The sequence below is a fragment of the Vanessa tameamea genome, chromosome 10 (assembly GCF_037043105.1).
Source record: "Vanessa tameamea isolate UH-Manoa-2023 chromosome 10, ilVanTame1 primary haplotype, whole genome shotgun sequence".
NCBI classification, from domain to species: Eukaryota; Metazoa; Arthropoda; class Insecta; order Lepidoptera; family Nymphalidae; genus Vanessa; species Vanessa tameamea.
The window spans coordinates 5,269,009-5,341,097 of NC_087318.1; the positions used below are offsets into that span (position 1 = coordinate 5,269,009).

At 30.9% G+C, this 72,089-nt stretch overlaps 1 protein-coding gene across 1 annotated transcript; it reads left to right on the plus strand.

Annotated features, from left to right (window-relative positions):
* The first annotated feature begins 16,458 nt into the window (after nt 1-16,458).
* On the plus strand, nt 16,459-55,828 carry LOC113400651 (leucine-rich repeats and immunoglobulin-like domains protein 1). Its single transcript, XM_026640330.2, has 7 exons — nt 16,459-16,652; nt 41,916-42,006; nt 43,629-43,828; nt 47,398-47,608; nt 47,972-48,099; nt 53,542-53,710; nt 55,666-55,828. The coding sequence occupies exons 2-7, from the start codon at nt 41,934-41,936 to the stop codon at nt 55,785-55,787; spliced, it is 903 nt and encodes a 300-aa protein (XP_026496115.1). The 5' UTR covers nt 16,459-16,652; nt 41,916-41,933; the 3' UTR covers nt 55,788-55,828.
* Nucleotides 55,829-72,089: the final 16,261 nt, after the last annotated feature.

Below are 72,089 nucleotides of genomic sequence, written 5' to 3' on the forward strand. Positions count from 1 at the left end.
AATGGTAACAATGTGATGATGAACTGATTATTGTTTGTGGACTTGTGTCGGTATTCGTTCCTTATGAACATGTAAAGTATGAGGTAGAATATGTTATAACTTTGTATATTATAACACAATATGTTTATAATGCAGCTGATTAAAAAAGCGTTATATACATTATATTATACATCATAATTTAATCGGATAGATGTAGTATAGGTTGGTAGAGTAGTTCATAAATAGCATAAATGTGTCAAAACGGCAATGCCTATGTCAATATGGAATTTAGTGTCAGTCTGATTATTTTTCTAGGGTTTTTCCTTTATTTTTAGGGTGTAATCTAACGAAAAATTACAAATGTTGTAATTCTGGTTCCCTGAGTTTTATCCCAAATTAAAAGGTGAACGTTTGTTTTATGTTCATTTTCAAGGTCTTACAAAAGTTGTAGACCTTAAGAAGAGAGACACATTTTATTCAATGCAATTTTAGTGTTAAGCCAACCGAATTGGCCAACCCTGACTCCACATAGTCTTGTCTACTTTAACTTAGTTTTTTTGTAAAGCTGAAGGTGCGGTGTGTGGTGCTCCCAACCCGTTGTAGCAAAGCAAAGCACCAGTGGTTGCCAGACCGGTTGCACCTTACACAGCGCCGGAGACGTCACGAATCTAAATTTCGGTGATATTATAATTTTGAGGAGACCTAAGCTCAAAATGGAATTTATTTTTTGTAATATTTAGAGGCAGGTGTATTACCTTTTAATGGGATCGGTGTCGGAGGGAAGGAAACACCCCTACACCTCCCTCATCTCCCCCGCTTTCCAATGTATACCGAATTTTACAGATTATAATATCGAAACTAATGGAGTTTGACAAAATATTCACATTTTGGAGCGACTCTACACGAAAATTGTATAAAACTATTTTCTCATGAACTACAACTTTTCTAGGAAACATTTTCCTGTAAGATTAACATTAATTTAGTCAAAAAGTAATGGGTTTCCTGTTTATTGTAAATATAGATTTGTTATTGAAAGTTGGCCCAGTGGTTAGAACGCGTGCATCTTAACCGATGATTTCGGGTTCAAACCCAGACAGGCACCACTGAATTTTCATGTGCTTAATTTGTGTTTATAATTCATCTCGTGCTCGGCGGTGAAGGAAAACATCATGAGGAAACCTGCATGTGTCTAATTTCAACGAAATTCTGCCACATGTGTATTCCACCAACCCGCATTGGAGCAGCGTGGTGGAATATGCTCCATACCTTCTCCTCAACGGGAGAGGAGGCCGCAGCAGTGGGAAATTTACAGGCTGATTATTATGTTATTGAAAGTTATCAGCGCAGCTCAGCGAATTAAAACACGTACGTATACGAAATGACAAAAGTGGTATCGATTTATAGGTTTTTATTCATAAGTTAAAATAAGGAATAATTTAATTCTATTATTATCACCTCATACAAATTCATAGACAAACTCGCCAAAGATATCATCTAATATATATATACTTGAGGAATATGAATAAAGTGTGGATGGTGGAAGTCAATAGATACCTAAGTGGCTTATCTGTTTTTATCATATTAACCGAATAATTATGTAAGAGAGGTATTTTTAACAATTTCTACGTAATATGTAGAATTATTATACTTAAGCTACAGCTACGGGATAATCTTCACTGAATAAATGAAACTTATTATGTGAAGCGCAGCCGTACTGAAATCTTGTTTACCTCCTATCAAACAGGCTCGGAAAATTCGTTCAAGATGATAATTATCGTAATTTATTAATGGATCGATCATTTAACATGTTGTAGTAACTTTATTGAAAATATATGGTGATAAATTTTTTGGAAAAACGAACAATTTGATAACTTTAAACGTATTAAACGTATCTCCGGAGAAGTAGGCGATTAGTATTATAAATTTGAATATATATTCAAAGTCAATAATCTGGGCACAATAAAAACATTGTAAACACATTTAATTATGTAAAAAAGTTAAGTGATATTTCGTACGGCTACATTTCAAGCATTGTCTCGAGATTTTCTAAGACTAAATTTTTTGTTCACTAGTAACCAAAACAATGGTTTCTAGCCTTCCGAAAACAAAGTAGTTGCTCATTTTATATTCGCTTTAATAACTCAGTGTAAGGAAATAAATGTCATTGTTTTTTTTTTCTTTGGATATATTATTAAAAATAACTTAAACTTGTTCACAGGCAGCGCACGCCATTTATGCGATCCTACACATTTCTTTATTACTAACTTGTATTTCTAATTGAAAAATATAACCGTTTCTATGTATTATTTTATACTACAAAGAATTTGTATTAGGTACATGTAAAAAAAACCGAGCTAATATTTCATATAATTTATAGAAAATCTTATACAAAGCAAACTATCTTTACTTGCACTGATAAATTTTTAAGCTTCAATAAGTAATTTGTAGAATTAAACAAAAACGTACAGATACATATACAGAAAAAGTATATTTTATTTCACTGTTATCTAAAGAGGGCGCATGTCCTGCTTTAAATCTTTGTCGTGCGCCATTAAATCTCGCGTGACAACACTAAGCTGTATTACGTAGCATGTGAATGGACCATAAAGTACTGCCATTACTAAGCTGTGAAATAAAGAGGCAACATATTATAAACATTAGAGATTCCGAAACCTACCTTCTCAACTTGTAATCCTTAAAGTCGGGGGAGTAAGGTTCCAGTGTAATATTTCAACGCGAAAGAAAGTTCCTCGAATGATTAATGGAGTAACCCATTAAGATTATTGTTATTTAATTTCCTTATATTTTTAAATTGGACGGTTATACGTAGCGAGTAATTGGCAAATTGTTTTGTATTATGAAATGATAATTTTGATTTATGATACGATCTAGAAAATCTCCCTTTAGCGGTTTTGTAATTATCATTTCAACTGAAAAGAACTGGTTAGAAACTCAGAAGTTAATCTTTTCCATCGACTGAACGGAATAGGTATGGTATAAATTGAATCATAGTTAAATAAAAATCAACAGTACTAGATCTATTTTATCATCTTTACAATGTTGTCTTGAGAAATATGCCATATTTATTCATGTTTATGTATTATTCAAATTATTAAAATTTATTCATTGCCAAAATTTAAATTTTTGGCTTGTGGGACACCAAACTTTAGTAAGTACAATAACACATTTTGTGTTAAAAATGAAAACATTTTATTTGAAATGATTGCACATTATATCATTGAGTTGTTTAAATGTGGCAAAACAAATTATCCATAAAGAAATCGTACTGAATAAAATTGGAACATAATGCACAAACTAACGTCTTGGAAAACAAAGATGTAATCGTTCAGACTTCCTTTCTTATTTATTCAAACGTAACTATTCGAATTCCTTTCCTATTCGGAGCTTAAAATATAACGAAGGCTTTGCGTTAAAGTAACAAAACGAATAAAGTATTATTTCATTCCATGGTAGTGGAAAAGTAGACCAGTTATACCCGTCTCACAGGTCTTTCTTAACTATTTCTGTCACGATAACATTACTCAATCGTGACTAAGTACGTAGGAAACATTGTAAAGTACAAGTACAAATACTCTCTCTTTCCTCGAGCCCAAAATACTGTTCTTTGATATTTGGACGATAATAATTATGTTATTAAAGAAAATGAAGAAGTAAAGAAAAACTTGTAACACTTGGTTTCCGTGGGTATACGTTCACTTCTATGATAAGATTTGTCAAATATTTTATTAGGAAACTTTCATTACTAAAACGTATTACGATAGAGGATTCTACAGATGACAGAAAAGTGTGTAGTTATTATACGTTGATTAAATTATTGTATTTAATAAAATATTTGTAACAAATTGGCGGAAAAGAGTAACTACTGAATTTTTTGGCCGATTCTTCTCGGTAGAATCTACATTTCGGACCGGTAGTAGCTATAAATTTAATTTAATCATGTGAAATAACGTTCCGAAAGTGCTCGATGTTACTTGAATAAAGTATATTTTGATATGATTTGATTACTGCGGAGAGATCTGGTGCGAGCATAATAAAGTAATACAGCCAGTCGTGACTCCACTGAGAAAGAGTCAGTAGACCCTGATTCTACGGATAATTTCATGAAAATAAAAACTAAGTACCTGATATTGTTTTAAATCCGCAATCGATTGTCATGATCTGCAATCATATATCCTAATTTTTTAATTTACTTTATTAGCGAAGAATTATTTAATGCAATCTATCATGGAAACATTAGAGTAGGGTGACGCTTCATTAGCAAAGGATTATTATAGCTAATACTGAAATGAACGAAACTCATTCATCAAGTGTAATCCTTCGTATTACCACAACACGGGTCAGTCAGAGGTATATCTAATTAGACGGAGGATAATGGGCGTTTAAAAATATTAACTCCGTTTAAATTCAACTTTGTGATGCTTTTAAGTTATTTTAGTTGCCGGTTTCATTCGCATTTTCCCGTCATTTTATATTAGCTGACAGAAATACTTGACATACATTTGTTTTTAAATTAATCAAATTTTAACTATAAGAATTAAGAAAAATGAGGTTACGTTTTAGTTACATTATTTTTTTTTTATTAAATAAACGAATAAGATTTCATTTTGAAGTAGTTATCTTAAAATATTAATATATTTTCAAGATATTTTATCCATACTAGTAATATTATAAATGCGAAAGTAACTCTGTCTGTCTGTCTCGCTTTCACGTCAAAACTACTGGACCGATTTAAATGAAATTTGGTACACAAAAGTCTAGAGCCTGAGAAAGGACATAGGCTACTTTTTATTTGGAAAAAAATGCTGTAAAGGGTTGAAAAGGGGGATGAACGGTTTTAAGTTGTTGAAGTATTGTCATTTTTAGAACTAGAAGCATAAAACTTATATTTTAGTCTGTACACTTATAAACTAACATATCATGACACCCACTAAGGAGCGAACCCCTAAAGGGGTAAATAGGGGTTGAACGTTTGTCTGTAAATCCGTATTTTTTAAGTTCGAAACATGAAACTTTATTTTTGGGATACTGATTAAAAATGAGTAGATACTTATTTAAGTGTTTCTAGATATTCTACCACTAAGGGGTTTAATAGGGGTTGACATTTCTTATATAGATTAGTCTGGCAGTCCGTCATTTTTTAAGTAAGAAGCATGAAATTTTATTTTCGTTTTACTTATTAAAAATGAGTAAATACGTATTTAAGTGTTTCTTGATATTCTAACTCTGAGGGAGTGAAATAAGGGATGAAAGTATTATGGAAGTCCGTCATTTTTAAAGTAAAAAATATGAAACTTTATTTTTGAGATGCTGATTAAAAATGATTAAATACCTCTTTAAGCGTTTTTGGATATTTTACGCCTAAGGGGATATTCATTTCAGGTTCACCTGGAAGTCCGTCATTTTGAAGCTAGAAGTATGAAATTTTATTTTTGGACTACTGATTAAAAATATGTATATACGTATTTCAGCGTTTATGGATATTTTACGACTAAGGGGAGAAATAGGTGTTGACATTCCGTATATAGGTTAGTCTAGAAGTCCATTATTTTTGAAGTTAGAAGAAGGTAACTTTATTTTTGAGCTACTGATTAAAAATGAGTAGATACGTATTTAAGCGTTTCTGAATATTCTACCCTAAAGGCTAAAACAACACACCAATGTTGTATGCAAAGAGGTGTAACAACTCTTATTAAGATTAATGTAATATTTTAAGTTAATTTGTAGATATATTCATATTTTACGCGAACAAAGCCGAGGGTAAGAGCTACTTTAGAATATAGTGTTTATAGAATTATTGGAATAATAGTTATTATCTACAAAAAAAATAATATTCACTAGTTACAAAAATGCAAATGGCTGTCTAAAAGTTTCTTTTTAATTTCCACTGAAATTTAATTTAGTGGTTTGAAGTTTTAGCTCAATTTAATGAGCTAAAAAGTCGCATCGCTGAACGCTGTCGTAACGAGCGCAAGCGGCTCGCCATACAAAATTAGTGAGGCGAGAAATTCCGCGGTCGTAAGCGTGATCGTTTCGGACGTTAGGAGCCAAACTTGCGCCATTACTGACGTTACCGTCCACTGAGTACTTACATATAAGCTTATTTGATAGGTTGTGGGCTTCTAAAATGACTTATGTGGTTTTGTGTAACAGCTGAACGTTGTAAAATTATTTATTAGTGATCGTATCTTTGTAAGTATTCGTATTCGGTATTCGAAAATAACATATTGCCTATTATCATTATTATTTTTATTTCTTTCTTCACTCATTTTTGTATCCACGTCTTTTTGGTTATTTAGTACTTATTATTAGTTAAATATATTATGTATACAAATAATCTTATGGCTGTTAGAATAACTTTTCACAATCATGTATCGCAACCGCGAAAACAGCCAACGACGCTTGTGCTAAAAGGTAGGATTATTCACTTAAAATTAAGGAATCAACAATTATTATCGTCTGAAAAAGAAAAACTTTTTAAGTTTTGTAATTAAAATAAAATTAGACACGCAACTCTATACAAGATTTTCAATGAATACACCGACTTACTTCAAGTTAAACCGTCTTTACATAACAATAAATTGCGTTGAACGATGACACTGAAATCGGCACATGCTTAAGACACCAGTCTTCACGTAAGATGTCATAATGAGGAATATCTGAGTTCCTAGTAAGAAATTACTCCGTGTCATGGAGTTCTATATTTCAACTCGACGTAAAATGAAATTGTTTGTTTGCGATAATTTCGGTTCGTTTAACGATATTTTGGGTATTATTATAACATTCGTTTATTTATTTAAAGATACATCGCCTGTGATAGACGATGAGTGGGATTTTAGTTTGGGATTTAGTTTTAATGGGAACAAATGTATATTTAGAGCTACTCGTATGCTGAGACGGACGACATCGTGATGGGGTACATGTCAGTCACCTCCTCGTGGTGTACCCTGGGCAACGGGGCCGGCTTGAGCTTGCTCGTCGGTCACAGCTAAGACTGGCGGGAGGGATGCCGCGGGGCTGCTCCTGGTACGTCCTTGATCGGCGTTAGGGCGGACCATGTGAGTGGCCTCGTTGGCTAGGAGGGAGTGGGAGGGCTCGCTACTCGAGTGTTACTCCAGGTGTTTTACACCGGCGGTCAGCGGCGGAGCCTACCATCTTATCCGCCGCAGGACGTCAGCTTCGTTGACGCCCAGCCTCCAGTGGCGGACTTGGGGGAGTTCGCCACTGGGTTCGTGGAAACCCGAGGATGGTTTTAGTGGGTAGGACAGGGCCCACGTACCCGTCCCGGTCCCACGACCGAGCGGCATGCGTAAATGCATTTCCTCCTCGTTAAACAAAAAAAAAAAGGACGACAGCATGATACTCGCTTATACTGCCATCGCTATTTACCCTTGTGCTTCCTTGGATATGCGTGGCGCAAATAATATATAAATATATTAAATAGGTTAAATCTGCTGGATGTCTCTCGAAGGATTCATTTTGTATTTTTAATCTTAATCATGTAAAAAGTCCATAATAATGATTCATGAGACCTTATTTAGTTTTTTTACATATTTTATATTTAAAAAACTTTTTTACTACCTTAATAAAACTTATAATTTTTAATGTGTTGATTGTAGTGATCAAAATTAAAATAAAATAATACTTTTCGAATAGGCACTTTCATGTGTTTGAAAGAATGTTTTACAAGAAATTTAAACAAAAAAACCCAAGAGAAAAATGAGTAAGAAACTTTAGCACTTTTATATTGCTTATTAAACATGAAATATGAAATATGTATGATATATGAGTACCGAAGACAGATTTAAATTCAGGTGAAGCGCTACTGTGATTTCATGTATGTGTTTAATTTATATTTATAATTCATCTCGTGCTCAGCAGTAAAGAATAATTTTGTGAGGAAAATATGAAGTAGACTTAAATGAGTGTAATGAAATTCTGTCAATCTTTTATATACCAACCCAAACTGGAGTGGTGGAATTAACTCCAATATTTCTCAAACGAAGCAGAGGTCTTTAACGAGCAATGTGATTAACAATTAAGTACTTGATTTTTTTTTATAGGATAGTCAACACTAACAGCGATTTAAGAAATATTAAGCATTCCATACATCGCTAATGCGCCACCAACTTTGGGAGCTAAGATGTTGTCTCTTGTGCCTGTATGCACAATCAAATCGGAAAACAAAAATACAAAGCATTATTGTTTGTTGGTAGAATATCTGATGAGTGGGCGTTACCTACTCAGACGGGCTTGCACAAAATCCTACCATCAAGTACCGCCGTATGTAGTAACATCAACTATTAACTTTTCGTTTATGAACTTTATATATAACTTCAATCAAAATTATATGTAATTATTTAAAGTAGGTTTTTTATAAGTAACTTTTAAATCGCTCCAATAAAATATCCATATAAGACGAAATGCGCCAATGCTAAAATTAATACTCATTGCAGTATCGGTATTTAAAACAAACATTTATATAGACTCGAGGATATCTTATTGCAAATTATATTTCTAACTGCAATTAAATCATAATATTACGTGTTTTATTATTTATATTAATTCGTTGGATGTCATTCACCTTATTCACGGTATTGTCTTTTATTCCATTAATGTCATTCAAGACTCGAGTAAAATATATGGAAACGACAGCTGTGGAAACCTCTTGAATATATCATGTGACAGCCTCATGTTTTTATTAGAAACCCTGCGGTTAAGGTAAATATTTGTCCGATATAAAATAAAAATGTAACTTCGGCTAAGCAGATTTTTTTTTCTGTATTCTCGCGGAAAATATGAAAAAAATCCATTTATTAAAATGTGTTTACTTTATATTATTTTGTACTAGCGACCCGCCTAGGCTTCGCGCGGGTGCTGTGCTGATACTAAATAAACTAGAGATTGTTTTTATATACAACATTCACAGCTTTTTCAGTCAGTTCAAGGCCATATTGATCTATATTAAATGCTGTTGTGGGTTATCCCTCAGAGATATACATATCTCATCGGGGACTTCTTTGTAGATCTTATTAAGGTGTACAATACTGTAGTACATTATTTTGATCTATTGCGTATCGTTCAGTTCGTGTAAGGAAGTTTAATGTAAGTTTAATGTAATGTAATTAGAAACCTCTAAAATTATCAGCGTTTCTCTACTATATTGAGCATACATATAAACCTTCCTCTTGAATCACTATTGAAAAAACCGCATCAAAATTCGTTGCGTAGTTTTAAAGATCTAAGCATACATAGGGACAGACAGACGGTAGCGACTTTATTTTATATTATGTAGTGATATATGTATCACGTAAATGAATATTTGATTTTATGGTACGGTTGGTAGTTTGAAAAATTACCACCCACTTATAATATGTATTACCGCCAAGCTGCAATACTAGTACTGATTTATTCCGGTTTGAAGGGTGAGTGAGTGAGTGAGTAGTTATGGATATATTCATTCAATCCCAAGGTTAGTAAGGCATGTATAGTCGTGGTGACCGATTACCATAAAGTGACTGATTGTACCATAAAAAATATTTCAGAGCAAACTTTGATTAAAAAAAATGTCGTAATAAGTATTGACTATACTTATAATATGTGAATTGCAAATTATATATTACTTAAACTTGATATTTACCTATTGGCTAGTATATATATATAGTATATTCTTATAATTATATATATTTAATTATACATAGTTTTTCGCGTTCGTGCCTTCTATAATTTATACTAATATTATAAAAACACGAAAGTAAGTATGTGTGGCTGTCTGTTGCTCTTTGAACCGAATTTAATGAAATTTAGGCTCGTTTAAAACCTGACATCTGCCGACCCCTCTATAACGCGAGAGAAGCCGTGAATGACAACTTGTATTAAATATATTGGTATTTTATGACTCCATTAGATACTTTATATTCATGTTTTAAATTACAATTCAAAAACTTTGTTCAAAAAGATTCTAAGCTGTACCAAATTCCGATAAAGTTAAAGCCTACGAAAGTCGAGTAAAGAATTTAACAACAAAAATATAATATTTTCGGTCCTCACTTTATCGGTACAAAGTACTGGTATTTCCCGAGAAATTGGTTAACAATATGCCTCGATATTGAAGATTGGTTGCAGGTGATATATCGGCTAGTGAGCGTGTCCAATTCCGTTGATTTAGAGTACCAATAATCTCTATCGTCACGCCAAACACGTCAGGTGATGGAGGGGGACGCTATTGTCGAGTATGACCGTAAATACACTTGACTAAAATTACAGAAAGGAAATCCATGACTGTTAACTACTCTATTATGGTAATATACTAAATTAATAGATTAATATTAAAATTACGATTATATGCATCACGCACCTTTCTGGTTTACCAGTTGTGACTTTTTTTTTCACAAAATTACACTTAGAGAAGACACAATTGAAATTGAATATCGTATAGATATAAATAACAATTTTATAAAATAACTAATTAATTGAGAGTGTGAGAGAGTGATAAATTAAATCGCGTTGTATGTTTTAAAAATAAAATGTTTAGTAAATTTTGATAAAAATTAGCACCAATAAAATTTTATAAAATCTTTCCGTTTATTTTCCTTAACGATGCAAATGAGCAGCAAAAATGGCAGATTAAGGTCGGACGGACAATGGAAGAAGGACTGCCATTTGACGCCTGCTTATCTTTTCAAGAAGTCAGACGTTGCATTTAGAAAGAGGAATATTTTTCCTGTAATAAATCTTAAGAATACAAAGGAAAAGGACTTCGAGATCCGAGTTAGAACAATATCATATTCTATGAACATTGTAAGGCAATGTGATTTCTGTAAATATTTTAATTTTATGTACCTACGAGTATATATATTATATATTAACTATAGTTTTTTTTTGACTTAGCTTTTTGAAGGGCTTAGTGAAAGTCTCGATAGGTATCACTTACTCTTCAGATATTCTACCGTCAAACGGCAATACTTAGTGTGTGTTTGTGTATTCCGGTTTGAAGCAAGTGCAACTGCAGGCACAAGGGACATCTTAGCTCCCGAGGTTGGTGTCGCATTGGTGTGATATAAGGAATTATTATTATTCCTTACAGCGCCAATGTTAATTGATAACTTACCATCAGGTGGTTCATTTGCTCGTCCAGATCCGTATTATACATATATAGATACACAATAAATAAATAAAGAGGAGTAATTATCATACGTTGATTTCCATGCAGAATAAAAGTAGTAATATTCTTGGAAAAAGTCTACTTGAGCATGCATGTTCCGGTTTTTTTAATAAGGATTTATAATAAAATTACATGAGTTAAAAATTACGAATTATTAAAAATCAACGAACATTCAATAAAATACGGTGAAGATGTACTAAGTCCGAGTTTTATGGAGTACCATTTTGAAATCGTAAGTGTCGTAAGACGACTAAGGGAATTTTCTTTAGGTATTCAATTAAACACATTTAAGTGGCTCTTCGAATGGTAAAAGGGAACCGGTCCATCTGCGAAATAATTCTTAGGATGGATTGGAAAATACTAGTCGTGTTCTTATGTACTGGGCTGACTACAAATACTTAACTTATAGTAAAAAATAGGGCGCGTTCCTTTTCCTGTGCAATTTACATTTATGAAGATCGAATACATAAATAGATAACATATATAATATTCTATAGCTAAGCCTAAGGGCTTAAAACGCAATGACGTTTAAGAGATGTATATATTTTAATAGGGAATTTTGATTATTTCATCGCCAGTTTTGTAATTTTGTGAAATTGGCACTGCGAGCGAAAATTAAAACTGAAACTTGAAAACTGCAAATGAATGATATGAATATTCAATGGATTTAAAACTGTGTTCCCCTTTATAGTTTCAATGAAATAATATTATAATTACATTGTATTATTGAATATACTTTTGTTTAAATAAATAAGCAGCCTTCAAATGTATATGATGTATATAATAATACTAATGAGACATAAATTATTCCATCAGGTAGAATTTCATCTTATATAATGTTCTTACAATATTATTAATGTAGTACTTGTGCGCCTTTGAACCTACGACTGTAAGAAAGTTTGATATACTCTATCCGCTAAGGCATCTCGTCATCTATGTTAATATGTAGTTATGTGTCTAAAATGGAAAACATTTTCTTTTCCCTTTTTTTATTTTCAAATACGTATTATTATACCTAATGTTTCTACGTGAACGAGACGAGTCACTGTGGTGTTATAGTAACATAAAATTTTCATGAATTTTTACTCGTTTAGGAAAAGTGTTCTCGGTATCAAGTGCCCTCGGTTTTTATATTACCTTACCGAACTGTTAAGATTTCTAATTTTAGATTCTTGTTCAAATTAGACTATTATTATATTTTTGAAATTCGAAATGTAACCATTATAAGATTATGCGACAGTATGAGGAAATTCAACTCATAGTAATTATGCTATTGAGTCTTATTATACTATGATTTTACAGTAAATATGTTTGTATTTGTATATCTTACCGTTATACGAATATTAAGAGGTAAGTTTGTTTTTACTTTTTTCTTGTTTTCTCTAATTATAAAATAATACGATTAATACGATGTTTACATATTATTTTAGTTTGTAGTTTATTAGTACATTAATGTCTTATAGACTTTTTTAAATATAATCATAGTCGTGACATCGTGGCCAGAGAGAAATCTGTTACTGATTCGTAAATCTTAATATAATTTCCGGAAAAAACAACATCATACAACTATATATAATATTATAAATAATTTACAGGCATTATTATTTTGTTTTAAAAAAAGGAGGAATATTAGCGACAGAGTAGTTTATTTAAATTGTCACAGAGGATAAAATAGATAGCTTAAAATTATTTTTAAAATTGACTTTAACACTTTGCGATTCAAAACAGCTGTTTTTAAAATATTATAGATATTAAAATAAACGCGTCAATTTTCGCGAGGTGTATTGTATGATGTATTGACATAATCCTGGCAAAATTTTATAACCTAACTTTTATAACATTTCGATAAAAATACCACGTCATTGTTCAATACTCATGTCCAAAGTCAAAACGGGTATCAGTACCGTTAACGGAAATAAAATATTTATAAATGTCAATCGCGTCAATCAAATGTAAATTCGACTAAATGTACTGAGATTAAATTATTATAAATGTTATTGACTAGCTATTCGTCCCGGTTTCGCAATGGTAGAATAAAGATGTACAGATAATAAATACATAACATAACTGTTGCTTCACACGGAGCACTTTAGAAAATCCTCCCAGTCGGCATTTTTTTTTTCCACAATATCAATAATCTTTATCATATTTCATGCAACAACTCATGAATTACACCGTCGATAGGTGAATACGAAAAATCCATTCAGTAGTAATTGAGTTCAAAAACAGAGTCGCTTATCGCTGTGTGTCCCTATGTATGCTTAGATTTGATTAAATTACACAACGGATTTTAATGCGGTTTTTTTAAATAGATTGATTCAAGAGGAAGGTTTATATGTATAATAATATATACGTAAGAAAAACTGATTATTTTAGAGGTTTCTAAAGTAAATAAACCCATTTTTGCGCTTACATTGCAAACGCTGGCTGAACCCTACGAGATAGATCAAAATAATGTACAACAGTATTGTATACCTTAAAAAATTCTTTAAAAAAGTCCGCGATGGTATATGTCTATCTCTTAGGGATAACTCACAATTTTTAAACCATTTTTTATCGTTGACTTTTTACGAGAAATAATGGCTTATTTTCGAAGCGATTTTAAGCAATAAAGCATTAATCCTTATCCAATTAAGTACTTTAAATGGATTCAATATATATCAATATCGCCTTTTACAATATGTAATTTAAATGAATACTTTCGAAGACATTACAGATTTAAAATAGCGGACACAGAACATATGACAAAGCGGTCTATATTGTCTAATGTCTGAAAAACTGTGAACGTTGTAAGACATTCTGTAGTATATTTAGTATCAGCATTGCACTCGTGTAAAGCCGGGGCGGGTCGCTAGTGTTTTATAGTTATAGTGAAGATTTAGATACGTCCAACATATGATTATGAGAACCGATGTCGTTTTCATTTATCTATAAATATCAGTAGTGAAAAGGGATGACATAATTATATATCGATAAAAGTAACAAAAACTCCTCGTTTATAGGAATTAGACCAATAAAATTATAATTTTACTTTAAATATGTCAAATTAAATTTAAAAGTGAAAAAAATAGATAGATATGTTACATAAAATCTTTGAAAGTTTTCTTCTAGATATTTTCATGTCGAGGTAGTTTTACCGAATACTTTTTTATTGAATAAATTATATTAACTCACTTTGCAAGACGTCTCAATAACATGGGGTAATCAAATTCACGATGGCTTTGAATATCAGGTGAGGACGACGACTCTGAAATCGCACGCTTCGAATGTATTTCGTGATAGCGACACGAGATAGCTGTCTCTACCTGCACATTATAGACTTACCTTTACTGGAAGATATTTTAATTTTTTGTCAATTTATAATCTCGATGGATATTTTTATAATATTGCTGTGCGTATAATTATCTTCGAATCGAGTCGAGTCCTGCTAACTTCAGTTAAGATTTACGTCCATTATTCGTAGGGCGTTTCAACTCTACAATTTGCTTATTATTAAATGAACACTAATAAATATAAAATAATAATATATAAAGATTAGCTCAACGCTGTTGTTAACAACAAAAATACTATTACATTAGAAATATAAAAATAAAAACGGTTATATAAAATATTTTATTAAATTGACATTATTAATAGTAGATCAATTTCACGTATTTTTTATCGATGAATACTCGACATAATTTGACTCGTATTCCTATCATCATGAATAGGATGCGTCGAAATCACGTAACCACGAGATTTTTTTTGTTATATGACATAAATATATAGGAATAACTTATAATATTAGTATGCACGGTGAAAAAATTTTGACACTTTTAGAATACGTAACCTCTTTGTTTCAAGCATTTCATATCGAAGTGGAACACGCGTTGGCATTTCCCGAACCTCCCGGGAGGTCCTACGTGACGCGCTTTCACTGAAATATTTTTACTATTCATCGTCTTAAGGAGCATTAAAACGTTCGCTATGCGAACTCTTTTTTTTCCCTCGGCTTTTATGATCGTTTTTCCCCATTGCAACTCGTGTTAGCGATTATTTAGTGGGTGGAAATAGGAATGTTGATGTTGTTTTTTCTGGAACAGTAGTTTTTTTTATACATTGTCATTAAAAACAAACGTTCAATCACCCAGCGGGAATAAAGCGTTCTAAGCATCAGGATATTAAATGACTTTTTTTAGATGTGCTCTTGGATAAGATTTATAAATGAATAGAATGGATATATTAATATTATCTATCCATATATATGCAGGCAAGGTGAAATTAGCGATGTTATGCCCCCCGAAATAACGGCTTGGGTACCTCTGGTTTTTAGTGGGTATTCCAGCATGGAAGCACCATATACCTCTCTTTATGGGTGGGAAATGCGTAAATGTGTATTTACACCGAAAAACAAAGATAAAGATAAGGAAAATTCATTATAAAATAATTGTCTCTAAATAATTTTTTTACAGACAATTATTTAAAAAAAAAGCCTTTTTATATGGTGCGTATTAACGCAAGACTATTTTTTTTTCAGTTTTTTTTACCAGTCACGTTTAACAGGTTGTATTAAAATATGACAAGCCTATGAATATATATGAAATTATAGCAACTCCATCTATTTTTCAATATTTTTTTAAGTAGGCAAATCGACTTTAGGTTTAGTAAATATAAACTGAAACTGAATTACACACTAAGGAATGTCAATACATCTGAGGTGAGGTATGAGTATTGGCATATCTTATAAAATGTTGAATGCAAATAATAAGTATCACTATTGTTTCTTTTTTTTTTGGAATAGGTGGCAAACTAGCAGGACGCTAACGTACGTTTTTCCTAATTGGACCAATATAAAAATATAACTGATAAAACTACTAAGGATTAATGTTACATCCAAAAGGCGCTTTTCCTGCCAAGTAATACCAAAGTAAATAATACCCAAAGCCTGTTTTCTTTAAGAGGAAATAGAAAGTCGTACAGAGGGAATTTCGCTTAATTAGTAAAGGATAATCAACTAGATAAGTAAACTGTTAAATTATAAATTAAATTCCGCCGCGAAATCAAATTTCTGAGCACGGCTTTATGCTAATTCCAGTCGTTGTGATTAACCCTGCATAACTCAGCAAGGAAAAAAATTCTCGTTATATTCATGATGTTCTGGTGATTACATTACGCAGAAATCCCCAAGCGTTACCTTCGGCTGCGGTTTTGCAATTTAGTTGGTACTGGCATAGAGAAAAATTTGCGGTTGGGGGCCAACGTCATTGAAGTTGGGACGCATGCGTGCGTACAACGCGTCTGGCGCGCTCTTCGAACCCCGCAGTTGATATCGCTGCGTTGCGACTAACCCGCGTTCCACCGCGTTGGGACTGCCGCTCCCCGCTCTCCCCCCTCACGTCAAAATAACTAATTGATTAACACCCAAACAACTCGAACGAATATGGCGTAAAGTTTACACCACCCAATAAACTTTAATCAACTTTCCGGAACCACTTTTAAGTGATGCGCTTAGGTAGGTAAAGTTTTATTTATTGTAAATTCAGAGCAATCTGTCATCGCAAAGTGACATGAGATGAATGATCGTAAATATTAGAGGTCTTTGTGGTTCCCATTTTCTGACTAGTCAGCATGACTCGTGTGCTCCTAATGGATTCTCTTCATACACTGCGTAAATAAAATATGAATATTATAAACCTCTGTGAGAGCCCAAGCTAGATAAAGTTTATTTAAAACTTTTCCTTGTATACTTTTATAGATACACTTTTTTAATGTAGATAATTTAAAACAAAATATGCGATGCAAATGGTTTTGATGTGGAAACAAAACTTTTAAAGATTTAATTTCAGTATTAAAATTATTTAAACATATTTTTTGAAAAAAAATAAATTAACGAACTTAAAGCAATTTTGCATTGTACCTTACTTTAAAAGATCGATACACTGATATTTTTTTCAGAAATATGCATGTTAGTTGACGATTTAGGAAAATATGTATTGTTTCAAATACCCAACGAAATGTTTCTCTTTGATCGTAAAAAAAATCATACATTAAAAACACCATATTTTAATTGGACTTAATATTATAATAGAATAAAATTAATCGATATGTAACTCCTTAATGACGCGGAAATTACTCGGATCGTACAATTAGGGTAATAATTATTGTAAGCCATTAATTTCCGATCAGTACATAATCGCATCGGTTAACTGTATTTTAATTATTTTAATTGCACGCAAGTTAAAAGCACTAATTACATTAAAAACTGCCTCTGAAGTATAATACAATACATAATATATTATTTTGCAATAAGATACAATGAAACAAACCTCCTGTCAAAGAAGAGAACGCATCAGTGAGAATTTTATTTTTATGGAATAGTTGGCAGACGAGCAGGAGGCTCATCTGATGGAAAGTGCCTACCACCGCCCAGTGACGTCAGGAATAGAACAAGTCAAGTAATGGTATATACACTGGCTGTTATGTTATACTTTATATATTTATACTTATGTACAAAGCTCTCCGTATATTATATTTTAATATACATGTGCAGTAGCACAACATATTAAAAACACAGTTGTAATTTTATAAGGAATTCTTGTCGAAATTAAATTATACCGAGTTATTATGTACGTTGGAAAAACAAAACGTGTTTTCGTAATGTTAGTTAAATATTACTTTGAATTGCCATAGTTAGGTATAAGGTAAGAAAATAAACCGAGGCTATGAATAATGTAGTCTCCATTCTTTGATAAAAGTAAAACAATGTTTTGTCCTAGTATTCAAGAATACATTAAAATGTTGCGATTCTAGAAAAATCTTTTTTTTATTTTATAAATATAAATTCATGCGCTATGTTTAGTTAAACCAAATCACGTTTAACAACTTAATTTAGATACGTTTCAATTAATGTTTTAAGTGATGTCTGACAAGGAATAAAATCGCCTGTATTTAAATTCACGTGTCAATATGTATTGATCAACAGATTATAAAACCACACATCCGATTGTACTGAAATTGCTCACACGTTTTTAGTGTTGGTGATAGAATAAAACCACAATAGTTTTATTTTAAAAAGTTAAGTACGCTAAATAAATTGTATATGAAACAAATTATAGTAATAGCTTTACTAATATTATAAAGAGGTAAAACTTGTTTGTTTGTATGTAGAGATAATATCAGGAACTAAAGATCCAATTATATATAAAAAATAATTGTAAAATTATTATTTTATATATTAATAAATTGTACCCATGGAAAGCCGAGGTGGGTCTCTATGGGTGGTGGTGGGTATATTGATCAAAGGAAATAAATCATCAATCATTTAATAACAGGCTATTTTGTTTAAATATTAGATATTTATTTTTGTATCGTTTCTTTGATGAGCAGTTTGTTAAGGGTATGTTTTCGTTGAAGGTACGACACGTGTATTTTACTTCACCCTCTTATCCTTGTCTTTAACGAAAAATGATTACATATACATTTAGCTATAAAACTCCCCTATAAAGAATCATTAAAAACATTTTCACACACGATATTCAAAATATGATATTATGTTTCAAAAAATATAAAGATCAAGGTCGTAAAATTCGAATTTCTTAAAACTTTCAATATTTTTTATACATTACTGTGATTGAAATATTTTGTTCGATCGCTATATATAAAAAAAAATGCCCTACTATGATATACTGTTCCGGTATTACTAAATATAGACAATTAAAAAAAAAATCGCTTTGGAAACATTCTTTTCGCCCCTGACAGTGCTTTTATATTTTACCGCTCGCTGCCTCTGCTCGCTTCCGAACATCTTGTAAAGTAATATATCGGAATGTACTACTCAAATTTAAGAATATAAGTAGCAATTATGATTGACGACGTATTTCTTAGTTTTAAAATGCCATATATACCGATAACAATAAAAAATATATATTTATATGCTTCTCTTTCAAATTATCAGGTCACGATGAAAAAGCAGTTCAACAATACGTACATCGTAGTTTATAACAACAAGAATATCTTTGTAGATAATTATAATGATTAGTGAACGAGATATTGTATAAGGTTTTTCCTAACAAAATAGTTCGCTATTGAACACATATCTACGTAAGCATCGGTCAAACAAAAAATGAGTTCGATATATCATTATTTCGAATCTCTACATCGAAGATTTCGTATCATACCAAAAGTATTATCTTTTCTATGTACTAAATCGTTATTTTGCGAACAATAGTGTTAATATGTTTGATCCTTGGTCAATGAACAATTAAGCTTTAAGACATATGTATGAATGATTAAGTCAATAAGGGGATATGTTTTCGATAGATTCGAGTGAGTTTGTTGGAATTTTAGTTATTAGTAAGTACGTATTACATCCGTTTTATAACTTTAATATTTAAGCCTAATTAAAAAAACGTCATATAAACGTAGTGTCACTGCTGAGCAAACGCCTCTTCTACCTAGCAAAATTTATTTTCTGTTTATTTCACCTGACGTGTGGCAGAATTTCGTGGATCATATGAAGAACTCTTCGTTGAGCATGAGATTAAACATAAATAAATTAAACACATATTACACGGTTTCTCTGAGTAGGTACCCAGTCATCACATATTATAATATCAAAGAGCAATATTTAGTGTTGTCGTATACCGGTGTGATAGGTGAGTATAATTACAGTCACGGGACTTAACATCTTAGTTCCTAAGGTTGGTGGTTGAATTAGTGACGTAAGGAATATTTCATATTTCTTAGAGAACCAATATCTACAGCCAAAATATGAAAACTCAGTGATACAGGCCGAGTTTGAACCCGTAATGTTGTATTAAGAATCAGGTGCTTTAGGTAATTGGTCATGTTCTCTCAAAACTTACGTACAACTGTGTCAACAACGAAAGTCATCGTTAGTAACAAATGTCGGAGAATAAACAATTAATTATTGAAATATTTAATCCAGTAACTAAAAATATCAAAAGACATCGTCTTAATTAAATATTGTTTGAAGCAAATTGTCGTGATTAACTTCCATTAAACTAAATTGAATCACTGCTTTTAAATAATATTACCGGCTCATTTTGGTGTGACTTAATTTACGTTTAAGGTGCCATTTTATAAGCAGTGTTATTATTATAACGTTCATTCTGCGGTTTTTTTTATTAGAAAACATAAAAACATTATGAAGTCTTCAAAAATTTTCGTTTAGTCAGTGAAGGTAAATTAGATTGCGAAGCTTAAATTGTAAGTTATGAGGAAAATGTTTCAACGAATGTCATTCATTTTAGGCGTGACTTTTTGTTTGTCATTTACTCTCTTTCTAACACAGATTCACGACTTCTTACACAAATTATTAATATTTTATTATCTTACATAATTTTTATATATTGATAATCACACATGATTTAATTACCGACATTATAAGATACAATATTTCACATAATTATGTAAAGACTTAATCAAATGACTCGCTAAATGATCGGTATCAATAAATAAATAGTAAGATATAGTCCAATCCTTTTGAGTTGACAGATTCGTTTGCAAGAAATTGATTTGTCCCTGTGTAGCCCATGACAGATTGACCAATTTGACTCTTTTAATAAAAATCTAAATATTTTTCATCAATAAATATAATTTTATAGATAAAACTTATTTTTCGTGACTTCTACGCTTATTATTATAGTCAAACTTTGATTTTATTCGGTTGCAGTTGAGCTGGATTTGTCCAGTGTATCGAACAAAGCATACTAAATTTTGATTGAAACCAATTCTTAATATGCATAATAAATCATGTATGCATATCAATGTAATTTTTGTTTCAATTTATTTTCATTAAATTTAATGGAAATATTGACATGAAGATATTTTTTTTAGCTTAACTCGACTAGTTTGGTCGTGGCGATTACCATGAATACTCGTTGATTTATTTATCATATATGATTGTTTTTAACTAACATAACTTAGTATTTAAACTGTTGAATAAGAATACTGTACTGTACTGATAGAATTTACATTCAGTTAGTTTTAAAAACAGCTGGATCTTGAAGAAATGGTGCAAAAACGTTCATTCAAAATATAACACCTCGCCTTACTGACTTAGGTACTAGTAGTATTAGTAATAGGAGTTACTAGTAGAAGGAGAAGAAGTCTGGGCATTTTTTGCCCAGAGGATTGTAATTGCGATTCAAGGGGGAAATGCTGTTAACATTCTTGCCACTATACTCCACAGCCATGATTTTTTTGTAACTTTTTGTTTTATTTGTATATAGTTACGGCCTTAATGTTAATAATTCTTATACTTATTGTAAAAAAGTATAATAATATTATTTTTGTAGTATTTTTAATAATAATGGATATTTCAATTATTAAAAAACAACAATAATCTAGTGTTCAGATTGAATTTCCACGCAAAAATTATATTCCACAAAACGCACTTCTGACTTTTTAAAGGCTTTTTCCGTATCGGTAAGTGTTTTCGCTGGTTCAACTTATATTTTACATAAAATGTGTTATTGTGGCATAAGATCGATATATAGTTCTACTAACTTTGTCGTAGATTCCCTAGACTCTCAAGTGAAGTCAATTTTTTTAGGGCATATTAGTCATGGTAGATTAGGGCGTGGATAGAGCAGCTCGACACCGTTTTTCTTTCCGTTTATTTCACAAATACCATTATTAAATACTAAAATATTAATTACTAAAATAATATATAAGGTATATATTACTTCTGGTTAAGTGTATGATAAATATAAAAATATATACTGTAATTTCAGACTTAAATGATTACAAAAAAGAAAATAGATCTCACCTCTTTATGCTACGTAGGAATCGTGCTTTTTTCGGGTGAAAAGCAACATATTTTCTATTTCCAGCTATAATCTATCTCCGAACCAAATTCATATCAGTTTAGCCATTTTGGGCGTGTTTAAATAACAAACATTAATCCATCCGTACTCTCCCATTTTTAATTTTATAATATAATATGTTATTATGATACAAAATATTTTTTTACAGGCAGAGACATAATTGAAAAGTATTTTGGTGTCTGCAAAAAATGATTTCATTATAGGTTCGTACAGACAAACAGGGGGCAAATTTTAAAACGTGTGTGTTGAAATAAAACAAATGCTTATATATTTTTTTATTTTCGAATAAATATTAAAAACAACCAGTACAATTTATTTAAAAAAAAATAATGTAAATTTTTATTCAAAAAACAACATCGCTAGCAATTGTAAATACACACAACATTAAAAAAAAGGGAATGAATACACAGTCGTTACGCCTGTTACTCGGCTACATTGAGTCTGCAACTCTTTTAGGAGACAATGTATTCGTTTAAACAGAAAACATTTAAAGTGTTTTAATAGTAAAACCAAATATGGGTAGCAAAGTTCCTATGCAAAAGATTTGTTTCAAAAAAATTAAATTTTTAGATGATGTCTCACTGAGAAATAAAGATAGTAGGTATAATATTTACAGGCCTCTTAGTTTTATCAAAATGTGATTGTCATTAAAGTTTTAGTTTTTTTATTATCTTTAAAAAAAAACATTGAATAATTAAACGAATTCATCCATTGAAAATACAAAATTCTATAAGAGAGGCAAAATAAAATATAAAAGGAAAAAATAATATAATAGCATACTAATTATTTTTTATTCATTCAAATTGTTAATTACGAATCTTAGTAGTTAAATACTACATTAATCTCGTTTTGATATGTATGAGTTTGTTTACAGCATTTCGTAAATTAGCACAACAATAAATCCTTACGTTGTTCAGTTTGTAAGTAAAAAATTTCCTTCCTAAAATCCGATTCAAATTCTTTGATATTAAGCAAACAAACTATTCTAAATGTTTGCGGTTGTGGTTTGCTCTGGTCGAGGGGCGGAATTCCTTATAAGATTTATTTGTTTACACTGAGCTGACTACTTTTTTGAACTCAGCTTTTGTATTCAACGGACAAAATCTGTGTCATATTGAATTTGTTTTAGAATTTTCAGACATCGCATTATTTTTATGAAAAAGTTTCGGTAGCAGTTATAAGTAATGTAAATTCCTACCAGTGATTTTTTATTATTTGGTTCGTCAGTTCTCTAGATAACTAACCCCCTAAATAAAAATAAACAATTTTGATCTATTTATAATATAATTATTGATTTCATCCTTTATTTCAGTTTAATAATCCGTGCAGTTTTGTCTTACTTTAAAATATCTAAAAAATGCATATATTTAAGATAAAAAGTATAGTAATGCCACCAAAAGAAAAAAGTATTTTATATTACGAGCATTATTACAAATGACTACTATAACTTCAGGTCTTGAATTAAAACTTAATCAGACAGCACCGTTTGTTTTAATTTCATCCATTTTAATGAGTCGCGATAAAAATATTATTTCACACAAGAATAGGACAACTATCGGAAAATCTTATGATAAAAGAGTATATTACATTAAAACCAATTTAGTATAATAAATATAAATTTTATATAAACTCAATAGCAAATAATTCTGAACCCACAAATCTTTAACTCTACACAATGATATCAGTACAAAGGTCAATCCAACGATTACCACTTGACCTTTCGATGTGACGGGTGTAACTTTTTCATTGCACCGTTCAAAGCGGAGTGAATGAGACGATCTAGCGAACGATGTATTTCATTCTACCATTATTATCCTGTAGCAAATTGGATAAAAGGCGGATACGCGGCTGCCATCCCACAAATTACGTGGAATGGACTTGCTGTAACTTAACGGTGATATTCTATCGTTGTAACTGTTGGTATTGTATTTGATACTGTTGTATAAATAGATTAAATTTTTTTAGTTTTTATAATTGTTTTTGTTCAATATAGTACCTAGATGTACATAGGTATTTTTCGGTTCATTATATAACATCAAATTATGATATATAATAAGCTTAGATATATAACAATTTTAAATTTACATATTATTATTTATTTAAAGTTATTATTTTTATTTATTAAATGTTTTGCACTTTAAATATGCTAAAAAGTTATCATCCAATTGTATTGTACTGCTGTGATATTCTTAAAGAATGCACATCGTATCTCACACGTGAATGTCCATGCGCGGTGGTGACTAGATATTTGTAATAATATAGTATTGTTTTGGTATTTTTTGAAGCAGAGTATAATATATTAAACTAATTATTTAAAACAGTTCTTTACTAGAGCATTGAGTGTTATTCTACATTGTACAAATGGACATAAAACTCTTATAACACAATATTTTTGTGATTTAGGTTGAGCAGCGAAGCGCAAATATCGAGAAACTTTTTTTCACAAGACTTAAATGACGGATCGTTCCAATGTGTAATCGTATGAGAAACATTACACGACTAAGTTTTCGCTTTGCTAAAGAAAAAAATGTTTTGATTAACTAAACGACATAAACGTCTCGGAATACAAAATAATACGGACAACAATTCGTTAGTGGTGAAGTACGAATTGTGTTAGTATAATATATATAATCTTATGAATTGAGTATCTGTAATTTTAGCACAAAGAAAAATAACATTTTTTTTATATTATTTTCTACCTGATCGTATGTTATAGTACGGCACAATTTAAATGTAGCATTGAAATAAAAAAAAAACAATTAATCGTCAATTTGGCGAATGTATTTTGTTAAATGACATTACAAATTATTACGTTTGCATGAAGATCACGCTACATCTAAGTTGTGTCGTACTATACCTCTATAAGAAATATTAACCCGGTCTTACAATCCGCCACCGATTTTGGAAGCTAAGATCTCTTTTTCTTAAATCAATTCATTAATCATCTGTCGCATCAGATATCTCAAAAGTGTAAGTGGTGAAAGTTAATCCTTATACAATCATTAGCAAGGCAATGTTCTTTAAGATACTCAACATTTTGTATGAATCGTATGCTCGTTGTCGGTTAAGATAAAGTGTTTTCGACACTGCGGCCTTTGAACAACTATGGTGTACATACCGCGTGTGCACTCGCGGCGCTTCAGTAGCCTTTAACAGCGAGCGAGAACGAAAATGTCACTGGAACTAGAAAAAAAATATGAATTATGAAATTTTTCCTCAGAACCATGTCTAAGCTGAAATATTGATATTTGTTAAGTCACAATTTTTATAAACTTATTTGATTTATTTACATTTTTGGACACAGATTGTGTTGAACCGAGTTGCGTACCTTATCTTAAAGTTGTCTGAAGGTTGTACATGTTTATACAACGACATTGAGGAACATTGACGATGTGACAGAAGTTATATACGAAGACAAGCAAAGGCCATCAACAACACCTCAAAGGCCCACTACAATGTTGTTATGGAAGACCACAATGGCAAAATGGGAGTACATGAAATCGGCGAATTAACGTACCCTACGTCTTGGGCTACAAAAATCACAAACGGTAAATACTAGTAAATATCTTTGAAGCGCAGAGGCTCTATTTGATAAATTCGTTTATTCGTTTGTGTAATCAATAGGACTGTCGGAAGTTGTCTGGGTAGGTATTACCCACTCATGTGTGATGTGATGCGAGTCGCTTGGTTCATCAAGAGTTGGCACAAGCCGTCTTGCCAGAAGACTTGATGAGTTCCAGTTATCAAAGCAACCAGAACCATAGAGCACATCCATACTATTCCGCAGATTGTACAAAAGATCACAGAGTAAAATCAACCGCTATGTATGGTTTTTATGATTACGAGAAAGCCATCGATACTATTGAAATCTGAGCAGTGCTCGATATAGAAACTTGTGTGTGCTATAGAACGCCGCTGTAATGACTATTTAAATTCGGGACTATAAGACGAAGGTGATCCAACTGCGCAGGGTATGTTATATCCCCGATACTGTTTACCAACCAATGTCTTAGATTCATACTTAGATTTGCTGACGATATTGTCATAATTATTGAGTCGCTCACTAAACTTACCGAAAAAGTATAGTCTAAGCGAGTCTTCCCATAATTATGAACTTGTATAGTGCTTCTATTGTCTATACTATAATGCTTGTAAAAAGAAAATTTTCAGCAATACGTTTCACCTACCATAGCTTATAGTGCCGAAACGTGGATACTAATTGCAGTTATGGATCCATCTATGCTCGGAGTATCTTTGAGGATAAAATCAGATATAAGGTTATCCAGAGAAGAACCAGACTAACCGACAGAGCTTGCATTATTAGCTGACTGAAGTGGAAGTGGTCTAGTCGTGTATGTCGAAGGACAGAAGCAAAAGAGAAGACGTGTTCTAGATTGGAGACCGTGGCTCGGCAAATCCCCAAACAGGCCGACGACTTGAAGTAGGTGATGGGACTGGGACTTTTTGGGAGAAGCCTATGTCAAGCATTAGATTTTGATTGACTGATTTTGTGAAGTAAATTTTCATTTTATTATTTAATTTAAATATATGACATCAAAGGAAAAAAATTTTGAAAAGAAAAATGGCTTTATTTTTTATGATTTTTGTTCCGTTCGTCACCAAGTAACATCCTAATATTACAATAATAAAAGAATATTTTGATCGTGTCGTATGTATTAACTATGGCTTCTTAAATAAACTCGGTTTGAAATTTAAAAAATCGCAAACATTTGCCGTCTGAACGTCATTTGCATTAAACAAGCCGAATAATTGAGTTTGCGTGAGCTACTAATTTACTGCTAACACTTACCTGTGAACTGGTTCGTATAAACAAGGGCAAAATAATGTTTGATTACGCTACTTTGACTACAAATTAAATTTCAATGAATAAAAAATTATACATGTGCACATTTTATTCCAATACTCTCATGATCCTGGCAACTCGAAAAATCCGGAGAGTAATCAGGCCACAGAACCAAATGCTTTTCCGATCACCAGTTTTGAAATAAATATTTACAGAGGAACATTCTTGTGTCGAATGTTTTAAGAATTTTATATATTCATATTATTCAACTTGTACAGTTGTACACTTGATAAAAAATTACATATAGTGCTGATTTTATATAAGATAACTTACCACCCGATTTAATAAAAACATCACGACTTAGAAAAATGAGCAAATTATTGTTTATTTAAAATAGCCCTGACATCCGTCATCTTGAAAAAATACGGTCGGATTATTTACACGTAAATAAAAACTTTAGTGAAAACCTATCTGTCTCTGGTACTGAAATGCCGCATACTAAAGTTGTTGCTCCATCACTAAGTATGTGAATAGAGTATACACTTTTAAGGTTAGCGAAGTTGCTATTACTTACTAAGTTTTCTGCGCATAGTACTAGACATGCGGGTACTTCACAAGATCATAAGCTAGATTTTACTCTTTGCTTTCTAGAAAAATCTACTTAAGTAACAATCTACTTGTAAATTTTTTTTTTTTTTAAGCTGTCTGTAACAAATATAATTTATTCTATTATACTGTTCATATTTTATTTATATATATGTTAGATAATAATCTCTAAGTAAAATAAAAGCAAAGTGTGAGCCTGTAAATGTCTCACTGCTATGTCTTCATTTGAAGAGAATGATTTGAGTTTATTCTAACACGCTACTATTGCTCCTAAGCAGGTTAGTTGATATACACAGGAATTTCACGTGTATATCAAGAATAGTTGCACGATCTTTTTAATCACTGACAAGCTCGGGATTAATTATAAATACAAATTAAGGATACGAAAAATCGTACTTATTGCAATCTTTGGTAAAGATTCACGTGGCTTGGCTAGTTTTCATATTTAAAAATCTCTTAACGGTCTATATCTACAAATTTAATTAAAATTAATTTCTAAAGCAAACCATCTGTATATAATAATTATTAAATTATCTGCCAGTGACTGAATTATAAAAACTTTTATAATAAATGCAATATATTCATTTCATTAAACAAATATTTCAATTCTGAAACGCAAGTTGAATTCATGTTAAACATTAAGTAACACGTAAGGTGATGTTATTACTATTTTTTTCATATATTGCACAACAAAAATGGCTTCCATAAAGTCTAGGCCTAACGCAATAGCACACTCTACTAGCAAACTTCAGAAAGTACTCGAAAGGTTAACGATTAAGGGAAATAATTCTTAAACTAACAATCACATGAATATAAATTCGTATGCTACAAAATAACATAATTTTATATTATGTATATATACATTCTTTGCACAATATTGAGTCATCAAATCCAAGGTAATTTAACTCAATTTTTCTTTGTTAATGCTACTTGCGCCGAGCTACGTATTAAATTATTCTCATAATGAAAAAGAAACTCTAACTGAAATACCCTTATTTCTATTCGAGAATGTTTCGAAATGCATCGTTTACGATCTCAACTTAACTGAAAAGGAGAAAAAAAAAAAACATTTTTGGGAGGTCAAATGGTAATTCAATTAGGGAACTTAAACTCTCTTTGAAATGATAATGAATGAATTTCATTCCCCTTAACGATACTTAAGTCTTCCATGTTTTAAAGCTTATTGTTATTTTACTTTGATATTTTTCATTCAATACATTGATAAAGAAACTCACCAACGAATTTCGGCTTTTAATAAAAATTTAGGAATGATTTAGACTTTTGTATTAAAAACACCCAATAACATATACAAGGAAAAGGAGCATAGGAAATACCAGGTGGACTAATGATGTAAAGAAAGGGACGAAAGGCCACTAGATACAGAAGGTACAGGACAGGCTGGAGTGTTTCCAATTAGAAAAGGTCTATGTCGCTATAATATGAACGCTGATGGATTGATGAAAGAACATAATTATAAATCCTTAAACTTTTATGTCTTTGTATGACTGCGGGTCAGTTTGAAAGGTTAATGATCCTGCGTAATTAGGGGACGAGAGATATTACGGTAGTCCTATAAGGAGATGTTTGAGCTTCCTTCAATGGCAGTCTTAGTTTTTGTAAAACGTATTCATAAACAAATGTTTAACAAGCAATTTTAATTGGTTGAAACGTGAATATACTTATTACTCGTAAGATTATTCACAGGGAATATGCACACCAATTATGTCTTCAAAACTTGAGTGTGTATATATTCAACAGTTTATGTAAATTTTCTCATTGGACATTTTAACTTGAAGAACAAATAAATAAAGCCTCATGTTAAACAACCCCTGCGTCGGGTCCCAAAACGTACACTAAACATAAATATCAACATCTAGACAACTTGAAATATTTGTTTGATTAACGAATACATATGTCATGTCTGGATCTGGGATCACTAAATTGAAATATTTACGAGTAATATTGAGGAGTAAATAAAATTATATCAATATACACTATGTTACCATTTATTATCAGTGAAATATATTGGATTAAACAACGTAGGTTAGTTAAAGTCAAATTAATCAAAAAATTTTTTTTCAATTCAAAAATCACTTTTTTTTATAGTGAATCGTTATCATTACATAGTATAAAACTAAGTCGCTTGCCGCTGTCTGTCCCTATGTATGCTTAGATCTTTAAAATTACACAACGGATTTTGATGCGGTTTTTTTTATAAATAGACATTTTGATTTAAGAGAAAGGTTAATATGTACAATATAGTAGAGAAACACTGATAATATTAGAGGTTTCTGAAGTGATGTCGTAAATACACACAAATTTTGCGCTTACATTGCAAACGCTGGCTGAACCTTACGAGATAGATCAAAATAATGTACTCCAGTATTGTAAACCTCAAAAAGGTCTTCAAAAAAGTACCCGAGGGTATATGTCTATCTCTTAGGGATAACCCATAATAACCTAACCAGCTTATTTTCGAAACGATTTTAAGCAATACAGCATTAATCCTTATCCAATTTAGTACATTAAATGTATTTAATATAAATCAATATGGCCCTTTACACCGCGTAATTTAAATAAATACTTTCGAAGATATTACAGATTTAAAACGCAGGGACATAGTTTTAAGACATTCTGTAGTATATTTACCGTGCGAAGCAGGGGCGGGTCGCTAGTTCATTATAAAATAATTTAAGCGAAATAAATTATGAATTGAGGACACATCAAAATTCAAATGTCATATTTTATGATGATGGTCCTATAAATTGCTTTGACGTGCAATGTACCGATTAAACACATTTGGTTAACATTGTACATTAGAATGTCTGAAAGTATACTAACTCCATTGATTATATTCGTGTCTTTATAACTAACTGTGTAACTGAAAAGCCGGGTTATATTAGTGTTTTGATAAAATCTTAAGTGATATTACTATTATTTATTATTATATAGATATTATTAAATATCAATAAACATAAATGGAAAAAACACTTGGGGCCTTCTGTCGGTATGATGTATTAGCATAATAGATATAGAGGATCGTTCACGATGATTGTACTTTGGAAATTGACTGATTAATGGATTCTGAAATATAATATTTTTATTTTATAATATCATTAAGTGCACAAGTTTATGCTCGAACACAGATGAACTATATTATCTCACTACCATTAACTAACGCAAAGAAAACCTGTCATGAAAGAGAGAAAGACAACATGATCAGGACTAAGCTTTATGTGCACAGGTTTGTAACAGAGACAACTTTTAAAATTATGGCAGTTGAGAATGCCTCGTCAGACCAACCCAATAACATTTGTTGGGCCTTTCCGAGAATCGAATCCAAGTTATCACAATCTTATATAAAGAGCATTTTTTTTATTATTTTAAAATGCATAAGCTTGCTATATATTAAAAAAATGAAGTCTTAAAAACTATTTATTGGCCTCAATTATCGGACAATTACACCATCACCAGGTTTCAATTTAATTAACGATAAATATTACTTTTTAAGATGTTACTGAAAAATTTTATAAATTTATTTAACCTCTGTAATTTAGCACTTTACATAAAATCAAATACAAGAAAATTATAATTTGGTTAACATGGAGAAGAAAAAAAAAAACAAAAATTAAATAATTTTATATAAAATATATAATTTTATTAATAAAGCTAAATTTGTTAATTTAATTACTATTTATAATAAGGATTTCAATAATAGTCCTAAGCTTGCAATCAATATGAACCCAAAAAAATTTAAACTGGTCGACTAGGTAATTAAGTACGGTAATGTGCTTTGCTAATCTGAGCTTATTTCTATTAATTATCTCAATTAATATTAATGGATTAATCTAATACATACCGGAAAATTCCGGCCAGGGTGAGATCGCTTAATAATTGAACAATGTCAAGGCGGCGCAGCGTGATACCAATTATATCATTAAACCACGATTTATTACAGTTTAATAAAATTATTTTATAAAATCAATTTGAAACACTTCATTACCGAACCATTTATAAGTGAAATGCACTGTGACATTTTAAGTTGAAACCGGCGTATTGAAACTGATAGAATATATAAGTTATGGCCAATCTACCATACCTATTTTTTAGTGATAATCCCAATGTTTTGTACAACAATCTATTTAAATTAATTAGAAATAAGTTCAATGCCAGATTTACTTCTAAAACAGTTGAGACAAAAAACTTTTAAAAATTCAATGATTGGGCAACTATTGGAATTCATAAAAGTAGGCAACGAATGTACGAGCTTTATAATGAAAGGACGTACAATAATGGTGCCACTTTTGCCTTATGTAACTATTCAAAATTATTTAGAAAAGTGTGATTTTTCGCTGAAACTCTAACTATAAAAAATAAAATTAAGAATACACATGACAAGATAAAAATGACTTAGAAAATTATTAATTGTAAAACTGGTAGTCAGCGGTCGCACATCCGAATTGACCCTGAATTGCCTCAGTTTTTGAAAAAATGTTTGCTGACCTCCCAGTTTTGACAATTAAATTACTTATTTCTTCTCCAGCTGTTGCCAAGTCATTGATCAAAGAAAATGTAAGAGAATGCAAATCAAACTTTAATTTTGTTTTCCTTAAAACACCAATGATATAATTCAATTCAATTCTTAGTTTAATGGCTTTTAGTTGTGCCGACAGGGCACAGATTATTTCACCAATGTCACGTAGGATGGAGAAGACACGAAAGAGATTGATCGGTACGGTTGAGGAAACAAACTCAATTAAATTTTGAACACTAGCATAGTAGTAGCAATTTCCTTGTTAATCCTTAACCTAGAACAACACAAACATTAAGGGTTAATAATAAGGTAAATTAAAAATAATTGTTAGTACTCTAAACTATATATACTAAAATATAACACTCAATTGGACTATTCACAACTTAATTTTATTACATTTAATATATTTACATAAAAAAGAACAAAATGGAATAAACACAAACGTCAACAAACATTCAACATTTATAGGGCGAGGGACTTTAGGAGGGAGAATGTCGTAAATGGGATGGATAAGTTTAGGACAAAGGAACAGGATATGGGTTGTGGAACCTTCGTCTAGGCCACATTCACACAGCGAGTGATCTCGAACTCTTATCTTTGCTAGGTCAGTAGGTGTGCATGAATGGCCGAGGCGTAACCGACAGATTGTGGAAGTGACCCAACGGTCGGCGTGCCTGTGAAATGAAAACCAAGGTCGCCTCGGAATTTCAGGTTGTAACGCCGAATAATACTTAGCCTTAACCGATTTTGATGAAATCCAAAAAGAGTTCCAGGATTTATCCATTCGAGCTTTCGCAAGAGTGAGCAAGTCTCTAGCGGAATTGACAAAATGCTTGGATGAACCAGATTGTATAGAAATCTTTGCATATGAGTCAGCCATCTCATTTCCAATAATACCTGAATGACTTGGAATCAATACGAGCAAAACATGTTGACCCTGTTGATGACAGGACAACAGGGTATCTGATCTTAAAAACGATAGAGAGTCTTAATTTGCTACGAAATGGATTTTCTTTAATGGCCAATAGACAGCTTAATGAGTTACATAAAATAATTGACTGTGGTATATTGTGTGACTGGGCATACATAATAGCTTCCAGTAAAGCAATGGCCTCACCGTAAAGTATAGAAGTTCCAGGGGTGTATTTAAATAGGAGGGCATTTAAATTTTATACTTTGGTATCCAGCAAGCTGAACCAACGCATCCGTTCGGTGAGAGTTTAGAGGCATTAGTATATATGTATAGCGAGGTGATTTAGCCAATTTTGATGAAAAATTCTTTGGAATTGGACGGCAGTATCAGAAGAACCTTTTATAAAACCGAGGTTTGTGATTATGAGAGGATTAATTAAAAGAGCCTTAAAGGGGGTGGAAAAAAGAGGATTAGAAGGAAAAGTGGTAAGGGGATGAGGGAGATTGGTATACTTGAGGAAACTGTTTAACAGAAATGAGGATTTCAGACTGTCTGAGTTGTAAAGGTGGGATAATTTGTTAATCGGGCCAATAGAGGATGGGAAGATAGCTGTAACAATTTGATGATAAAGCGGTGACATAAGTATTGCCTCCTTATATGTAGAGGAGGGTCAACACACTTAACCTGCAGAGCATTAGTAGGGGTGGATTTCATCGCACCCAAGATTATGCGCAAACATTTAAACTGAATTTTGTTTAATTTTTCTGAAGCTGATTTATTGAATAGATCTAGAACAAACAGTCCATAGTCAAAATGACTACGAACTATTGCGTTATAGATCAGCTTCAATGTATAAGGGTGAGCTCCCCACCAAACTCCAGATACTGCTCTAAGAGCATTAATTGATTTTTCACATTTCTTGGCTAAATGGTCAGAGTGTGAAATTCGATTCAGTCGGTGATCGAGAATAATACCAAGAAATATATGAATATATGAGTTGCAATCTGAAGGGTTCTTACCCGGTTTAAGAATGGGTATAACAATTTGTGACTTCCAAGATTGCCGGACAATTCCTTTGATAAAAACCGAGTTAATAATATTTAAAAAACAATTTTTAGCTTTATCATTTAATTTGGAAATAAAAGAGTAAGGAACGCCGTCTTCCCCTGGTGTAGAATCGGATAAACTATTTAATGTATATTGAAGTTCGGAAAAAGAAAAGGGGGCATCCATTTCATCCAAAAGTAGATGCTGGCGTTGAAATTAGAAAACTGTCCTCATAAGGGACAAAAGTGGGGGGGGCAAGCTTATCAGCGAAATTGTTAAGCCACTCAGAAGGAGTATTTGAGGTAACATTGTCAGAATTAAGGCATCAGCGAAATTTTTTAAGTTAGGACCAGACTGCAGAGGAAGAGGAACGAGGACTCAGGGATTCACAAATTTGAATCCAACGAACTTTTTTCTTTTTAGAGATAATTGATCTCTCGTTTTAATTTGTCGTCGATTCTCTGATACTTATAAAAATTATCCATAGACATACACAGTGTATATGTTTCTTCAGCCTCTAGTCTCTGTTCAGTCAATCTTTTAACACGTGTGTTAACCAACGCTAACGCAAGCGAACCCTCACCAATGATATAATATGTATGTTTAAATCATTAGACATTTAGAAAACTGCTGATCTGTGGGGTATTTCTGTTAAGGTGATAAATTCAATAATCGATGTGATTGCACCTTATCTTGCAATAATATTTAATAGTTGTATCCGACGTGGTATATTTCCTAGATGATGAAACATGGCAAGGTCATTCCAATATTTAAATCTGGTACTTCCTTAGACCCCAACAACTATAGGTCAATCTCAATACTACCTATCCTCAGCAAAATATTTGATAATTATTCTAAATCAATTATTAGCATACTTCAACAGACATAATCTGCTTCATAGAAAACGATTTGGATTTACGAGGGGTCGCTTGACTACCGAAGCAGATATCGAGCTTATAAGGAATATCTATGAAGCCTGGGAGGAGTACCAGGTTGCCTTAGGGATTTTCTCACTTATCCAAAGCCTTTGATTATGTTCAACAGAAAACTCTGTCAGGAAACTTTATCACTATGGAATTAGAGAACGTGCGCTCGACCTTCTGACTTCTTACCTTTACAACAGAATTCAGAGGGTTGACGTTAAAGAAAAAAGGTCTCCTGGCGTCTCAGTTGGTATGGGGGTCCCTCAAGGATCAATTCTTGGACCTTTTATATTCCTCGTATACATCAATAACTTACCCTTTCTTGTTGGGAACAAACATGATATAGTATTGTTTACTGATGATACCTCCTTAGTTTTTTAAATTAATAGAAAGCAGGTACAGTGTGACGATGTAAACTATGCTAACTCGGATATAGTACACTGGTTTAGCGTAAATAATCTTAGGCTAAATAAACTAAATGTAGCAATACTATTACTTAAGTTTAAAAATAAATTTAATCGAGAGTTTTGATATATATATATCTATATGCGTAAGAGAAGGGGAATGCGCGTTACGTAACGATGAGGTTTACCCTCCCATAACAAGTTATCACTTCAAAAACCATTCATATTTAGTTTAAAATGTAGAAGATACTCGTATCTATGCAGATGTATCATACCTGTATTGAGTATAATCCTTTACTTAGCTAATTATATCGAATTACGATTAGTTTTAAATATTTGTTAAAAAGTGTTATTTGTTGAAAAAGTCCATGACATAGCAACCGTGAATTCGGTTCTAACTATTATTACTTTTATTATTTACATGACTAATGTTACTTTCGTGAAACAGGCATAACAAGGCTATTTTGTATTTATGATGACATAACTCCATGACGCGAGGTAAATTGTAATACTACAGTGTGATTTTATTCCTAAATTATTTTTAGTTAATAAAGTGTACATTATTATAGGAGTTTATTTATTTATTTATTTGACAACACCAACAAGTAGTACAACAAAAATACACAGTAAACCAAAAGTCATAATAAGTAAATGGGTAATTGCCTACTTTTTTACGGTGTTCTAAGATTACTTGGAAATTGAAGTATAACTCAACATTGTAAAAAGCTAATTCATAAAATAAAACATTATAAAATTAATAAAAATAAAGAGACAATAGGAAAACAGTCTAAATACGGTTTTATGTCAAAATGTTAAAAATAAATTAAATTAAGCAAAATGAAACGATTGTGAGTTTAAATACAATGTTAGAATTTGTAAAATGTCATAATGAAAATATAAAGTTTGAATTATACATAGGAATATTAATTATCAGTTTGTATGTAACATCTTAAAAGCAGGATAACCATTTGGAGTTACTGAATTATTATAGGCTATGAATTATAATTTATATTTACTATTGTTTTTTTCTTAAAACAACGTATATTATCATTAAATATGTCAATGTTCAGTTCACTTAAAATAAAAATTATAAAATATCAATTCGCTTAAATTAAACTTTGTATGTAAGGGTAATTTTAAATGAAGTTCATACACAACTAATACTAATGTGATCATCAAATATACATCAATGCTTCTCTTATTCCGAATGTAATCAAAATTATACTAATCCCCTTGGTGCAAATCTATCACATAAGTTATACTTTCAGGATAGACATAGTTTATAAGTCGTATATCCAAACACTTTCCAGACAAATTTTGCCAAAGCAGATCTGTCGAACTTCAAATATAGTTTATTGTATCATATTGTATAGAGAAGTCCTCAATAGTAAAGCCTCGACTTTAAAATATGCGCAAAGAGTTACTAAAAGTTTCTTTCATTTAGAAACGTCGACAATAATAATAGTAAGAATTAAAGGATTCATTCCTTACATTATTCATTTTTGATGCTGGTTATAATTTGACATTATATATTGTTAAATTACAGGAGTATTCATTGATAAAATAAACCAGTATAATATAAATACATTTTCTAAAACTTTACTTGACATTATGCTCTATTTAGAGCTATCTGTACAACAAGCTATCTCTACAAATTCATGATCACGGTAAGATCCTGTCATTTTGTAGGCCTTTGTCAAGCCTGCCTACACCTTCTTAATTACTCTATCATCGAATATCAATGTTTCATGAGTTTAGTAAACACAGGAAAATACATCCTGAATTCTGTGGCTAATTAATTCTTAAATCTCATCAAGCAAATAACTTACTAGCATTCGTTAAAATACCAGTTTAATTTAAAAGTTAAGTAATAATTTTATACATGAAATTTAAAGCGTGTCCTGTGATCAAAATATGTTTTCAGGATAAAAAATTGACATTATGCTCAAATGTATTGCAGTCGTGTGAGTATCTGTATCTCAAACGCAGAACTCCCTTAATATAAGGTATACTTATAATTCTGGAGATACTTCAATGAGCATTATTATTACGCCAGTGTCATCCTGTAGGGAAACCGATTGTTTTTATTTACATTTAGAAATGGCGTGGCTTTATTAAAAGACTGACAATAACAATCAAACAGCTTCGCTTTTGGATGTTGTACCGAAAAAATAAATATTGTCCTCTGTGGCTTTGAAAATATTAAAGTACTCACGTTTGATTTTTATACTTACAATTATATATATTTTAATGTCCCATCAGACACACTAATTTAAATTATAAATAAAATTATTTTATTCTATCATTATGTACTCGTATTATTTTGTACTATCAGTATTAATATTATAAAAGTGAAATTCTGTCCGTCTCTTTCGCTTTAACGGCTAAATCACTGAATTGATTTTAATTAAATGAAGTACAAATGAAGCTTGAACCCCAAATACAGACATAAGTTAACCCTCTGAGGGGGTAATGTCGGAGATAAAGGGTTCTTGAAGTATTTTCGTCACAAACTGAGTTTCAAATATTTCAAACTGCGGCTTCAGCTACTTTATAATATTATGTTCAACATATAAATACATTTTCATTCACAGTAACAGCCTATAAATTTCCCACGCTATAGCTAAGGCCTCCTCCCTTTGAGGAGAAGGTTTGAAGCATATTTCACCACTCAGCTCCAATGCGGGTTGGTGGATACACATGTGGCAGAATTTCGTTGAAATTAGACACATGCAGATTTGCTCACGATGAATCACACTTCACCGCCGAGCACGAAATTAATTATAAACACAAATTAAGCACATGAAAATTCAGTAGTGCTTTCCTGGGTTTGAGCTCGCAATCATCGGCTAAGACGCACGCGTTCTAACCACAAGGCCATCTCGGCTCTTATTTGTGTCATGGTCAACATAATTGCCTTCCATTTTCATTCATTCTTTCAAAATATTTGAATATACAAAATAAAAATTAAATCAGCAAAATTAAATGCGCCCTCAAAACTATGAAGTGAAATGACCAATTAATATCGGAATACAATCCTAAATTGTGTTACCACAAAATTTGAATACCAGAATTATTCAAGCTCTCATTATACCATTACAAATATCATACGATCCCAATGAAACATTACTATATAACAGATTTAATTTTAACTTAATTACCCTAAAAAACTTAACGTAACTTAATCTACCCGTTAAATTGTTGCGTACTCGTATTAAATATTACCTACAAAAATAAACAGTTATTATCAAAGGTTTTTATCACGGCAACAAATCTCATCGTACATGCTATATAAAGTACAACCTTTAAATGCAAAGTCCGAATTGATTTGTAGGTTGGATATAAACGAAATTTAAGCGACTTTCGTATAGATTATCAATAAATTGAACGGATACTCGTTTGTCTGTCCGGAGTTAGCAAAGACAAATTGGTATGAGTTTCCAACAACATCTGAACATGAGCGTTTACTTTTTGTTCTCTGTTCCAGTTGCCAATATGAAATTTAGTTAGGAGTTGTCCTAGTTTTTAGATAAATTTGACCGACAAATATTGTTTTTGGTTATTATCTAATTCAACAACAAACGAAACTATTGTGTAAAGTTATTATATTAAATCAATGTAACAAATATATATAGGTTTATTTCGTAAATAGAACGACAATATATGTATGTATATATAATGATTTTTTTTTGTTATGATATAGGTAGACGGACGAGCAAATGGGTACCTGATGGTAAGTGGTCACCACCGCACTTAAATATCGGCGCTGTATGAAATATCAACCATTGTTTACGTCGCCAATGCGCCATCAAACTTGGAAACTTAGATGTTATGTCCCATGTGCCTGTAATTACAATGGCTCACTTACCCTTCAAACCGGAACACAACAATGCTGAGTATTGCTGTTTGACAGTAGAATATATGATGAACAGGTGGTACTAACCCAGGTGGGCTTACGCAAAGCCCTACCACCAAGTAAGACATTGACATTATTTCGTAAAGTAAATTTTAATTTTAAAAATATTTTGCTTACCGTAAAAAAGGAAAAAACCTTGAGATAGATTCAATGGCTCACTCGTCCTTTAAACCAGAACCTATTAAATTACGTATTCCTATTAATAAAAAAAAGCAAGTACTATGAACAATCATGCACAAAGACTTATTACCAAAAAAACATTAAACCTATTCTGTTCCACTTTAAAATTTCTTATAACTGTGGCTAAATTCACTAATCATTTCTTAGATTGAAATACCAAGCCGTGAGTAATTGTCAAGTTCTGTCTCCGACTGTTTGGTTTCAATTATATATAATGGGCACTGACACGGCCCTTAAGGACTAATTTAATGAAATATTTGTAGAGCTGCTGAAGATCCCTTAAGTGAAATATTCGTAGAATAATTATGTGACCTTCCTCGCCTGAAATAAATAATTAATAAGGCGTATTATGAACCCAAAGGTAGCAAAAAGCCTAAAGTATGAAAAATCTTTTGAATTTATTTTATTACTTGGTAATTTACACTGATTGTGGTTTTGTTGGATATTATTAACATTCCTTGTCCGCTGGATCTGTTAATAGGTAGTTGTTACGACGCTTTGCCAAATGATATGAGAGTATTGTACATACTGGTCATATCTTGGTGGTAGGGCTTTGTGCAAGCCCGTCTGGGTGGGTACCACCCACTCATCAAATATTCTACCGCCAAACCGCAGTACTCAATATTGTTGTGTTCCGGTTTGAAGGGTGAGTGAGCCAGTGTAACTACAGGCACAAGGGACGTAACATCTCAGTTCTCAAGGTTGGTGGCGCATTGGTGATGTAAGGAATGGTTAATATTTCTTACAACGCCATTGTCTATGGGCGGTGGTGACCACATACCATCAGGTGGCCCATTAGCTCGTCTGCCTACCGATATCATAAAAAAAAAATACTAATTTAATTAAACATTGTTAAGACATCATGTATATTGAAGTACTTGATACGCATTTTAATTTTATAAAAATACATTAGAGCAACATATTACCATTGTGAATTTCCGCTTTGAAAATAATTAAAATCAATCTTGGTATCCATAATTAAATTTATTGTAAACAGTATTTACTTGACTTTTATAAACCAGAATAATTGTGTTTGGGTATATAAAAGCAAAGGAATAGATGGGTCAACTTATTCTATAGCGATTCTATAACTGCCAAAACTATCTCTTACTACTTATAAGAGTTCGTAATCATACAAAAAAAAAATGGCTCTTGATCGTTTAAAGATGCGTTTTTTTTTTTAAATTAACCCATTAAAATCTACATTACATAGTATAATCGCTTACCGCTGTCTGTCCCTATGTATGCTTAGATCTTTAAAATTGCACAACGAATTTTGATGTGGTTTTTTTAATAGATAGATTGATTCAAGAGGAAAGTTTACAGGTACAAAACATGCACAATATAGTAATATATGTCTGTCTGTTGTTCTTACACGGTCAAACTATTGTACAGAATTTAATGAAATTTGGTATGAAGTAACCTTGAACTCCAAGGAAGAACATAGGCTTTTTAACCTAACACCTACCAACCAACCTCTAAAACGGGAACAAAGCCGCGGGCGTGAACTAGTTAGTCATATTTTAAATTAAAACAGAATTACATGTTCCGGTTGAATCCCCGATCTTACTGTTAAGAGCCGTTTATCAGGGCGTATGATCTCAAAGCATGTAGCGGCGATATTCCTGGAATCATGCTGGTTGAGCATCACCCTCTATTCTATTATCTTCATGCTTTGAGCTAACATAACAAGATACTGTTGTTTGCATACAAACTTTCGCATATACAAGTCAAACTATATTCGGAAAATTGTGAAAAATATTAACACATTAATAATGTATGTGTATTGTTTAGAGTATTTTTTTGTTTTTTAATATTCATTCTAACTATATTTTCAAATCTAAAGTTACTTACTTAACAGTTACTAGATAATTCTAGTAATATCGAAATATTGCTCGGTATTATTGTTGAAACAGTAGCTATCTAATAAACAAGGCTGATTCTTGTGTTATGAAAGCTGAAGTTCTAAGAATTTCATATTGTTTGGTCTAACACTGTAAGGCTAACAAACTGTTATAAAATATTTTGATTGAGTTTGTAAAGGTTTATCGGAATTGATTTCTGTATTCATTTAAGAGATCACCATTATCTCGACAAACTCATTATTTGAGGTATTAAACCAACTAAATCAATATCCCTTCTTGTGTTTAGTTAGGTATATTTAATACTAGCTATGCCCAACTATAACCGTGTTAAGTTTATCGTGAATAAAAATAATAAATTCTAAAACCTACAATATGTACGAAAGCAAAACAATGCTGTTAATCCCATACCAGGGAATTACAATTAAACCCTGAAAATAGTGTTTAGTATTTATAGTCACCAACTAGCGTAAATTGTTATGACTCTTGATAAACTCAACCGATTTTGATGAAATGAAATAAATAATACTTCGAAGTGGTTGTATTTCAATTACTTATTATCTTAAAAAGACATATTTTGAAAAATATGATCATATTTTCATTCAGATCAAATTGCTCTACAAAAGGCAGCATTTTAAAAATAGTAGACAACCATTTTTATTTCAACCATTTGTATATATACTCTTGTATTATATAATATAACAATTGTAATGTCATGATTTTAATTAATCCACAGATAAATAGGCGGTGAAACATGGGCCAAGTGGCAAGTGGAGCAAAATCCGCATTGTGGATATCTCTTCTGCATGGATGCCTTTTTCTCATTGGTACGTACGGAACTTATCATCATGAGGGCTCAGATAGGTCATTAGACTGAAGCGTATAAAGGAAAAAGATAATACTTTAATATTGTCATAATATTTTCAATAAATATTTAGCCTATAGTATATATATTGTGCTAAAATTATTAACTTAAATAATTTTCCTTTTGCCTCCATAATTAAGTTTTAATAGACGGTTGTTATCTTGAGTAGTTTGGTGACAGGGCTTTATTCAGGTCAACTTTGTTGGAGACCACTTATCAATTATTGTATCGATAAACATTAATAATTCCTAATGCTGAAATTCGGATTGATGGGTGAATAAGTCAATAAAGTTACAGGCCGTGTTGATGTAGCATCTTTGATTTTGATTCGAAGCTTCTGGACGATGACACAAAAAATTTTTTACGATGCCAGCAGCGTCAGGTGCCTCGTTAATTTATTTTCATTATTATAAGAAATTAAAACATAAACATTATATACTTACATTTCTCACACTAAAGTTCGATGTAATATTTTTTTTGCTTTTGTAATTTCGTTTGTGGTTTTGGGCGTTATTATCAAAAGAATTACAATACAGAGTATGAAAATAAAACAATAATGTTCTCAAAAACTGTCATAAATGAATGAAATCTTAAATAAAAGATTATAAGCCGGCCAGAATTGATTTTTACTGTATCTATGCCAAATATAGGCCTAGTCCGATTTCCTTTCAGGAACGAAGTTGTAAATAATTCTCTGACTTGGAGACTTTGTATTTATTTCTATCCGGTCCAGTGACTACGAATGTATAGCAGTTCAATAAGATTGCTATAAAGTTGAATGAAGTGGCATCCTCTTTGTATCTTTAAAAAGCCCTAAGGTTATTAATTTTTAAGAGAGCGTCGTGTGTCGGCATCTTTCAATGCTTATGACATTTCCTTTTTCGCATAATAAATGTTCTATTACGATGTAAACACGATCTCCGTTGCTCGAAAACCTCTTTGTTCTTTAAGTGCTTTGCATTGTAGCGTAAGACGAACCCAGACACGACTCGGTATTTGGATAACAAAATAGCTAATACTTTTTAACAAAGATTAAATTGATTTATTTGACAATCATATTAAAAATGTACAAGAAACTTATAAATAGCCCGTTCATTTTAAATTTTATTAATAGATCACAATAGTTCTATCAGTATTTTACATTTTAAATTGTTATATTTGAATGTAAAATTCCAAGCAATCTGGAATTTTACTTTAAAACTAGTTATTTAATGAAAACAGTAGATACTCAATACATCCAATAACTTCAATAAATATGAATTTGTTTGGTTATATTAAAAATTAAATTAAAAAAATTGTAATATGTAATATGATTTTCGTTTTTTTCTTTCATCCTATAATGTCTGCTTTATGCTTCAGGTACTGAATTTTGTTTTTACATTGTACCTCCAATTGGTTTCATTCAGAAGCCTATAATCCATCAAACCCGGTATATAACTAGAAATATATTTGATTAAAACCGTTTATCAACTTAAAAATATTTTCTATACAACATCGAATAACTCAAATATATGTATAACCGTCATCATTATAACTGACACTACTTTGATAATGATATTAATCCGAGTCATTCTTCTTTCATAGCTGGTTCCGGTACAGACGCTCCATTAGATAACACGACGATGGATATTTCATCACAGAGATTCCGTTCTGAATTCCTTCAAGAGTGGCATGGTGCACAGGATGCTCCATATTTCGATCCTAGTACTCCAAGAAATATTACTGGTCTTGTTGGACATCCGGTTAGATTATTGTGCAGAGTTAAGAATCTTCAAAATAGAACTGTGAGTATTATATACGTTATTGAGTCTTTTTGTGTCTACTATATTGAATATAATAATGCATGCCAGTTTAATGTTTATTTAATCTATTGTTATTATATTAATATTATTATTATATTAGAGGATTACGTTTTTATAAAAAAAAAAAAAATATGTTCTTATATTAATTTATATAAGATTTTAATGAATTCCTACAACTTGTATAAAATCCCGTACATATATTCGATAAAGAAAATGCGGATATTAATCATTCTAAGCTTTAATTTAAGATATTCGAGTGCGAAAACTCTGTTATTAAGGGTACCAACGTGTTTAAAAATCTGAGTAAAGTTTCTAAATATACCATTTCCATATGTGCAGTGACATTGTTTAAGATAAATAAAGTAATATTGTTTACTCTATGACTATATTATTATTATTATATAAGTACTTATTATTATGTGTATAGATTTATAAAAAGCAATATAGCTGTATTATTAAACGCAAAATTAATTCAATGAAATGAAGACATAATCAAGTAGTCGGTTGATATACTGTATAATTAAAAAATAAGTACTATTATCGGCTATAGCTAATTTAAAGATATTAAAGATTTTCTAAAATATTTAATCACATTCAATGAAATAGTTCATACTTCTAAGGTCAACGTATATCACAGTAACAGCCTGTAGATTTCCCACCGCTGAGCTAAGCAGTAGAGACCACTTAATATTATTTGCCCGTCCGCCTAACTATCATAAAAAAATATCTGTATCACGTATATCTTACTCTCAAAGCATATAAAGCTCGGTATTTATTTGTATCAGTGAGTTATGAGAAATGGCACGCTTAGTGGCGTGTAGCTGCCAATGCTCGCAGGTCAAATACAATATTTATTTAAAAAAAACAAGACAAATTATAAAAATATCATAATCGGTACCATTTTTTATAAAATTTTCCGACAAAATTCAACAGCCCGAGTTTCATCTCTTTGTTATATCCTATTCAGGCTATTTTCTAAATCGCCAACAATTTATTTCACCATAGAATCAGTATCTAATAAATTGGGGCCATGTTTATTCGGCACGAACATAAAATGTTCAGTGATATGGGCTCTAGAGGTTTTATATTTATGATTAGCTTTTCTGATAGCGATCGCCTCGGTTCTAAAGTGCGCACTTAAGCATCCTATTGATAAAGCGTAGACTGCAAATACCCTCAGACTCCATTATATCTCGTACGAAAAGACGTTGATTTTAAATTAACGTCTGAACTTAAATGTTTATCGATGTATTTTTGTGATTATTTTATTTTTCTTCGAACAAAGGTTTGTATTGAGAATTTACATGGGTTTTGTTTTAATGTACCGCTTTATCTTCTTAGTAACTCAACGTCAATCGATCATTTACGAGTAAATATGACGTACCTATACTAATTTTCTTTTAGTTTACATCCAAATAACCTTGAACGCACAATTTCAGATTATTGTTCTACTACATGTAACTCATTTTCAATTCTTTATCTGTAAAGTTATTTTGACCTATCATATTTGTATTTTCAAGTGTTGTCCTTATGTACGTATGTACCTACATTAAATAAAATCCTTGACAAATCGATTTGGGAATTTTTGTGAGAATACTCTTGGATATTATATCCATGCATCTACCAGTTATAGAAGATGACATTTTGTAGGAAATTTGCAAATTTTCTAGAAGTTTTCAGTTTTTAGACGAGAAAATAAAACGTTTTAGCATCGCCAGCGGATCGCCTAACTTGACACAGATTATAATATAGTATCTATTAGTAAGTAAAATAAACAAGCTATCTAAAACACACATATATACACTCATAAATATGTCAATACATACGAACACAAATATTTATATATAATGTTCTAAAATAAATATTCAAATCTAGTTTTATTATATAGCTTTATATAAACAACGCCTATTTTTCTTAATATTTCGTATATTTTAATTTGTATCGTTAAAGTATATCAAATATATATCTACGTACTATACTTACTTTAGGACCAACTTCACTGAACCATACAATAAAATACGATATCAATATAATTATTACTTAGAAAATATGTAATGTATTTATAATTGGACGTATAAATGCGATGTATAAGTAAAATTTACTGGGAAGATAATAAAATGTAGAATATCAGTATCGTTAAGAAAATATTATTTCGTAAATATACCTAATTTATGGCTCGCTCAGTTATACTAGTACACTGAGTAAGATAACAAAGCAGGTTTTGATGAATTTCGCTCATAAAATCCTACTTTGCATATTATACACATTGCTTGCCGTCGAAGGACAAAGTTTTTAAAGTAATTGGAATCCATTCGAAAGTTTATATGTATATTTAATGTTTTCATTGCAAGTATCGGGGGGTCGTTTTAAATAACGTCACTTCTTATATCAGTCTGTACTGAACTTTCAAATTTTTTTAAGACTTCAGTAAAAGTAAGAAACAACGCTAAAAATGCCTACACACTCAAAATATATTTTATAAGTTTCAATGACTTGACATTAAGATCTCAGATACTTTTATTTTTAGTAAAAAGGTTCTTAAAAGTAACATAATGCTTTATCTTATTCTCTCTACGAGTTAGTGAAATAAGTTGTTTTTGTTTTTAAGTTTACTTTACTCGATATAAGAGTTGACTTTCTCAGACGAATATTTTACACGTGCAAAAATCGACCACCCTTATTAGTCCAGTGAATAAAGACATTGCACATGGATCAATGGGGACTTTTGGGAATTTGTTCAGAACCATAAAAGTAAGGTTCATCCAAAACTCAAGCTTTCCCCTAATTTTTCCGAAGTTAGGTCTTTATTTTGTCTTTATTCACTGGACTATATATACCTATCCGTACTTAACTAATATTCTTTAGATTTTAATTAATACTAAACTAATTTTCTTTAGATTAATATAATCAAGAAAGAAGAAAATCATTTTTAACAATAAAATAACTTTAAAACTATAACATAGTTATGAAAGAATGGAAAGTTTTATAAAATCGAGCAAAGAATTTAGTACCTAAGTTTTAAATGCAAATTATTGTTGCTGCAAGGATAACAAGATTTAGTTGTCTAGATTAATTTAACTTACTATCTAGATATCGAGATGGCTGAGAGGATAGAACTCGTGAATCTCGAATGAAGGCCGTCGATTCTAATCTATGTAACATCAACAAAATTGAAATCAATAGTATTACTAAAATGTATTTCTTTTTTTAACGATGCGGTTTATTTATATTTACAAAAAAACAATTCTTTGATATTTCTACTTCAGTATTTTTCGTCTTATCGTAGCATTTCAGTACAAGTCGCCTTTCTTTCTTTCATTTCTTATTTTATGTCGAGAAATCATTTGAACTGTTTTTCTTTTAGTTTTATATCCATTGCTGCTTGTATGTATATTTTGTTGCGTTTTTTTTTTATTTCTTTTATAGTACACTTAAATACAATGTTATTATAATGAAGCAACAGCAGCAAACGAAACTTTTTAGAATTTGTTTTTCAACGCTAGGATATCAATCGCGAGATGGTTAAACAGTGTAATTTTTTACTTTGATAGGTTTCATGGGTGCGACATCGCGACATTCATCTTTTGACAGTAGGGCGGTACACTTACACGTCTGACCAGCGTTTTGAAGCTCAACACAAGCCAAGATCTGAAGAGTGGGCGCTTCGTATACGGAGTCCACAGCGTCGAGATTCAGGCCAATATGAGTGTCAGATATCAACAACACCACCGATAGGCCATCCCGTATTTCTTAATATTGTTGGTGAGTGCAATAAAAGTTGTTGATATTTAGTATATTTTATGATGACATTTATTTATGTAATATTCGGATGATCTTTGTTGGCTGCTCAGAATTTAATGATAAATGGCCAATAAGATATAGTTTTTAGAAAAACAAGAAATTCGTGCGAAAACTTATACAAATAAGCACAATTCAATGTAACACACTTTATTACTTTTAAAATTTCACGTACGTCTACAAAAAACAAACTTCAGGCCGGCCAACTTAGACTAACACTAACTTACATAAAGTGATAAACATAGAATGATTTAACTTAAAGCTGTCATCTACAAATGAATCCATTTATGTAGCCATGTATATTATAAGTATTATATTTATTCCTAGAACCAGAAACAACGATATCAAGCGGTGCCGAATTATTCATACAAGCGGGATCGACTATTAATCTAACTTGTACGGTTCGACATACACCCGAACCTCCTACTTCTATAACATGGACTCACGGAGATCAGGTAAGGATAATATATCCACTGGAACACCAGGGACCATCTTTGATTTTTGTATATTAAAAAGATTTCATTATAGAATAACGCCTTCCTCAAAGTTATTGTAATGAATGACATTTTTGGATGATGATTTTTTATACGATGCCAATGATCAGTCAAGTAATAAAAATAATGTCGTCTATTTCTGTATTAGATACTAGAAGAGACAGAATTTTTACATGAAAATTTAAAATTTTCAATAATTTTGTGATATTTTATACCTGTAAAAATGTTTTCAATATTCTCACGAAACTGCTCGCAATTTTCTACATCTTAGTGATATCTATTTCTGTTGAAAATAAACTGTAGTGTACGGCATAATACAGAATTGGCGCAGGTTAAATCTCTTGGGATACACTCCAGAAAAATAACAAGACTCAAGTATTGCTTTGAATTTATAGTTCATAAACAAAATAGAACGAGAAAAGCCCAATTACTAGAACACATGAATCATAAACATTACAGGTTCGAGCGCGGGCAAGCGCCTCAGATTTTAATTTGTTTTTATAACCCATCTCGTGATCGGCGGTAAAAAACAAGTGAATCTTAGTTTCTGGATAAGTGACCGGTTTTAGGTAGAATATAATATATAAATAAAAAGGCGAAAAATATACGGTATTCTTGTTGTGCAACCTTGTCAAAATACCACAATAAGATTAGACGTTTTCAGTAAATAAATATTGATTTTACATCTTGCATATATCAAATATATCCAAATTCATATATCATATATAAATATAAGATTTTAAATTAACATGGTTATTTTTATTACTAACAAGACATTCGTAGATGTTCACGTGAACAAGACATTCGTAGATAATATCGAAATATCGAGCTCCACCAAATAAAAATAAAAAACATGGTAAATATCCCGTTTTAGATACTGTTAGTCATATATAAATATATCTTATATCCCGTTATTTAAAATTTCACGAGTGAATATCAATTTACTCTCTTGCGAGCTACCGGATAGATTTAAATTAAATAACGAGGTGAAAAAAAGTTCACAGAATTATACTTGTACAAAGTTCAAGTTAATATTATATTGAACTTAATATAACGATGCGTCGAGTGCTATGAAGTTCGTCAGAAGGTGCGATATGAGAAAAAACTAAAATACCTATTCGTAGAGAGAACACTAAAAAATACTCAGAACCATAATGTCGTAAAGGTTTTGAATTAAGTATATACTTAACTTTTTAAATCATTAGAAGCGTCGCGACTTTTAGCGTCGACCAATCAGATGCATGTGTCCAAGTTTTATTTTATTTACAATTTTAAGCCTTACAATAAATAATAATAAATATAATAATTATTTATTTTTAATAGAAATAATAGTTCAATTTTGTCATAGATTAATATATTAAATAATAATTATTATCGTTATTATTTATTTAATTATATAGAAACGTTATACGAAGAATGCTTTAAAAGTGACTACTTAAACTATGAATAACACACATCAGCATCGATAACTTTGCTGAACAAAGCACTTATGGATTACCTGCATTTCAGCAATAAAGTAAAGTAAAAAGTAAAAGTATAGTAAGAGCCCGTAAACTCTGCGCCAATGCACGTTGGCCACAGCTGAGGCACAATTTCGTTGAAATTAGACAAATGCAGGTTTCCTCACGATGTTTTTTTTTGATCACTAAGCACCAGATGAATTATAAGCATAAAACTGCCTGCCTGCCTGGGTTTGAACACGTAATCATAGGTTAAGATGCACGCGCTCTAGCCACTGGGCCATCTTGGATCAATAATTAATATAGTGTCTTATGTTCAATGACGGATGTTAATTCCTAACACCAAACCTTTTTCGTATCTTATCATTACCAATTTTAACGAATAAACTTCATAGAATTTGTAAATGTATAATATTTACATTCATAAAAGTAAAGCTACTTTTAAATATTGAAATTAATCATATGATTCATTATAATATTTGCTATATAATGCTATTACAGTTGCTGTTCATTTAGGCTTACAAGGTACGGTTCAATATTGTTTATCTTTCCATAAACCGTAATTCGTTGAACTGTTTAAAAATACATGACTTGTTATCATTTATCAAAGTTTGAGTAAAACTTTTGCGTGCGTGATAAGCTTTCGTTTAGACTTCCACACTACTTTATTATTTACTCGACATCTACATATGTATTGTTTAAACTACATTTAATGAATTCCAAGAATAAATACTTCAATGTATATTTCAATGTAAATTAGCCGAAAAATCTTATTTTAATTAATATATTGGAACAAAGTCCAGGTATCAACTTACGTTGGACAACGTTTTATTCTAAACTAAGTATGGGTTCCAATTAAATTCTAAAGCTTTATCTTTATGTCGGTACATCGCATTCAATTATTTGACCTGTCAACGACTTTAGTAATTCGAGAGAATAATTAATGCTTATGACCCTTGACGATATTGAAGATTAAGTTATTTTATATGACAGTTAAGTATATTTGGTTAACCTTCATCGATATTCTAAATTACTAATTAAATTCGTTTCTTTTATTTTGTCCGTAAAATTGTAAAAAAAAATTTAACCTTTGCTATGGCAAAGGTTACATTTATTTTTTTACAGTAAAGTGTAAAAAATAACCGTCCGCATTGCATGTACGTGCCGCATTGCGATTTGTTAATTTCTAAGAAATAATATTTGTTTTATAATAAATTATTATTATAAAACAATTATCATATAACAATGATATTAATTTATCGGTCAAATACATAAATCGGGCTAGGTAGTTTATTTCTTCCGGTTATTATTATTGAACTAATAGTATAGTACTTAGAAGACTTATATTTATTATTAAATATGTTCGCGGTTGACGCACTTTCACAACATTGTTAAGGTAGGGAAATTATTAAATAGCAAGCGCCGAATTGACAGGTGTCAAACTATGAAAATATGTCGCCTTAGAATGTAATACGGTTAAAAAGCAACTTCCCGTAGTACTACTGGATCGTTCGGTAGTTCAATGAGAATACTTTTTACTCGAGTAACAAAGTAAAGTAAAATTGTTAGTACCACGAAAAACGAACATTTGTAGAAAACTTCTATTGTGCATCACTGGTTAAGTTATAAAGGAACAACTGAGCTGATATGAAGGTGATAAATTATTAAATTATAATAATTGAATTTCGATTCATTTAATGTGTCTTTGTAAATAATTTAGTAAGATATTATAATAAAGGTTAAATACAAATATATATATATATATATATATATAATACCTAAATACCCTTCTATTAACTTACGTTACAAATATTTATGGTTTAATTTATTCAATTAGCTGTAAAAATTTAATTATAACGTTGTTCTTGATCGTATTTCCGAGAAAACTGTAGTATGAGAATTATATTTCGTCGAAAAAAAAACAATGTAATCAAAAATTTAGGTTAACCATTTAAAATATATCAACGAAATAACGTACGATAAGAAAATAAAAAACTGAATTATTAATTAGTTTAATTTAATATCTCGAATATGGCGATGAAGAAAAATATCATTACCTCACAATATTTTTCCGCATATTGTTTCGGGTAAGGCCCACCATCTAGTATTGAAGCAGCGTAGTGAATAAGTTTTAGAGTTTAGGTTTGGAATAGGTTTGGACCTATCTTTACCGAATAACAATGACATTCCCTGTTTTTGTTCTTCAATCCTAAGAAAAATCAATCAAATTTCATTTAAGCATGTATTCAAAATATTCTGTTAATCATATGTATGGTGGAAAAAATACAATGTAGAATGATTGGTGAAAAACTTTGAAGTACCACATACGAGTATATCGTAGTTGGTTTGATAGAACACATTTGAGTATACATACCTGAATAACAATATGAATTATTAATGCAGCCCCTAAAATACGCAGCAATATGTGTAATTATAATTATGACGTTGTAATCGTACTTAGTTGGAGTTACTAAATATATAATAAGCTGAAAACAGAATATTCATATCATTTGGATTTTTTTTATTTATTATTACGAAGTAGAAGGAGTACCCGTAGTACTGAAATGAATGTTGTAAGTTCTTCATAGCAATACAATGTAGCCATTTTATTCATTATATATATTTCGCGTTTGTACTCCACGACTACTTACAGGTGGAGTCACTTATATGCCTAGTGTATATATAAAAAAAGAGAATTTCAAAGACAGATATGTATGTTTACATTGACAATTATGGCATTAATTCTAGCAGTATTTTTCTATTGAATCGCAATTCTGTTTCTTTAAGAAAAAAATAAGTCCTAAAGTGTAAATTTTTAAAAAGGTTTTTAGGACATTCAGGACCAGTGTACTATTTCATATTCTTTGGGAGGAGGGAAGATACATACGTCATCATTTTTCAAATTCTATGTTCATTATCGAGTTCAGATCGAATTCGACAAATGCATAACTTGCATTACGTTAATGAGAATAGGAAAGATCAAATGATCAATATTACCTTAATTAAAACGACTTCTTAAAGATCCGGGACTTGAATTATATGATCAAGGCAAAAACGAGAGATAGTTAATTTTCTCTGGTATTGTTATTAATAAATAATTCAGGTACGGTGCAATTATTAATAAAGAAAATTATATTATGATATAATTATAATGTTTATCACTCTAGAATAACTTAACTTTTTACGAGTGAAAAAAAATAAATAAATCATCATTACTTCCGGAGATTACCCTTCCATACTGATAAATAAATTTTACCTCTTTAGAATATTGGTGTAGATTACGTGGTCACCCTTAATAATTACCATACCATACTGTCTTTATAAAAAGTGCAAAGTATATTTATTGCTATATTCTTTAAGGAAAAATATCCCTTGAATTCTTTTGAACCGAAATCGCCTGACGTTAATACCTAAAATGAACAAACGAGCCGGCTTAAGCTCTGAATCCTTCCCACTGAAAAGGAATTGTATTGTTTAAAAAGCGACTTTAAATATTTTTATCTACATTTCACGTTAAAGGTAATTCATTATAAGACATAATTATATTTTTAAATTATGTTCTGTTACGTACATTTAATATTTATTTATCAGTATAGGAACAAATTAAATCGCAACAATAATTAGGTATGATTTTTTTTTTTATATATATTGGACAACATCACATACATTACTCAGATCCCAATGTAAGTAGCTAAAGCCCTTGTGTTATGGAAATCAGAAGTAAAGACGGTATCACAAACACCCAGACCCAAGACAACATAGAAAACTAATTAACTTTTTCTACATCAACTCAGCCGGGAATCGAACCCGGGACCTCGGAATGGCGTACCCATGAAAACCGGTGTACACACTACTCGACCACTTAGTATGTTGAGTTAAAGATTATTTTACAAATCTTACACAGATTCTACATAATTCTTTGTTTTTATTTTTTTACATCCAGATAATAAACTTCGATTCAGCTCGAGGTGGAATATCGCTGGTGACAGAAAAAGGTCTTAAGAGCACAAGCCGGCTACTTGTTCAACGAGCGAGAGGGTCTGATGCCGGAGCCTACTCATGTGGACCCAACAATGCTCCGCCAGCTTCGATCAGAGTACATGTACTATCGGGTAAGGGACTAAATATTCTTAAAAAAGTTATCACAGAACATTGATATATTATACATTTACCTTTTATTTAATAATACAATATTTTAATAATATATATAACCGATTTAAATATTTACTGTTTAAGAAAATTATACTACGTAGTTAAACGATTCAATTTTATTTCAAACTAGCGACCCGCTCCGGCTTCGCACGGGTGCAATGCGGATACTAAACATACTACAGAATGTCTTACAACGTTCACAGTTTGTCAGTCATTAGACAATACAAACTGCTATGTCCCTGCGTTGTAAATCTGTAATATCTTCGAAAATATATATTTAAATAATATACTGTAAGCCATATTAATCTATATTAAATGCACAATGTACTTAAGGTACTTCATTGGATAAGAATTAATGCTGTTTTGCTTAAAACCGCTTCGAAAATAAGCCATTATTTCTCGTAAAAAGTAAAGGATAAAACATAGTTATGTGGGTTATCCCTAAAAGATAGACATATACTATGCTGATTTTTTTGAAGACCTTTATAAGGTATACAAAACTGTAGTACATTATTTTGATCTATCTCGTAGGGTTCAGCCAGCGTTTGCAATGTAAGCTCTTATTTACGACATCACTTTAGAAACCTTTAAAATTATCAGTGTTTCTCTAATATATTGTACATGTATTATACATATAATCCTTTCTCTTGAATCCATCTGTCTATTAAAAAGAATCGTATCAAAATCAGTTGTGTAATTTTAAATATCTAAGCATACACAGTGACAGACAGCGATAAACGACTTTGTTTTATACTATGTAATGAAGAAGGAATATTACATGAACACACAAATAATCACCAAAGTTAGCATCTTAGGTGATATATAGATGATAGTATTACTACCTTTTATACGTCTTTTCAACGTACGACGACTAGGTGACTGATTTAGTAGACTAACAAATTATATTATAAAAATAAGAACAGATACAGAATACTCTTATTAAAATAGAGGTTATTTTCCAATGTTAATTTAAATTCCTTCTTCATTTCAAGCGTTCTCAGCGTTTTATACAAGGCTTACTACTTCTGGCTTTACAATTTGAACAAATCTCGTGCAATCTTCTAATAAAAAATCTTTGGTTTTAAAAATATAAGATCTAACGTCATTCATCCATCTCCGCCAATTTGAGCCCGATTAGCTCATAGATTTATATGAATTATATCCTTAAAAAAATATTTTGGAAACTTTAATAGTTCAATGATAATGAAAAGATCTAGAGACAATGTAAAGAAAGTTTAGTAAATAAATTACTAAGCTTCATAAACTTCATAACCTAACAATTTTGCTTATGTTAAGCTAAATTGTGAAAATAACTTGAAGTTATAATTGGTAGCTTCGTTATAACTTAAAACGTGATACTTCACAGCTGATATTCGAAATGCCAAGCAGTTACATGTTCTCAAATTGAAATGAGAAGATGTTGAGATCATTTATATTACATCACATTGACAGCCTGTAAATTTCCCACTGCTGGGCTAAGGCCTCCTCTCCCTTTGTGGAGAAGGAGAAGTTCGTATGTGTATTAATTAATGAATTTATTTTATTTTATCATAATGTGTCTCCTGTTAATATTTATGGTGCAATTGTCACTTGCAATTGGGAAATTAAACACTGTACTGAGTTCAATTTATACAACGCCAAATAATATGAACTGTCCACATTTACTAATCGATTTTTTTAACTGGCTTCAATACAGAAGCTATCATGAGGTGGTTTTTTGGGTGCATAGAATACGACATATCTACTTATTAAAAGCCGATTTTTATTATTCCCTTTTGATTGATATTGCATACACAATGAGCATTTCATTTCTTAAAGAAGAATAAGAACTCTCTTGTTCCATTTGAAGTAGATTACGGGAAAAAAAAATTAATCAATATACATGTAAGTAATTAAAAATATTTTATTGTTTTAGGTGAACATCCAGCAGCGATGCAGCAAGGCTGTGCGATATCGTGTCTAGACTTTTCCGTGTCAGTTATTGTATCTATACTAACGTTATATACTTTATTGCCTAAACACTTATTCGGAACGTGAACATAAAGAAAAGTGTTTAAAAAAAATTCAAACTCGATACAGTCAGCTATAAAATATTACATTACAAACAGTATCATCATTTCAGTCAAATTTTTGAAAAGCTGTCGACGTTGATTGAATTTTTAATCTAAGTATATTGTGGCTGTCTGTGTCCAAAAGTTATTAAGTGAATAAAATTAGAAATACTAAAATATATTTGTTAGGTACTTTTTAAATTATAAGGTTCGAGTGATAATTGTCTTTGTTCAATGCAAGTTTTAATAAATATACGGTCCATTATCTTAAAATATGTATACAGCTTACTGCGTGTCCACGAGAATGAGGAAAATAAAATGTCTTAGAATCATCATGACATGTAATTTACGACTACTATTAATAAACTAGTTAAGGCGTTATTAGCATATTTATTACTTTTGATAACAATTTGTATTAGCATTTTTGTAAGCACCTAACATCAAGCGAAGCGGAAACTACCGTAAAAAAGACGTCAAAGAGAATTCAGTCACTTCAGTGAACAGATAACTAGATAATAGGTTATAAAAATACTTTTTATGTTTTATTATTATACTAAATAAATTGTATTGACACCAACGCCGCCGATAGTGTGTTTTCTAAACTGATTCAGAATAAATTTTCAAGATTTAAAAAAATTTACACACTCATAGGAAGTAAATGAATTTGAGGTTCAGAATGTTCAGACTGTAAATTTCCCACTACTAGGTTAAGGCCTCCTCTCCCTTTGAGGAGAAGGTTAGGATCATATTCCAACACGCTGCTCCAATACGGATTGGTGGATTCAAATGTGGTAGAACTTCGTTGAAATTAGATACACGCAGGTTTTCTCACGATGTTTTCCTTCACCGCCGAGCTTGAGATGAAAATTAATTGGTGCTTGCCTTGGTTTGAACCCGCAATCATCGGTTAAGATTGTCGCGTTCTAACCACTGGGCAGACGACTCTGGAGGTTAATAAAAAGACTTGTAATAACAATTATACCTAATCATATTTCCGTTTCCCAAACATCCTTTTCAATTATCTTGTACTAATGTGATTGCGACTGTTACTTAGGTCAACAATTCCGTTTACCTGTGTGGGTGAAGATTTACTCAAGAACTATGGTCACGGTATTTCGTTTAACTTGGTTACATAGGTATGTAAGATTATTAAATATTAAATCAAATTATTGTCAAAAATCTGACACTTCTCTCTACTTCATTTTTAAGAGCTACTCATAGATAAATATTACCATAGATAGTTTGATAACTCAACAATAAGCTTCTATCATTAGTTCTTCTTTTAAAAAACGCAGTGATTTTTTTTGTTAATATAATAATTGTTGAATATATTATGAAACGAAACAATATTTATATAAATACTCATATAGGTATTCATAAAAAAATATTATCTCATTGTTAGTGTTGATAAAGTCAAATTTTATTAACGTCTACACAATATTCATAGTGTAAATATGTAAAATATAAAAGTTATTGTAAATATTTTCCTCTTCAAATACAATACAACACTATCTGTAAATATTCTCAAAATATACACGTTAATTTATCTGTTAACCTCGTTCGCATGAAAAACTGATATAACATGGATCGTTTAGGTTTGGTTGACGTTTTATAAACTGTAAAAATACCCTAATAAATAAGAGTGAGTAAAATCTCCGAAGAAGTCCCAATTACTTGCAAATAATATACAGACTAACTTGAACAGTGACGTGGGAAACACAAGCATATTAATATTGTATTCCTTTGAAGGAACGAAAGTATTTTTGGGGGAAAACACAGCAAGATTGAACGTAAACAAAGTATATTTTTTTAGTATTATATTATGTAAAGATTTGTGCTAACGAAATAAAATATTCTTTCGCAAAATTTGGGAGCAAAATATCACACACCGTGTGTGTAAACTATTAAGCGATTACTCTTGTAGCTGATTTGAAATTCATCCATATTTCATAAGCTATTTAACGTGATTACGTAACATACAATTCGATATTTTATATGAATTAAATGATAGCCACCATATATGTCAGTAAGTATTAGTATTGTGTACCACGACAAGTACGACTAATCAAGCTATTATTGACTACTAAATAACCTAATAAGTATATTGCCCATTTTATTTATTTAATTGTATAATATTTCACAACGTACAACATAAAACGTATATTGCTCGAAAAGAAACAATTCACAAACCTTTGAAACTGGGTCATGTATGTTTTTAAAATGAAAAAAAGACTTTTAAATATTTCAACTGAAAATACTAAACGTTGCATATTTCTTATATATTGTCATACTAATAATAAATGAGGTAAATTATGTTACATTTTTCTTTTATAATTTCACCTAAAAACAAATTAGCCTAATTATGTCTATCGTGAGAAAAACGAAAATTGCGCTTATTACGTCACTTTTTCGTACTAAAACTTAATATGATACAATAATCGTAAAACGAAAAATCACCAAAAATATTGTACTTTAAAAAAAAAAAACAGCAACTATTTTAAGTTATAATAGATAAATATTGGGTGATTATTTTACAACTTATCAAATAAAATTGAATGTTAAATGATTGAAATGAAAAATAAAATGTTGAATGTTAATGAAAAAAGTTTAGATTTCGTGCTAATTCATATTATTGATATTAGAGTAGATAACAGACTCCCAAGATATTCTGTATTGACATTACCTTCAGATTATTTTGGCGCTGGTCATTAAAAAAACGACGAACCGTCTTAAGTCGATATACATTTTGTAAGCGGATTGTGATTTATCGATGTTCATTTATCGCAGTCCGTTAACGCGTTTTCCTCGCTGCCAATATATTATCAGATTGAGTTTAAGATATACAACGAAATTTTATAATCATTTCAGAATCGATCATGGGTTTCGGGAACATTTTGTTGATTGAATATAACTTTTTTTTTTAGGAAAACAAGCTGATCTTAATCTATTTGCTCATAATATTAGTAAGTACAATATTACCAACGCACTGGCAGTCATAGTAATACTAGTTTTTATCACACTAGCTCACTTAATATAATGCAAAACAACAAATTGTTTGCTAGGTGTTCAAATAACAAGAGAATGAAAATAAATTCCCAGTTGGGTAAACGAAGGAACAATTGCGAAATCATAGAAGTGTAATTAGGTTTTCTTACACTATCAACATTTCTTTTGTAGATCTTAGTAATTACATAATGTCTGTTTTTTGCGCAATATTTTCGTTTTGTTCTGTCTAACTTTTATAATTCTTATATTCATTTTTCTCTATCGGTTTTAAAATCAGAGTTACTCATACAGATGTCGTGGGACAACCAGTTGCAAAACAGTTGCTTTGGCTATATATTATGTATTAAACAACAGGCACGGTAAAATAAATTAACAACGTTCAAATATAATTAAATTACGATAAAAAACGTGTGAATTAAAACAATAACAAAAAATAAGTTTGAATAACTTTATATGTAACCATATACAATAGAAACCCAAAGATCCCTTTTTCCCTCGAAAGGTCGCTTGGAGTAGGCATAAAACATTTTCCTGACGTGACAATTTCTGCTAGTAAGCTGCGAAATAGTAGATGAACTTCAGCTACGTATTTAGAAAATCAGCTAAAAGAGTAATATTTTATATTTTTTACGATTTTTCATGGTTCAACCTCGAATATAAGACGTACTTAGTAACATGCGCACATGTTTGTGCTTTTTTATGATTGGTAGATTCGCTAATTAAAAAATGTTGTCGAATCCGCTATAATAGTACATAAAAATTACAATTGTCGGTAATATAATTATCTTGTATAATTCTATATAGATTCTACTGATAATAACTGACAAGAAACTCAGTAGTGCCTGTTCTTATCGAATGAAATAGATAGTCAACTATATATAAAGAAATTCCTATGTCGTATAAAACAACGAAAATCAAAATTGGGTCTTCTTTTTTAAATTGTGTGAAGAGTGTAATCTATTTATGTTTTTTTTTTAATAAGATTTAAAAATCAGTTGGGAATTTATTTATTGTAGTTGTTATAAGTTTGTTTCTCGTGTTCATATGATTCTCGATTCTGTCAAAATATCTGTATCAATGTAAATATACATAATATTATTGTAAGCATATTGTGATGCAAATAATGTCCTATATTATTGAAAACCTCCCCAAGTTACTCTCGTTCGCCAAGGCCATAAACAGATGAATATAAATACAGTTTCAGGCACTTCTTGTCAATTACTTTAAGAATAATATTTAATACTTGTTCCACACGTGTGATGTGCAAAATGTTTGAAAAAAAGGAGAATTTTAATATAATGTAAATATTTAACAGAAATAGATTTTTTTTATAAAATTATTATTGTGTATTATTTCAACCTTCTTCCATTAAAAAAATAAACTCACTGGTAAGACTTTTGTAAGTATAAAAAGTTAAATCTTTCAACCGTTCCTCAAGGTTGTTTAGAGTTTTCCCACTTATTTGTTCTACGATAGTCGGATTATTCGTATTCAGCCGATAAGCTCGAGTTAATACAGTAATAGTGGCCGGATTTTCTTGGGGAAGTGCTGATTACGTCGATCATAGCATTAATGGCTTTAACTTTTCAATAATAGGGAAATTTAAATTTTATGGATATGATTAAAAAACAATATTTCCTTTTTGAAAATAATAGTCCGAAACGAAAGCACGTAGCTATTTCGAAATTAAAAACTGAAGCGTATCAAGTATTGACACCTCAAAACATTTCCATTTTTATTCTCCTTTGCAGAAGCCTCGTATCCGGAGCGATCACAATAACTAAATGAAAAAACTCTCATACCAATGATGACTGAGTATGTATATTTTCTCATAATATCATTTAATAATAAAAGTTACATTGGTCCAATGATTAGCTTAAACTATTGCACGTACCAAATCCCGGGATCATATCCAGGATTATGTTAGGAAATATCATTGCCCCGACTATTCTATCAAGAAATTGCAAGTTGGAGTTGAAAATTGACCGTTGAAACTTGAATAATAAGTACGGGTATATATTATTTTATCTTGGCTAGTCCCTTTACTTAAATCGACTAGTATTCATATTAGTATTACACAGACATCTCAAGGCAAGATATTCGTATTAACTTAATGATAATGATAATGAATAAACTAAGAAGTTTATGAGAAAATCGCCTATCTAATGAATACTATATAATTCCATATAATTTTTCTTATAAAATAGTGTGACCAACCGAATCATCGATGGCCATCGCCCATAGACATCGGCGCTTAGAAATAGAAATATTAACCACTCCTTACCATTATTACCTTATTATTCACCTTGTACCTGTTCACTGTTACATTGGCTCACTCACCCTTACCTCACTGATACTGAGTGCTGCGGTAGAATATTATATATCATGATATTATGATGAGTGAAGATATACGGACGGCTTGCACAAAGCCCTATGAATGATTATTTAATGAATATAATTCATTCACTTTTTTCAGTCAAATTCCTTTATTTAAATATATAAATTTACGCAATTAATTAATTACGAAATGGGTTTAAGAAAGAGCATTTTACCATAATAACAATTGATTCATTTTATTAATTCACAATGCCTCATACTTCTCTGAGACGTAAAATAACGGATCTTTGATATATTTCAGTTTCTAATTCATATAATTGGGTCTCGTGTTCTTTTTCAAATTTAAAATAAGCAAATTTATTTTATAATATTTATTGAATTTATAGATTTTTAAATTATGTAATTAATTGCTTAGAGTTTGATTTTAATTTATTCATTGTTTTTTTTTTCTTTTAGATTTATCTGTAATAGCTATTAATGGAAAATCTACTGGTTTATGTGTTACCTTGTATATAAATTTTATATTTTTATTTTATTTTTTTGTTTTGGGTTATATTTTTAATGTACAATACATACTACTATAATATAATATTTCCTTTCCGAAAAAAGGTAATAAATAAATAATTTCTATTTAGTATTTGAAGTAAATGTTTACAAATACATCAATATTTACAAGAATATTATTTGTTTATTATACAAATTACAAAAAACAAATTAACAAATATGAACTATTATATAATATATATGCCACATCTTCCTATTATAAAATATTAAGGACTTATGCTACGATTTAATATTCGTTGGCGGTTTCAGTGCGGTAACTTTTCAAATTCGGTTTCCGAGCAGTGCAACATGAGATAACCAGCATTTAATGAACTTAACTAACCTATGTCCACACGTTAGTCAGTTGAATTTGGCGTTACGTTTTGTGAGAATATAGATACCTACATAATTCCATTAACGAAGGCGCGCCCTTCCACGATAAATTATCAGCGTGCATCGGTATAAGTGACTAAGACATTTTGTAAGTACAAGACTTACAAAATGTCTTAGTGTCCGTAATACTGACACATACGTAACTTAGGGAGTGATCTTTGATATACTTTTTAATTTGTACGCGTTATACTGTCACTGTCACTGTCAGAGCCGAGATGGCCCAGTGGTTAGAACGCGTGCATCTTAACCGATTATTTCGGGTTCAAACCCAGGCAGGCACCACTGAATTTTCATGTGCTTAATTTGTTTATTATTCATCTCGTGCTCGGCGGTGAAGGAAAACATCGTGAAGAAACCTGCATGTGTCTAATTTCAACGAAATTCTGCCACACGTGTATTCCACCAACCCGCATTGGAGCAGCGTGGTGGAATATGCTCCAAAACCTTATCCTCAAAGGGAGAGGAGGCCTTAGCCCAGCAGTAGGAAATTTACAGGCTGCTAATGTATACTGTCACTGTAAAATTGTTAAGACCGTAACTTAAAATTTAGAGAGATTGTAAACTGCTGACAAATTGCGATCGGGCCATTGATTTAATTTCAATAAAACGCAGACAAATTCGATAATTCATTTTTTGTGTTTAGGTGTGTTTTTATAATTTAAAACAAATTAGCGTATCATATTCAAAACAATCGACAGCTTATAATTTGGTTAAATTAAATATAAACTAAAAGTCTGTACATTTATCCAATAACTATCATTTTTTTATAAAAATAAATAAAGATTAAAACATTCTATTAAACGAACGAAAAATTAAAACTAACAGAAAACCTTTTTTATTTAAAAAAATAATTATAGTGCAAAGAATACGAGGATAATATGAATTCAGTCGCCAAAAACAAAATAACGAATTAACCAAATTAATAAAAAAAAAAAAATTGTGGTCGAGAATTTACTTTGTTTAAAACGATAAAATAAATTTCTAAAATATTTGCTTTGATCCCTTTAGTTACATATTAAGAAAGTGCTTTTGGTGTTTTTTGAAGTTGCTTTCATAGTTATTAAACACCTTACACACTGTCATATACACAGAAATGGGATTCCAGCTATTTTTATTTATTTATTCATTCATTCATTCTTTCACTCATTCATTCATTCTTTCCTTCATTCATTCATTCATTCATTCGTTCATTCGATCAATCATTCATTCATTCTTTCGTTTAATCATTCATTCATTCATTCATTCATTCTTTCGTTTAATCATTCATTCATTCATTCATTTATTTATTTATTGGAAAAGTTACACCATCAACTTATCACTAAGCACTTAAAATTAATATCTGACTTGGGTAACATACAAAGTGATACGTCTTTAAAGGTGTAAACAACATTGAATCTTATCTGACGTCTATCTTAAGCAAAATTTTAGTGGAAAGATAGCCAACTGGGAAGTTCAGAAATGAGAAAATAAATCATTCTAAGGTTAACATTTCTACACTCTCTTTCTTCTAGGTTTCTAGTTCCATAAATAATACATAATATACTGAGATATTTTATTTTTGGAGTGGACATTGTACACTAGATAATATTCTAATAAACAATTATTATCAAACATACAAAAATATACAGACTGTTAATTTCACGTAGTATATGTTACAATTCATGTAAACGAAATATTTACAAACAGGAGCACTTACTTGCGTCGAAAAATGACTTCAATGTATCGCCAAGAACAATACAACAGAAAAGAGACATAATTGATTTATATAACCCTTTAAACTTTAGGTCACATTAATTACGAGGTCAAACGTGCCTCGGAACTACAGTTTGACTAACAGCAGAATGGAGAAGTTGGTAAATGTTACATTTTGATGAATTAGAGTTACGAACCCAGTTCTAGAACTTTCTATGCGTAAAAACCCTTGCGAATACCGCGTTGAAACCGTTTCGATGTTACGAATGTATTGAGTTTTGTATAAAAAGCGTTATTAATATTGTTGTATGAAAATTTATTTTGAACAAACAGATTTTAGTTCTCTACAACTGAACTTCTCTTTTTTGTGTCCCATTATAATTATAACTTTATAACTAACTACTATTTATAAATTTTTATTTCAACTAAGCATTAGATAATGAGGGACGTTAGCTACAATCGGAATGTCGAAAAAAAAAAAAGACTATTTCAATACTAATTTAATTAATTAAAGTTTATTTTACAAAGTTAATGAACAACCGACTCGGTGTAAGCTTATACAATACTAGCTTTGCCGGCGGATTTATCCGCAGTTATTTCTGTTTGAAATAAAATAAAATGTTGTTGCTGGATAAAATCGGTTCAACAGATTCAGATTTTATCTATTACTAACAAACAAATATTTACTATATTAACATTATGTACGACTCGGTCCGCACGATAAAACATACCTCCTTACAATAGTCTAAGTAGTTGTTTCCAATAATTCTTATACTTAAATACCATTTAAAATCCTTCTGTCATAATTACTTTAACTTAAATAATATTGGACTTTCATACAAACTACCATCCCCTGTTTTAACCCCGAAAGGGGGTTGATTTCTAAAAATACATTATTAGTACATCTCCACACAATCTATAGAGTATACATTATAATTTTCAAGTTTCTTATTTCAAAAACATACAAATTTCCCGTTTAAAAGCCCCATTTTATGCCTTTAAGGGTAGAGTTTCGTAAAATCCGTTGTTAGCAGATGTCTATACGCTATAAGAAACCTACCTGCAAAATTTCAAATTCATAGGTTTTATAGTTAGATTTCGTGAGTGGTATTTCGCTTTTTTATAGGTACCTATACAGAAGGTAATGATGAATTTTCTAAATTACAATTTCCAGTCAACTTGAATGGGAACCCAATTTACAAACAAAATTAAATCGAATTCCTTTATTCAATATGGAAGTAATACACACATTGTCAAAACACTAACAACGGTTCGGGTTTAATAAAACAAAAAAACTCTGACCTGAGATAAAAATGAGTGATTTTTATGTGAAGTTGTGATTTTGTTTTACCCCTAGGTACGACGTCGGGACTGGCAACTATTATGAGCTGATATGGCCTTATTGAACAGAACAGGTGATCTCAACTAAAAATTACTGGTTCAAGTCTGGACAAGATTTAAGATTACGTTTCATCTCTTGCTTGGCGGTGAAGGGACTCGTTTTTAAACTTGCAGGTTTTCGATGATAACTTGAAGTTTGAAATAATTGTAGACAGCCCCGATTGTAATCTCGCTTTGTGCATTAATTAAACATTTAATCAACGAAAAGCATTAAAATTTATATTTGTAAATTTTATCATATAAAAAACAAGTACCATGTAACGGCAAAAACACGAATCACTACGAAACCCTTTTCCGGACGGTCGAAACGACCCCACATCAATTGTAGAGAAAATCTCGGCGAAGAAATTAATTCCATCGTCGATTCCTAACACCGATTGCATCAATTTATCTAAAAGCCAGAACAGTTTAATTACACTTGAATATTGAAATCGGTCAGGACATATCGTTCAACTTTTTGGGTTTCACTATCTTCTTAATTTGTAAGGATTATTTTACGAATATCTCAAATCGGTCTGTTTAATTAAATTCGTTTTAATTAATTTTGGACTGGTATTAACGAATACTTTTCCATCGATGTTTTACAATATATCCTTGCTAAATGTTCAAACATAGACTGTTATTTGTCGTGGTATTATGAATTGCGGTTTTTTGTGTCACTAAGAATATTTTTCATGCATTTTAATAATTCAACGTTATTGGGGAAAAATATAGGCTTTAAAGGAAAAAAGTATTAGGAAGTATGTTTACTTGAGAAATCAATATAAGAAGTCATCGAAGTAGATTTGATCACGTGAAATTAATAAATATCACAGGTGTGGCTTTGTCTTCCAAGACAAATTATCTATTTCACAACATTTTTTTGACGTTTCTATTATTCTGATAAATTGTTATAAATATATTCGAACATTCCATCATGATACAGCATTATTGTTTCGATAAATAAAATAACGAGCAAATTAAGTTCCTAAAAAAATGTTTATATAATATTACAAAAAATTAAGCCTTCATTATTTTATTTCATAAATAAATTTAAATTAAAAGTATATGATTAACATACAATATTTTATTTTAACTTTATACAAATTTATTTTACACAAACCAAACAAAGTATTTAGAATATTGCTTATTAAAGTAGCACATAGGATAAGAAACGTACAATTCACTGAAATCCAGTGCCTCTCGAAATAAGTCCAAATAAGCAGACGCGTAATTTTAAAAGGATCATCTAGAAGTTCAATTTAATAAACATTTTAATAAAATGTGAAATACATAGACTACATTCTTTATAGGCATCCCGAAATTTATAGCGCTCACGAATAATCCTCAACTGTGCAATTTTTCCTAAAACATTTTTACAGGATAACTTCATGTATACAGGTCCCCATTTCCGACTTACTTATCCTGCTCTTGTGCGTTACATATTTTATTTTGATGTGAAAATCTCAAAAGGCTCTAGTATAATTTACTTGAGTATATATTTTTCGAGAAAGGAAATAAAACGTCAAACGATACATTAACTTAGGGAAACTTAGGGAAAGTACCTATGTAATGTAATTTCTGTTTAATAATCTTGAAGCATGTGTCTTTTCGCTAGCTCCTTGATGATAAAGTTTTGTACACAAATTGGATTCGACTTTAATTCGAATTTAAATGTAATCAGTAAATATGCCCCGTGCAGACAGGGTATGACGTCAGGATATAGGGTCCTGTGTTTGGGGAAAAAAGTGACGCAAGCCTGTTCACCACAACGTATCTTCCCGCACTGATTTATTAGGTGACAGAGGAGGCGCGGATATATTACGTTAAAGAATATACAGAAAAATAGATTCCAATGTTTCCTTTGTGTTATTGAACATGCTGATATCAGTAACATAATCTTGTGATAGATAACTTAGTATCAAAAAACGAATCAGAACTTATTTTATTGCCAATTTATTAAAGAGGAACACCAACAAATTTAAAATTATAAAAATAGTCATTTCGAGTTTTTTTTTTAACAAATCGCGTTATTTTATCACAATGGATTTTGTATTTCTTATGTTACGAGTTAAAATATTACTTCAAAAATGAAAGAGAGAAACAGTTGTACTTCAACGAAGATCTTATTTAATATGTAACGAGTCTGTCTACATTTCTTACGTACATAAATACCATTTACCAGAATAGTTTACCTGCATGTGTGATATTTTAGAAGTATTATTGTATTTGTGTACGTAAAATAAGTGAGTTTTTATTGAGTATATCTCGAGAACAAATTATACCTAGTCTAAACTTCGTAATAATAATATCGTAATATTATTTTTTATACATGTTAGTTATATTTTATTAATCGTGTTCAAGGCCATCATTTTTGTTGATGTTTGTTCGTTATCGGTTATCATCGTCGAGTCTATGAAATTTTCTAACCTTTTTTATATTTATAAATAACAAATTGACAAATATCAGACTGTTAGTACTTTTTCACCTTTATTTGTACACCGATTATTTTTTAAATTTCGCGTCGTAGCATTGGACGAGCAATGGTGTTATTTATTTTTTTAAGGTTTTTGAGTCTCATAAAGGTGTTTCTTAGTAGAATCTACTATCCTAAACTGGTGATGGCAGCTTTACATTTATATCAACACTGTACGATGATTCAAAAGTATTTTATGTGCCTACTTGAATTAAGAATATTATTATTTTACAAAATGTATAAAAACATATGTTTGAATAAACATAGACTAATACGAATATCATCAAGTAGTTTGAGTGAGTCTAAAATATTTATTTTAATCATTAATTAAAGCTTTATCGTGGGTACAGACCCGACTCAACCCTACAAATCTCTTATAATTATTCATATTAATTAACTATCATTATCCCATGTAAACCTTAAAATACACAATCATATAGATAATTAGAACAATATAAGAAAAACATAATTAATATTATAAATTCAAAAGTGAGATTGTTTACTTCTTTGTTTGTTACGCTTTCACGTCTTAACTACTAAACCGATAATCATGATTTTTGCATATATGTTACAAAGGGATTTTTTTTTGTTTATGGTATATGTAGGCGGACGAGCAACTTGGTGGTAAGTAGTCACCACCGCCCATAGACAATGGTGCTCTAAGAAATATTAACCATTCATTACACCGCCAGTGCACCACCAAACCTGGGAACTAAGATGTTGTGTCCCTTGTGCTTGTAGTTACACTTTCTCAATCATCCTGCGCACCAGAACACAACAATACTGAGTACTGCTGTTTGGCAGTAGAATACTAGTAATATAACTGATGAGTACCCAGTGATGTAATGACACTCCCCTCCTCCATACTTAGGTGATGTTGCGGCGGAGTTGATTTATAATAATTAAATAGAAAAATTTACGGATATAAACCCCCTCCTGTTCAGATTGCAACCACAATGTTGGTATAAGTTATGTTCTACTCGACAACATAGAATAAAGTGTGGACGCCTGCATGACGAATTTCTGTCACATTGTAAATCCACCGAACGGCGTAGATACAAGTACATAAGCTCCTAATTATTTATTTAGAAGGTTTTTGCGTAGTTGTGAGATAATTTCACGCTAGCCCTTATTTACAACTCAATCACAATGCAATATCTTTTCTAGTAATTCCCGTCAATTTGCTCTTCAATTCCGCGGTCAATTCGAGCTAATCTACTCGCAAATCACATAATTTGTTCCTTTGATCGGTTTCAAGTTGAATTATATTCTTTTTTGCTTGTACTCTACTGCACTGGATTGATCAGATTAGATCATATGACGATAAAAATGTGTAATGGAATGTTAATTCGAACATTCGTCTCGTTCGATTTCTCGTCATATCAGTCAGGTCATAACGTCAACTTTGTCTTACAATTTCACATAACACACTTTAGAGTTATATTTATTTCCTTAAACAAATAACCATACTTTTACTGGGAGGAAAGGCTTTGTGCAAGTCCGTCTAGATAGGTACCATCCACTCATCATAATATATTCAACGGTCGAGAAGTAATACTTAGCAATGTTATGTTCCGGTTTGAAGTACATCAGACATAACATCTCAGTTCCCAAGGTTGGTAGCTAAATGTTTAGTTTACATTTAGTTTAATCGGTCACTTACTGTCAGATGTGCCAGATACCAGATATAATGAATAGATAAATTGAGCTGTCAGATATAATGTTGATATGACTTCAATGTGACACTCGTAGAAGCGATTGACTAGCTCTATTCTATTTAGTGTAATAAAGTTCTACATTTTAATGTAACACTGGGAAGCAGATAACAGTTTCATCTCAATATTTGCAGCTTATTTCATTCCACTGTTTTAAAGCAAAATATATTCCAGCATATTACAAAGCGCCACTGCCGAGCACTAGTTTAATTATAAATAGAATCTAAGCACTCCAATACTTAGAGATGCTTTGCCACTAACACTACGATATTCCGGTTAATTTTAACTGTTTTATTTGGCCATTAAGACATCTCAGTTATTAAAAAATGTTTCTGCATAAAAAAATAGTTAACAGCTTATTGCTGTGAAAATTAAGTGAAATTCTTGCCATAAAAAGAGCTTATCTTAATGAATACTATTCGTATCATTTTGTAAGTAGCAAACAGTTTATCTCTTACAAACAAAGGCCTCTAAAGGGAAAGTTATAACAATATTAATAATTACATCAAAGATTCCGGTATCTTTATTAGTATTTTAACAATTTAATTACCAAAAGCCAGCACGAACATCTAGTTTATTCTTTAGTGAGGCAAGAAAACAATTTCTTTAGTTAAATTTATGTAAAATTAAATTTTCAAGAAGTTTGCATAATTTAATTGTATCAGAAGGCTTGCTATTTGCTCTGACTTTGAAAAGGGCACTATTAAGATTTTAGTATAATGTATCTTTTTTTAATAATAAGCAATATAAAAATAATTAGGAATACCTATTTTTTTTTAATTTCACATCTGCCATTCATTCACTACGTTATTGCAAACATACATAATATGATACATATTACGGTAAATGATCTGAGACGATACATACACACATAGACAGAAAAACTCTACCACTTGATTTTATATAATCTAATATTATTGTGTTTTTATTTTTAAATCAAAAAAGTGATTCTACACTAAAAATATAATCAATTATTAAAAGTAAATAATTACGAGAGCTAAAATTATTTTTAATGTCCTATTATTTCTTCTTAAAAGTGCTGTCTGTGCCGTTGTTGTATTACATTATTTAAAATTGTTTTTTTATTTTAATGTGCGTGAATTTTATTGCCAGGCAGCATCTGAATCTAAATTTAAAATTTAGATTCAGATTGCAAATTGATGTTGTAAACATTAACAGCCCGTAAATTTCCCACTGCTGGGCTAAAGGCCTCCTCTCCCTTCGAGGAGAAGGTTTGGAGCATATTCCACCACGCTGCTCCCAATGGGGTTGGTGGAATATACATGTGGCAGAATTTCGTTGAAAATAGACACATGCAGGTTTCCTCACGATGTTTTCCTTCACCGCCGAGCACAAGATGAATTATAAACACAAATTAAGCACATGAAAATTAAGTGGTGTTTGCCTGGGTTTGAACCCGAAATCATCGGTTAAGATATACGCGTTGTAACCACTGAACTCTACGAAGACGACTTGTTCATTGACCTGGAGTTTGTCTTTGTTAAATAGTATTCCTTGTTGTGATAATACCGTATTGCCTCCACTGGTGACAGGAGGGCTGGTTCGTTTTTTGTCCAGAGGATCGGAATTGCGATTCAACATTCAAATGGCCTAGGCCTTAATGTAACTAGCATTCTTGCCACCATTCCACGCTTTCAAGATTTAAACACTAACTATTTTTAATTAGATAAATAAATATATATAATTATTAATATTGCATGTCATTTATGCAAAATAGACAACATAATACATATTCTAACCACTTCAAACTCGAGCACATCATTCAATTTTAATGTGTTGACTAATATTGTTGTTCTCGATGTGAAGGAAAATATTGTTAAGAAATCACACACATTGGGGAAACGTCGCGTCAAGTGTACCAGCAAGCGTAGTAGCAGTGTGGTTCCATATTGGAACAGTCGACATTTACGCCTGTAAACTACGTATGTTACTTTACTTTATGAGAACAAGTCAGAACACGCACACAAAATATGCTTTTCAACAGCTGACTAAGTGCTCCACAAAGCCTTTAACACTTTAAATCTTTTGACGCATAATCTTTATTTATCTTACGTACTTAGTAGTTATATTATATTTTTATTATATAATTAAATTTGGTAGAGATTCGTGTGTATATGTTCGCCTTAGGACTAACTATTCTTATCTCTTTGATTACTCTGAAATTGTCTCTATAATATAACTATGTTCAAGTCTACGCTGTTAGAATTACCTAACCGCTAATTTCCTTTGAGAATGTCTATTGATCCTTCGTAGAAAGATAAAACGGTTAGCTTTTCATGATGTCTTACATCGTTAAATTTTAATCGTTCTTAAAGTAATAATTTCAATTTAGTTTGCTATTGTTATCTCCATAATGTAACAAAATATTTAATTATAATTTTTTTTATTCTGTAAAGCATAATTCGTTCCTGTTCCTTTGTTTTGCAATTCAACAGTACATAACTGTATTATCATTATTGCTTATATTTTTTTATTATCGAAGGCATGCAACTATTAGCGTCGCTTCTCAAGGGGACCTTTCATAGAATCTACAAGTACTGAATGAAATTAAAAATATATAAGAAATTATAGCACCTCCTTCATGTATTGTGTGATAAGTATTAATATTTATAATACCAAATCTCAAACTACTGATGTGACTGGCACAAAAGTGAAAAGTTTAAAGAGTTGTTGTTTTACAATCTGAAAATGGCGACCAAGATTGGCAGCCAGATTTTAGACAAAT

What these genes read in the sequence shown, in the direction of transcription:
- LOC113400651 (XM_026640330.2), top strand. Translation starts at nt 41,934, where the DNA reads ATGGGCCAAGTGGCAAGTGGAGCAAAATCCGCATTGTGGATATCTCTT. An exon ending in TGGATGCCTTTTTCTCATTG is followed by an intron (nt 42,007 to 43,628) that starts GTACGTACGGAA and finishes CTTCTTTCATAG; the next exon opens with CTGGTTCCGGTACAGACGCT. An exon ending in CAGAGTACATGTACTATCGG is followed by an intron (nt 53,711 to 55,665) that starts GTAAGGGACTAA and finishes TTATTGTTTTAG; the next exon opens with GTGAACATCCAGCAGCGATG.